Here is a 71576-nt window from a genome sequence, read left to right as displayed (position 1 = left end):
ATAATGCACAATTTTAGTTAAGTAATGCACATATAAACAGGAAAAATGTAATATACCAAATACAAAAGTATGTAAGACACTAAACAATTACACGATTGTAAAGGACTTCACAAAACAACTTACGCATATAAACATCATAACTCTCATAATGCATAATATATTGTAAATAATGGTGTAATAAGTAATCGTAATGCACTACATAAACAAACGTACTGCACATAATACATGTCTGAATAAGTGCATTATTTGTGTTACACCGTGCATTATATACTGTGTTATTTTCCATAACATGGAATACATTAAGGATCCTTCAAGTAATTTCAAATTTTATTTGGCTGATGTGGACGGTGATGCTTCACTAAAGTAATGTACCAAATTCAAAAGTACGCATAAAAACAGAAAACCAACTTACGCGTATAATCAGTAGAACTCTCATGATACATAATATATTGTAAATAATGCCTTTGTTTGTATACATAATGCACTGTATAGATAAACCACAGATGTCCGCTAGACCAGCTCGGGTGTGTGGCCTCCAAGACAGACAACACGTAGCCACACCAATTCAGATTGTTGATATCAGCAACATGGTCGATGAAATGGAGAATCTTCGGCTTGCAGTGGCCATCACTAGGAGTTTCTATCAACGCATTTTCAAGGAGGAACATGAACAGCTTCTTGAAGTCGTCTCCACCATCAACCTCGGCCATCATAAGATGTGCAATGTCTTTTGGTGTCATTTTAAAGCGACCCTTCTGGCATCTCTCTGCCACTTGGTCGTTGAAGCCGAAGTTTGACTGCTTATCCTCCGACCTTGATATCAATTTTGGCCCTCGAGGGAACCCCAACGTGAGGTGCACATCCTCCTCGTCTAGAGTAAGGTGTTCACCGCCGGTGAGTTGAATTTGGCAGCGGGGCAGATTTAAGGCGCTCAGAACCCAATAAGCAAGATACGGCGGGATTTCCTTAACGTCAATATCAAGGACCGCCCCAAATCCTATATCAGTGACAACCTTTTTTTGTCGGGGATTCAGCCGTTTCAGGCAGTCTATGAATTCGGACGGAGTTCGACGGGAGTAGAGTCGATCATGTTTTCGCCCTGACAACCAGAAGTCCCAGGAGCTATCTAGGCTCATCCTGACAACCAGAAGTCCCAGGAGCTATCTCGGCTAATCTTTCTCTGAGTTTTGTTGCAAGCGCAACTGGAATAATGTCATCTACCGCATCTTCTATGTCTACTCTAAACAGCTTATCTGAAATGGCACAAACAACACATCATGAACAGATTATATAGACTGAGTACTGCATATTTAACAACATATTATGCTTAAGTCATAACAAATAATGACTTAAGTATGTTTCTTACCAACCACAACAATTACCATTACTAATGCTTAATATGCCAACTATAATGCATACATGATGGTACATAATGCACAATTTAAGTTCAATAATGCACCCTAAACTTTTTCTTGAAGCCAGTGTGTATAACACATGGGATACACTACATACACCTATAAAATGCACCATATACTTCAACATATGCAATTTTAATTTACATAATGCACTTTATAGCTAGTAAAACAACACCATCTGAATAATGAATGAATAAAACCCTACCTATAGCAAACACAGTGCATTAACACAAAAGAAATTACTTAAGTGTTTTTCTTAACCACCATGGCTAATACAATAGCAATGCTGAATATTAATACTATAATGCATAGATCTTTGTATATAATGCACAGGCTAAGTTCAATAATGCATATAACTATATGTCTTAAAAATAAATTGTATAACACACAAACTTGATGCACTATGAACAAATAATGAATAAAACCCCACCCATAATGTAGAAGATAAAGAAAAAAATGAACACTGTTGATGCACGTTTAATCAATTTATATCAAATCATCAATCAGATTCCTCTGTAAAAATCTGTGGCAACAAACCAATACAACCAATGACCAATGTTAAAAGCAACATGATGCATACATAATGATACATAATGCACTGTCTGGCATAAAAAATGCGCACTGAATTCTTACATACTGTATTCTGGAGCACACTATACTACATTATGCACAATGTAACACACACAATGAATCTCCAAGCACTTAAATAATGCACTAATCTCCAAACACATACATAATGCTTAATATTAATACAATAATGCTTAATATTAATACAATAATGCTTAATATTAATACAATAATGCATACATCTTGGTAAATAATGCACATGCTAAGTTCAATAATGCATATAACTATAAGTCTTCAAAATACATTGCATAACACACAATACACTGCACCCACCTCTAAAATGCACCATATACTGCCAGGTATGCTATTATTCTTTTAGATAATGCACTACATATTAAATAAGAGTACATCATGATGCATAAGGAACAAATAATGAATACAAACATACCCATAATACAGAAGATAAAGAAAATAATGAACATTGTGGAGGTATCGTCTGGCCTACCCAAAATGAACAAATAATGAATACAAACCTACCTATAATGCACTGTCTGGCCAAAGAAATGCACACGGAATTCTTACATAATGCATTCTGCAGCACACTACCTATACTCTACATAATGCACAATTCAAAACCCTCAATGAATCTCCAAACATATACATAATGCACTAATCCGAACAAACAATAAATGTATATACTCTTGAGCACTGCACATTAAAATACCCCTAAAATGCTAGTTTTACAGCAAGTAATGAAACTAGACATCTAAATAAGACTATTCATATTCATAAAATGTGAAAGCACATACAAGATTATTTCGAACCAATTGACCTCAAAACAATTACCTAAAATGGTCCAGTAAGACATTTTTACACTGTATAGTGAGCATCAAAGAAACATGCAAGTAGCAATCCTCAACAAAAATAATACTGAAAAGCACAACCAACGAGTGCAATTTACCTGCTTCCTGTGATGCTTGCGAGCGAGGACGACCTCTTTTTGGCATATTTGATCTGGAATAAACCGAAAGAAATAAGATACCTGAATCGAGACGTGGTAAACCCAACACAATGTCGAGCACTCATAATCAGAGACAACCCTAGACGATTACCTAGGTAATTCCGATATCCTAAAGCCTAGGCATACGCTCAGTTGAATGTTTTCCCTTTACATACCTGCGAGATTTGTTGAATATGGCGTGCAAACACGTCAACGACGGTCGATTTTGTGGCAGCTGTAACCGCGGTGGAGTGGAATCGACGCAAATCGGTGGCGGAGGCTGTGGAAATCGAAATTTGGCGGATGTAATTAGGGTTTAGAGAGGGGAAGGAGTGGGGCAGTCGAGGAGTCGCCTGGAGTAAATAGGAGAAAACTGAAGAGTGGAAGATTGCAAATGGCGTGACATTCGCAATTCCCAAAAAAATGGCGGTTCCAATTTATCAAGTTTACTATATTACCCCCGTAATGCACAACGAAAGGAGCTATAATGCAACGCGGAAATAATTAATAAGGATTAACGTGGTCCGTTGATTGGAAGGATCTAACGGTTATTATTAAGAAGAGAAAAGGATCTTAGAGTGGAAAAGGAGAATAGTGCTCCCCTATATATATATATATATATATATATATATATATATATATATTAGCTCAATAATTTATAGTTTTGTAGAGTAGAGAACACACAATACACACACAAATTGAGAGTTGAGCCTTGTGATTGGCGGTTCATTTTGTACGGTGAGGAACATCTTCTTGAGAGCTAGATCAATAAACTCCGATCATCTTAGCCGTGGACATAGGCAAATTCTGCCGAACCACGTAATTTTTGTTGTGTGCTTTACATTTCTTGTTGTGTGCGTGCAATCGGTGATTCAAACCCAACAGTCTCAACTCTCAATCAGCATAAAAAACACTAGCAAGAACTAAGAAGTTAATGATAATTAAATCACAATGCTTTCCACTCGACTGTGGACATAGTCATGTAAACATTCACCATAGCTTCTGCCTTCTTGAATCAGTTCCAAAACTAAGTCCATCGACATTCATGAAAATGTCCCAACATAAATAAATTTTTTTTATCAAAACCGTAAAATCACCCAAGTGTCCATGACAATTAAATAGGAAATAAAGAAGACTACAAAACTACAGCACTTGTTAAATTACAATTGGGTTGCAGTATCCAACCATGTGTATATACATAGGGGTGTTTGGTTTGCAAGATTGTATCCGAAATTAAATATGTAGTGTGTTTGGTTCTTGGATTCAATCTCACAACTCAATCCTAGATGGATAATTAGTCATAGCTAACCCCCCTATAACTAAAATAATAACTCACAACTCAATCCTAGATTATATTTTAGTATTATTTTATCTAGAAACCGAACACTACCATAATGAATAAATTTATACTAGCCAAAAACAAAAAAGATACTACCAAAGCTGCATTATTTATCCTATTTGGAAATCGAAAATTCTTTTAAAACAACAAACAAAAAATAAGACTTCTTTATCGTTGCAGATATATATTCTCTTTAGAAACACAAGATTTGATTTATCCTTATCCTTATAGATTGTTTTTTCTACCCGATAACACCATATTCAAATTGAGTATATATATACAAATATAGGGGTTATTAATTAAAAGTTTAACAATAACAAGTCTATCAAAAGTTTAACAATAACAAGTGTGAGAGTGTGCTGGAGTTCTTTGGATTTCTTTATTTTCACCTTACATGCATTGCAAAAATAACAAGTGTGATGGTGTGCGGAGTTCCTTCGATTTCTTCAATATCACCTTACACGCATTGCAAAAATGTTTGACTTATGGTCTGTTCTTAATTCAGACATAAATTTAATGTCAAATTAATTTAATTCATTTCCACGCCAAATGCAAAACTGTGCTCGACTGATATTGACTGCTGCACATGAATTATACCAATTCAACAATCCGAGAATAATGTAGGCTTCTTTATTTTGCAGCAAAATGCTTATCTATTTTTATACCAATCAATTTGATTTTGACAATTTCTTTGTATTTCGATGCCTTTTTCACAGAAATTGCAATGTCCTTCGACTGATTGTAGTGGAGATTTCTTAACGTGATACGATGCATGATTGAGTACCTAATAGAGAATGCGTTAGTACTACTAACACTAATATGGATTGCATGAAACTTGCACGGTCTACTACGTATTGGAGCCAATTTGTGCCTACATATGATGTTCATACAATTCACATATGGAGAAGAAAAAGGATTGTTGGGAAGGTGTTGGCATAAAAAAGAAAAAAAAATTGTTTTTGCACGAATTTATATGAATTAGGTATTGATGACTAACCTTACTATGACATGAAAATGATCTCTAATGTTTGTTTTCCAATTTGCAAAGTTCACAAACAGGCGACCCTTCAATTGCAACATATTATTATGTCATGTCCTTTTTGAACTTACTAGGTTGTAGTAAGACGTTGTAAGTCTTGTGATTGGTCTGGTTTCTTTTATGAAGAAATGTATAGCACATTCTTATTCTTATTAAATAGATGACGAAGCCAAAAAAGAGAAACTTGGACCTCCCAGACTAATCTTGAGTAATAGGCAGCCTGAAATCACTAATGATCTCTTCCATTACATATGAGAAGAATTCTCAATCAAAAGCTTAACGATAACAAGTATGACGGTGTGCTGGAGTTCCTTGGATTTCCTCACTGTCACCTTACACACGTTGCAAAAAATGCTTGAGTTACTGTCTCTTCTTAATTCGGACATAAATTCAGTGTGAAATTAATTTAATTCACTTCCACGCCAAATGCAAAACTGTGCTCGACTGATATTGACTGCTGCACATGAATTATACCAATTCAACAATTCGAGAATAATGTAGGCTTCTTTATTTTGCAGCAAAATGCTTATCTATTTTTATACCAATCAATTTGATTTTGACATTTTTTTGTATTTCGATGCCTTTTTCACAGAAATTGCAATATCCTTCGACTGATTATAGTGGAGATTTCATAACGTGATACGATGCATGATTGAGTACCTAATAGAGAATGCGTTAGTACTACTAACACTAATATGGATTGCATGAAACTTGCACGGTCTACTACGTATCCAATTTGTGCCTACATATGATGTTCATACAATTCACACATGGAGAAGAAAAAGGATTGTTGGGAAGGTGTTGGCATAAAAAAGAAAAAAATTGTTTTTGCACGAATTTATATGAATTAGGTATTGATGACTAACCTTACTATGACATGAAAGTGGTCTCTAATTCTTGTTTTCCAATTTGCAAAGTTCACAAACAGGCGACCCTTCAATTGCAACATATTATTATGTCATGTCCTTTTTGAACTTACTAGGTTGTAGTAAGACGTTGTAAGTCTTGTGAGTGGTCTGGTTTCTTTTATGAAGAAATGTATAGCACATTCTTATTCTTATTAAATAGATGACGAAGCCAAAAAAGAGAAACTTGGACCTCCCAGACGAATCTTGAGTAATAGGCAGCCTGAAATCACTAATGATCTCTTCCATTACATATGAGAAGAATTCTCAATCAAAAGCTTAACGATAACAAGTGTGACGGTGTGCTGGAGTTCCTTGGATTTCCTCATTGTCACCTAACACATGTTGCAAAAACTGCTTGAGTTACTGTCACTTCTTAATTCGGACATAAATTCAGTGTGAAATTAATTTAATTCACTTCCACGCCAAATGCAAAACTGTGCTCGACTGATATTGACTGCTGCACATGAATTATACCAATTCAACAATCCGAGAATAATGTAGGCTTCTTTATTTTGCAGCAAAATGCTTATCTATTTTTATACCAATCAATTTGATTTTGACATTTTTTTCTGTATTTCGATGCCTTTTTCACAGAAATTGCAATGTCCTTCGACTGATTGTAGTGGAGATTTCATAACGTGATACGATGCATGATTGAGTACCTAATAGAGAATGCGTTAGTACTACTAACACTAATATGGATTGCATGAAACTTGCACGGTCTACTACGTATTGGAGCCAATTTGTGCCTACATATGATGTTCATACAATTCACATATGGAGAAGAAAAAGGATTGTTGGGAATGTGTTGGCATAAAAAAGAAAAAAATTGTTTTTGCACGAATTTATATGAATTAGGTATTGATGACTAACCTTACTATGACATGAAAGTGGTCTCTAATTCTTGTTTTCCAATTTGCAAAGTTCACAAACAGGCGACCCTTCAATTGCAACATATTATTATGTCATGTCCTTTTTGAACTTACTAGGTTGTAGTAAGACGTTGTAAGTCTTGTGAGTGGTCTGGTTTCTTTTATGAAGAAATGTATAGCACATTCTTATTCTTATTAAATAGATGACGAAGCCAAAAAAGAGAAACTTGGACCTCCCAGACGAATCTTGAGTAATAGGCAGCCTGAAATCACTAATGATCTCTTCCATTACATATGAGAAGAATTCTCAATCAAAAGCTTAACGATAACAAGTGTGACGGTGTGCTGGAGTTCCTTGGATTTCCTCACTGTCACCTAACACATGTTGCAAAAACTGCTTGAGTTACTGTCACTTCTTAATTCGGACATAAATTCAGTGTGAAATTAATTTAATTCACTTCCACGCCAAATGCAAAACTGTGCTCGACTGATATTGACTGCTGCACATGAATTATACCAATTCAACAATCCGAGAATAATGTAGGCTTCTTTATTTTGCAGCAAAATGCTTATCTATTTTTATACCAATCAATTTGATTTTTACATTTTTTTCTGTATTTCGATGCCTTTTTCACAGAAATTGCAATGTCCTTCGACTGATTGTAGTGGAGATTTCATAACGTGATACGATGCATGATTGAGTACCTAATAGAGAATGCGTTAGTACTACTAACACTAATATGGATTGCATGAAACTTGCACGGTCTACTACGTATTGGAGCCAATTTGTGCCTACATATGATGTTCATACAATTCACATATGGAGAAGAAAAAGGATTGTTGGGAAGGTGTTGGCATAAAAAAGAAAAAAAAATTGTTTTTGCACGAATTTATATGAATTAGGTATTGATGACTAACCTTACTATGACATGAAAATGATCTCTAATGTTTGTTTTCCAATTTGCAAAGTTCACAAACAGGCGACCCTTCAATTGCAACATATTATTATGTCATGTCCTTTTTGAACTTACTAGGTTGTAGTAAGACGTTGTAAGTCTTGTGATTGGTCTGGTTTCTTTTATGAAGAAATGTATAGCACATTCTTATTCTTATTAAATAGATGACGAAGCCAAAAAAGAGAAACTTGGACCTCCCAGACTAATCTTGAGTAATAGGCAGCCTGAAATCACTAATGATCTCTTCCATTACATATGAGAAGAATTCTCAATCAAAAGCTTAACGATAACAAGTATGACGGTGTGCTGGAGTTCCTTGGATTTCCTCACTGTCACCTTACACACGTTGCAAAAAATGCTTGAGTTACTGTCTCTTCTTAATTCGGACATAAATTCAGTGTGAAATTAATTTAATTCACTTCCACGCCAAATGCAAAACTGTGCTCGACTGATATTGACTGCTGCACATGAATTATACCAATTCAACAATTCGAGAATAATGTAGGCTTCTTTATTTTGCAGCAAAATGCTTATCTATTTTTATACCAATCAATTTGATTTTGACATTTTTTTGTATTTCGATGCCTTTTTCACAGAAATTGCAATATCCTTCGACTGATTATAGTGGAGATTTCATAACGTGATACGATGCATGATTGAGTACCTAATAGAGAATGCGTTAGTACTACTAACACTAATATGGATTGCATGAAACTTGCACGGTCTACTACGTATCCAATTTGTGCCTACATATGATGTTCATACAATTCACACATGGAGAAGAAAAAGGATTGTTGGGAAGGTGTTGGCATAAAAAAGAAAAAAATTGTTTTTGCACGAATTTATATGAATTAGGTATTGATGACTAACCTTACTATGACATGAAAGTGGTCTCTAATTCTTGTTTTCCAATTTGCAAAGTTCACAAACAGGCGACCCTTCAATTGCAACATATTATTATGTCATGTCCTTTTTGAACTTACTAGGTTGTAGTAAGACGTTGTAAGTCTTGTGAGTGGTCTGGTTTCTTTTATGAAGAAATGTATAGCACATTCTTATTCTTATTAAATAGATGACGAAGCCAAAAAAGAGAAACTTGGACCTCCCAGACGAATCTTGAGTAATAGGCAGCCTGAAATCACTAATGATCTCTTCCATTACATATGAGAAGAATTCTCAATCAAAAGCTTAACGATAACAAGTGTGACGGTGTGCTGGAGTTCCTTGGATTTCCTCATTGTCACCTAACACATGTTGCAAAAACTGCTTGAGTTACTGTCACTTCTTAATTCGGACATAAATTCAGTGTGAAATTAATTTAATTCACTTCCACGCCAAATGCAAAACTGTGCTCGACTGATATTGACTGCTGCACATGAATTATACCAATTCAACAATCCGAGAATAATGTAGGCTTCTTTATTTTGCAGCAAAATGCTTATCTATTTTTATACCAATCAATTTGATTTTGACAATTTCTTTGTATTTCGATGCCTTTTTCACAGAAATTGCAATGTCCTTCGACTGATTGTAGTGGAGATTTCTTAACGTGATACGATGCATGATTGAGTACCTAATAGAGAATGCGTTAGTACTACTAACACTAATATGGATTGCATGAAACTTGCACGGTCTACTACGTATTGGAGCCAATTTGTGCCTACATATGATGTTCATACAATTCACATATGGAGAAGAAAAAGGATTGTTGGGAATGTGTTGGCATAAAAAAGAAAAAAATTGTTTTTGCACGAATTTATATGAATTAGGTATTGATGACTAACCTTACTATGACATGAAAGTGGTCTCTAATTCTTGTTTTCCAATTTGCAAAGTTCACAAACAGGCGACCCTTCAATTGCAACATATTATTATGTCATGTCCTTTTTGAACTTACTAGGTTGTAGTAAGACGTTGTAAGTCTTGTGAGTGGTCTGGTTTCTTTTATGAAGAAATGTATAGCACATTCTTATTCTTATTAAATAGATGACGAAGCCAAAAAAGAGAAACTTGGACCTCCCAGACGAATCTTGAGTAATAGGCAGCCTGAAATCACTAATGATCTCTTCCATTACATATGAGAAGAATTCTCAATCAAAAGCTTAACGATAACAAGTGTGACGGTGTGCTGGAGTTCCTTGGATTTCCTCACTGTCACCTAACACATGTTGCAAAAACTGCTTGAGTTACTGTCACTTCTTAATTCGGACATAAATTCAGTGTGAAATTAATTTAATTCACTTCCACGCCAAATGCAAAACTGTGCTCGACTGATATTGACTGCTGCACATGAATTATACCAATTCAACAATCCGAGAATAATGTAGGCTTCTTTATTTTGCAGCAAAATGCTTATCTATTTTTATACCAATCAATTTGATTTTTACATTTTTTTCTGTATTTCGATGCCTTTTTCACAGAAATTGCAATGTCCTTCGACTGATTGTAGTGGAGATTTCATAACGTGATACGATGCATGATTGAGTACCTAATAGAGAATGCGTTAGTACTACTAACACTAATATGGATTGCATGAAACTTGCACGGTCTACTACGTATTGGAGCCAATTTGTGCCTACATATGATGTTCATACAATTCACATATGGAGAAGAAAAAGGATTGTTGGGAATGTGTTGGCATAAAAAAGAAAAAAATTGTTTTTGCACGAATTTATATGAATTAGGTATTGATGACTAACCTTACTATGACATGAAAGTGGTCTCTAATGCTTGTTTTCCAATTTGCAAAGTTCACAAACAGGCGACCCTTCAATTGCAACATATTATTATGTCATGTCATTTTTGAACTTACTAGGTTGTAGTAAGACGGTGTAAGTCTTGTGAGTGGTCTGGTTTCTTTTATGAAGAAATGTATAGCACATTCTTATTCTTATTAAATAGATGACGAAGCCAAAAAAGAGGAACTTGGACCTCCCAGACGAATCTTGAGTAATAGGCAGCCTGAAATCACTAATGATCTCTTCCATTACATATGAGAAGAATTCTCAATCAAAAGCTTAACGATAACAAGTGTGACGGTGCGCTGGAGTTCCTTGGATTTCCTCACTGTCACCTTACACACGTTGCAAAAAATGCTTGAGTTATTGTCTCTTCTTAATTCGGACATAAATTCAGTGTGAAATTAATTTAATTCACTTCCACGCCAAATGCAAAACTGTGCTCGACTGATATTGACTGCTGCACATGAATTATACCAATTCAACAACGTGAGAATGATGTAAGCTTCTTTATTTTACTGCAAAATGCTTATCTATTTTTATACCAATCAATTTGATTCTGACATTGTTTTGTATTTCGAAGCCCTTTTTTCAAAGAAATTGCAATGTCCTTCGACTGATTGTAGTGGAGATGAAGAAAAGGGATTGTTGGCAAGGTATTGGCATCAGAACATAAATTTTGTTTTTGCATATTAGAAATGGGTCATCTAGTATAGAATGAGAAGGGGCAAATGCCCCACCTCAATTTTTCATAAGCATGAATATATGTAAATTCATACTATTTGCCCCCTTATATTTAAGAAAATAATAATTTATTTGCCCATCTCCTAAAAACACACCACCTTGTACCTTTACATGTATTAATATAATATATTTTGTTTTATTTTAATATTGTTTATTTATATGTTAATATTTTTGCCCCTCCTGTTATAATTTTCTAGCTCCGTCCTTCGACTCACCTCTTAAAAGGCCTTATAAGGGGGAGAGTTATCCACATTTATATATGTCAGCTAGGATCGTTACGGACAAGAATTATGAATTTTAACTTTGCACGAACTTATATGAATTTGGCATTGATGACTAACCTAAGTGGCAGATCCGGGGGGCCTCCCCCCAGCATCTGAGAAGGTTGAATTGTACTAAGGTTTGACCGGAAAAGGCCATGGTCGCCCCCTCCGCTGAAAAAAATTGAGAGAGAAGAAGACTTGTTAAGTGAGCGGCAGTGGAGAATAATAGAGATTTTAAGCGTCTGCGCAGGGACCGAGGGAAGAAGATGAAGTTAATGGACTCCAATTATTGTCATTATTAATGGACTCCACTGTTATTTAATAAATATTATTACTGGATCGTATTGTTAGAGATTTTATTACTTCAAGTCTTAAAACAATAATTGAAATTTACACAATAAATATTATTATGGGCATGTATTAAATACTATATATTACTAGTTGATTATTTTTAAAGCATCAATAGCTTTCATTTTACTTTAAATTACTCCTGTAAGCTGTAACTTTTGTAACAATTTTATAAACTAGCTAGTTTCATAATCAAGTTGAGTTTTCAAAAGAAAACTTTAGCAATCTTATTAATTTTTTATATGCAAAGTGCATTTGCCAGTGAATAAATTTGAAAGTCACTCTTGTTTTAATTTTATCAAATTTCCACAAAATTCTATACTTTTCGTGCCATTAAAGTTGAGTCGTACTCTTTTTTGGGTTGTCCCATTATAGTTGAGTAATTTTCTTTTATAATAAAAAACACACACTTTATCTCTTAATATTCTATCACCTATTTTACTATCTCTTCAATTCTCTCACCTACTTTATTCTTTGTTAATTTATATACTTTATTCCCACTCCACTAGACTAACTAAATACTCATTTCTTAACCTTCGTACCTAAAAGGAACGCTTCTACCACAAAGAGAAGAAGGGTCGAATGTAGTATTCATTTAGTAACTTTTCAGTCTAGCAAGAGTCATGTAGGGTTCATTACTTTTGGTATCATAGTCCAGGAGAAATCGATGAGGTACTATTTTAACATGTTTTACACAATCTTGACATACATGCTTAGATACTAATCCGATTTGAAGTACTTCATTTTCTTATTAGGGGGAGGCCCATACATTGTTGAGCCTCACTAGGTCAGTGGACTGCGAACGACTAGAGCCTTTTAATAGTCCACGAATGCTCCGTTGACAAGGTCCGAAATCCTGAGGCGAATAAATCGTCTTCCTGCCATAGAATCTCACATACGATGTCTAGATCATTGGTTGTTACAGTGTCAGCACGATACAACTGGAGTTAGATCAGGACACATATTTCTCACACAAGACTACATTTCAAAATATATAGAGAGATCGAGTAGCTCGATGAATGAGTTGCTAGACCATCATCATGATTTGGATAGAAGCCTGTAGTCAACATTTCATATGATAAGAAAGAAGAATTGTATGCATGTGAGAGAGGGAGTGAATTGATTTTAAGAGTATAAAAATAAACAAAACAATGAAATAGATATTGAATAGTAAAAACAATGTTTAACAACTCGTTTAAATCATCACGATAATAAATTAGCATTTAAAAAAATGGAACGATCACTAATTTCCATCTACAGAGACTAAAATCACAGATTTGGCTGCTATCCTAATGCATCCATCTACCCATTTTCATGGCCATCATTTTCCTCTTCTTGTGAGCTTGATGCTTGTCAGCAATCTTGCGCTTCCTCTTGGCATTTCGTATCGGATTCACAACAGCCATCACCTTCTCTGCTTGTTTCCTTTTGTCACGCTTTGCCTTGATGTTTTTGCGTATTTGGCTGTAAAATTGGACGAAATTCTGCACTTCAATGCGGTCTCTTATGCTTTCGCTGACCTCTTGCGCTAGTTGTTTCAGGTCATCTGGCACGATTGAGAACGTCATATTTTGATGCATAAAAGGTGGTTTCAAATGATTTGATATGGGTAAGCAATAGTCACAACTGATTCTACTACGCATGAAATCTTTGAAATAAAACTTGAAAAAACAATAGACCTTCTGATGAAGAGTTTATTTGTTATTTATGTATACTTGTATGCCTCCACTTATTTAGATAGACATTGAATCACAGTCGGGTAAGTTGATTTTAGGTTCTGAATGTAACCTAGTGTCTACTCTCTACTTGAACAGTACACAGAATATCATATGTCAATATGTCTTTCTTTTAGCATTTTGTAGCATGGGCGGAAAAGAGAAAGAGTAGTAGTTACCTGGAATAACTTGCCCGGTGAAACCTTCGCAGACTCTGTACAATGGCAGCAGTAGTTGATATGCAAAACTGCGGACATCATCAAAGTTTGTAGGCGCCGATTCTTTATAGAAATGGAGGAGTTTTGGTGATATTGATTGGTAAAAGGCAAATACAATTTTCATCTGCAGAAAAAAAACAAATAGGCCATCAAGAGTGCTCGCTCATAAATCTTGAAGTATCATAAATCCATAAAATGAAGAAATTGTTTATTTTGCAAAAAAAATGGAATCAATTGTATGCTGGATAATCTCAATAGCTATCAAGAGAGTTATTTTCTGTATATATAGACAAACCTGATTAGCCTCCATCTGAAAGGTAAGCTTCCCCATTCTCTGAAGAAAATAGGAAATGAATGGATGCTGATTTTTATCATGTTGGTCACTGGCGTCAGAAATATACAATTTAAGGGTTCTCTTCCCTTTTCTTGGATCAAGAATACCAAAAGCCTTTAGGAAACGGTCTTGCTCGGTACTGTCAAGACTTGACCAGAAACTAGAAACATCCATGTATTCATTCTTCTCTAAGAAAGAATGAAGATGGGAAATTGAGAACACGAGGTTTTGCATGATAACTTTGCCGATTGCATCGTCACTGGATGGCACCTTCAGCTGACAGCATAAAGAAACAGCTAGATGGAAGAGTATACTCGGTTTCATGAGATAGAATGTGTCTGCTGAGGTTTTGCTGTTATCCACTGCTGTGAAGTAAGAAGACAGAATCTGGCATGATATGTTTCGCAACCACAAGTGAGGATGCAAGAGGAATTCACAGATGGTTTCCCAAATAGCCTGTGAGAAGTTATTGAAACAAGAATGAGAAGCTAAAAGTAAAACAGAATCAGTGATCAAATATTGCATAATACAAAGACTGCAGATGTAAAAAGAATGGTGTCAAATTTTAGTGAAAAGTTCACTGAAAGCTTCAAAGAGTAAGTTCATGAGAGGCTCATAGTAATGTTCGGACAGCAAATATCCTTGTTCGTTGAGATAAGTAATAGTAAAATGAATTTGGAGCAAACAAAAATTGTCAAAGTACCGAACACGGGTATAAATGAATAAATTAACAAATGATGTATAAAAGTCATGCTTATGATCTGAAGATCTAGGAGAAACCTACACCCATAACCTTCTAAAACAGAAATAAACAAGAAAAATTTAGTTAGTACGACAGATAGATTAGTGAGTTGTACCTCTAGCTCCCTATCAAGGAACAAATAATGAAATTGATTTAGGATCTTCCCTAACATAACAAGAGAATAATATGCCTCCTTCCAGAATGGAATCACTGAAACATCTGATAAATCTTGTTGAGTTGATGCAAGAGCATTGACAGCGGACTGAAGAATGTTTCTCATTGCTGGAAGTACTCTAATGAGGTTACTTTGAAAAGTCATTCCCATAACTTCCACTAGTAAACCCAAAACCTGTCGAGCAAAATTTTATTCACAGATAATCCTAAAGCAAGAACAGAAGGAAGTGCAAAACCACAAGACCAAGGAATATTGTCCAATAAAACTTCTCTGTTAGCAAAGAACTATAACTAATTATACGATGAAAGATCATACCATGACCCAAATTGAAAACCATGAAGGGCATCTTTAGGATGCTTAAGTGCTCCAAAATCAGGAATCACTGACCTCGGGATTAAGTTTAATAAGTACTAATCCAGTAATAACATCAAAAACAAAAATTCACAAGTTCAAGAATAGCTAGAACTATACATAAATCATAAATGGTTATCTACACAAGGATCTTATACTATGCATGATAAGCATAAACATCAAACTCAGTTCCATGAAAACATATCTTAATACTAGTTCATGTGTTTTCTCCCTATCGTATTCAAAGTTCATGAGTAACCTGTCTGATAGGGTTTAGGGTTCACCGAGTAACCTGTCTGATAGACACAATTACATCTCAGAAGCTTTCAGAAAATAACACAAACTTAAGAAATGCTTTGTTATCCAGCAAGCACAAGAAGCATGCTGGATAAACAGACTAGATAAAATTAGAAAATTTTACGTCACTTTCCTTATTGACGAGTACAAGGCAATGCATCGGACAATAGCAATTTAACCAAACAATGCGATGCAAACTTCTGTTTATCACCACCACTTTTGTTTATATTTTATATTAAGAATTAACAGCAGTTCATCTCAACTACCACTCGAGACCTAAATATCCTATTTAGATTTAAACCTAAATCTTAATCCAATAAAATAACCCATGGTTGCTAAGAATTCCAGAAGCAGTAGTCTTCTAACTTGTTATCCAATGCAACCAGCTAGTTTTAGGTATTTGACCCCAAGCTCCTCACTCCACAAAAATCAGAACATATAACAAGATCATGGAAAAAGGAAAAATGTTCTTGCTCCATCAAATATTATGCAGTTGTTAACGACTACAGATAGTTGTAGAAAACTCATTCCACATGGCCAATGATTAAAAAAAAACTCCCACATGAGGTCCCCAATGGTTCCAAACGACAGGGCGGTACAAGGTGAGTCTGAGAGATGACAAAATTTAGCTAAAAAAATTATTACACTGATTTTACCTGTGCTGCAGCACCCCATAGATTCTGTTTACCACCAAGGTACCAAGACAGGCTATACTCGAGTGCTGAGTGAAGGGAATGAGAGCTAACATGCCCAATGAGACACTTTATTGCACCAGCAGACATCTTTCTAACATTTTTGTCATCATCATTCGCCAATGTTCCGACCAAATGCAAAAACAGTGTTTGGAACTGTGCATCCAAAACATTCCGCGGAAATTTTACTATAATAGCATGGAGCATCTCTAGGACAGCTTCCCTTCCACTGGGATGCTCGTAACTGTAGGAAATATTGGTTATACAAATTATGTTTATATTAAAATATTGGGTGCAAAATTACCAAGAATTTGGAACTGAGTATTTTCACCTCAAATTTGCAAGTAAGAAATCAAGATGTTGTAGCAAGCGTTTCTGAGAAAGCTGGTAACCGAGTAGAAACTGAAGCAGGATTTTACTACACTTTTTACGAATGGGCTCATCTTGACTTTGTACCATCATCTCTGCAACAATCTGGACAAGATCATATATCTCGGGAACTACCAGCTTTCGGTGTATGATAGCCTTCAACAGTGAAAGGGCGACAAATGAGGGGCTTTTTGCAAAATCAACAAACAATGGAAACTGGATCAGCATATGCAACTGATCAGTAGAAAGTGTGACTCTCTCACTTCGCAGAAGAGTTGTTAACAACTTCATACATGACTCAGTCAACTGACAGTTAATTTTAACTGATCCCTGTGCTATAACCAACAAAGAATTCTTTATCTTATCAGCTTGCCACTGCAGGGATGGCAAAGGCAACCGCACTATCAGAGAAAAGCACCTAAATGCAGATGTTATAATGTTTTCATATTTGGAGCTCAAACATTGACCCAATAAACTGACAAAAGGGTCAAGCAGTGATAAAAGTTGTCCATCATCTGCGCTAAGCTTCAATTTCTTCAAGTAGTTATGCAGAACTCCAAGAGCAAATGCTGTTATCAAATGAGAAAATTGCCGATCCACAGTCACTAATCTGTTCGTTTCAATTGTTTGTATACTCTCAGCATCTCTATTATCTGCCCGGCAAATAGAACCATTTCCATGTTCATTACCTTCATCACCAATACCATCTTTAATGAGGCAATTCACAAATATGAATAGTTCAGTCTGCTCCACAGATGGATTGTTTTCAATGCCAGCAGCAATGTGTTTCAGCATATTCTCCAATTTCAACTTAAGCTTTTGGTTGAGCTGCTTATGCAGATGAACTGTAACAGGGGAAAGAAGTTTTAAAGCATGAGTTTTGAAAGTGACACTCTGGGCAATCAATTTTAGAGTTTCATAAGATTTCTGCTTTCTTGTCTCTTTCATTTTAGAAGCAATCTTTTCAACCTCTTTCTCATCAGAAACACCCCCAAGTATATCATTCTGTGCAACAAAAAGGAGGTCATCTAAGCAGTAATCCAATTTCCCGCAGATGGGAGTTGTGAGGAACTTAGACAGCAAGAAATTGAGTGTGTATCCTAACACATGTAATTCATAGCCTCTCTTCAGTATGCCCTTCAAGACTTTGACAATAAACTGCAAATACTCCAATCCTAGTTCCTTTAAGCAAGCAGACAGCGCAGACCTAGCCTCATCACGTACACTTTCAAGCCGGTTTTTCAGGAAGTTTGAAATACGGTGAATGACAGTAGGAAGTTGAGAGTCCATGATGTCACTGGGGAGCAATTTTAGAAGTTTTAGAGCAACCAGGCTGATGTTTACATTGATACTGTCAGAATCAGAGGCCAACAACTTCTGAACCTTGGGGAAAATATTTTTGTGCAAACTCTCCTGTACCAAAGAGGACTCCTGAAAATGGAAACGATCAAGGATGGCACAGATAAGTCGCAACAAAAGTTTTTGCCTATCTGGTTTTAGTGCCAAATTGCGGAAACATCTGACTAGCAAGTCATAGTACTGATGCCACTCCATGCAACCAGATATTGATGCCAAAGCATCAATGCATGCACTTCTTATATTCTCATCCTTCCCATCTTGTGCATCAAATAGCATGCTAAAGAGCAGTGGGACAACCACTTCATAGGTGATGACCTGTAAGTTTCTAAAGATTAGTGATATAACATAGAAATTGCACTACTAGTCAGCATATCTAAAACATGTTTGATAAGCTTACCTTCGACAGATTCCCTGAACTGACAATGTTGCTAAAGCGAGACAGCGCTCTCGCTCTCCTGTGTTTCTACATTGAGGAGAATGACATAAAGCACGGACCACATAAGTATTGCTCTAAGTTAAATATATAATTTTTCAAAGAATTAAGAAGAGGTGTTACCTGCAAGTGTACTATGTTATTGAAGAAATCTTGTTCAGCATCATCACTACATAAGGCCCTATATGAATCAAGGTTTGCTTCATTGGGAAGCTTCAGCACCATTTCCTTAAGCAGATCAATCCATACCTAAAACCACAAATATGCGTTAGATAAAAAAACTGTTGCTTCCAGTATTTATCAATAAACAGCCTGACTGGCGCAATGTAGCAGGATAAATGTTCAAGAGGGGGGGAAATAACTAAGACATGCAATTGGCAGGAAACATCTGAAAAGGCATATAAGTAACTAAAACTGAGGAAAGGCTTAGAAGTAAACGAAACAGTGAAAATATACACATCATTACCTTTTTACCAGTGCCTTCCTTGTTCATTGCATTTCCCATATGTTTCAACAAAAAACTGTTCACTATTGCTCTAGACCACATTCGGTCAGGCTCTGGATATGCATTTAGGATCTCGCCAGAAAATTCAACAAAGGATAGGAGTAATCTGAATGCACTTTGACGTAATATCATTTCTTCAGATGACATATCATGTACTGCATGAGCCAGGATTGGCAATGCATGCTGTTCCCCAATAGTATAAAAGAATTTCACATTAACCTTCTCATAAGTAGAGAGTACAGTGTCATGGTCAAGACCACCCATCTCCATTGCAGAGGTTGCATTTAGCCCTCGAAGAATATTTGCCTGCACAACATATAGGAGAGGCTTATTCTTCTTTTTCATCCAGGGATAAGAATATTAATTATCTACGATAATTGTCAAGAGGATTGCATTACCAATGTTAACAGAGAAGAATCACTGGAGGCAACAATGTCAAGAACATCACATATAGAGCTGCGGATGCCCAAGTCAGCTGAAATAAGAAGTGGGGAAAGTGAACTCAAAATCTTTTTACTGATTCCACTGCCCAGGAGCGTCACCACTCGGCCAATGATTTTCAATACATGGTCACAAGTATCTGCAAGAGAAAAAACATTGGTTGGTAACAAATTCAAATCATGCCTCAAAAGATTGAAATGGTCAAGAAGCTAACCAAAATTGAGGCGTTTCTTTGCGAGAAATATGAGCAATATTTCAACAAATGATTTAGCATCTGATGGTTCCTTCACATACACCGATAACAAGTTGAAGATAGTGATCTCTCTTTTTCCTGGGTATTTAATCAAAGGCCTGCAGAGAAAAGAGGTCAAAGGTCCCCAAATATAGAATATCAAAAGAAATTTCAAATACACATAGAAATTTGTTCTATATATTTGGAGACATTCAAATTTCTGTTGTGAGAATACAATTGGGTTCAGAAACTTATTCCACAAGAAGAGAAATTATGGAGCACATGTAGACAAAAATATATATTAGAAAGAAAACATCATGGCATAGCTTCAAGCTGAAGCCAATCACAAGTCAATATCAATGCACAAAAACACAACATTTTTTTTGGTGCAAGTGGGTGGGTTGAGGGGGCACTTCCACTATCAAGCGACTGAGATGGGGAAATGAATACCTTTTAGTCGCACTGTTTTTGGTGAAAATACAACGCAAGCCGCAGATGAGCTTATCAAGATGAGGAAGTAAAACACTTTTGACTGTGGCATCTTCAGTATCCAATGCATTGTCAAGCTTCAACAAGTTCTTAGTGAACTTCAAGATACAAGACAAAATGGATTCTGAAGCTGGAGGAACACTAAGCATGGAAAAAATGTCGGGTACCAGATTCTCCTCCTTTGATAATAGTGGAACAAGTTTGTAACTTTTACTCATTGCAATAAAACAATAAAACAGTGAACTTGGCTTTTGGCTATGAAGGCATTCCTTCTTAAATTTAGCAACCAAAGGTTTTACTGATGTAAAGAACATTTCCCAAAATGCACCTCCAAAATTATGATCATCGTATTTGCTAAGAACAATATATACGACCTTAAGGCTTAAGGACCTCAACTCCCTGATTTGCTTCCTATCCTGCAAATGAACAAAATTTAAAGAATAAGTCATATCCAACAGAAAGTAATTGCGCTAGCAGTTGGATAAAATATTTGAATACAACTGCTGAGAAAGTACTTTGCTGGATTTAAAGGAAGTCTTGAAAACAACTGGAAATTTACAAAGAAAAACAGATTCATAAGAGTTAACCCATAGATAAAAAAAATATAAACAAAGGAATTTTTCATCCTTCTGACTACAGAAAGCATACAGGTCTATCCTACACAAAAGATACAGAAATCCAAGTATCATACGGGTTACACATGAAAAACACTAGAGTTTTACAGAACAAAAGCAAGGTGGCATAAAATAATTCCTGAAATCCCTGATATAACGTAAAAGTATTTTTAAATGGCTCTGATGTCAAATTTCCATATTGACTGGGTCGCTTTTGATTTATACGAGAAATGCAGATAATTTAATCATTAAGCATAAAATATGGAAAAACTTTGTCTACAGCTTCTATCATTCTCATCAATATAAAACAGTTCCTGATAAACATGTAAATGCAGACAGGGCACAGGAAAGAAGGGAAGGCTGACATTAAGCAGATCAGTCCTCAAATCTTCTCCATACTTGAAAAGTAGAGTGTTACGAAAAAGAAAAGTTAATCAATCCAATTTGACTTCAAATAATTACCTTGTTCTTATTATCCATTTCATCATTGTCATGCACCTCCGGATCTATAGAAGAGTTCTCTACAGGAGATGACTCACTTGTTTTACAGCCAAGAGCTGATGTGCAGCTCAATGAGATGAGGACAACACAGTTCATCAGTAGATTAAGGAAGGGTTTAAGGCGCGATTCATCAAAAACTGCCAAAATATCTTCAACAACGTGCAGGAAACCATATTTCTTCTTCAAAGATAGGCTTTCTATGATATTTGATGTTAAAAGATTCAGGATTTCAGTTGCGGCAACCTCAAATTGATGACTTTTGGATGACGCCCAACAAATTTTGCCCATTTCATCACCACCTTGAGAGATGGGAAGCAGGGGCTTAACTAATAGCCAGAAGAAAAGAGGAAGCTCATCAAGATCAAGCTCAGCTAAAAATCCTAGAACTGCCTTTCGATGATGTACACTTGCATTCTGAAAAGGTAAGACACCTCATTGAGAATTAGATCAGATTATTGACAATTTAAAATGAAAACAACACACAGTAAGAGAGCATGCTACAAACTGGAGTCAAGAGCTTCCATCATCCAAGTTCTAGATACAATACCTTCTGGGTACCAAGCATCTTTAAATTTCTAACTTTTGGTATCAGTATCCGTACGACTATAGGCACAAGATAAGCTCTATGTCGCTCATCAACAGAATCCATCGAGGTCCTGGATAAGCTCCACCTGGCAAGCTCATCCCGCAGATTTTTTGCATTTATTAGATTTTTCAGATTCTCATTGTATGGAAGCAGAAAGTCATCCTTCCAGTTCAACAGGCAGTCAAGAACTTTACTCTGTATATCAGCATCATTTTGGTCGAGAAGCCTGTAACACCAATATGACAAACAAGCCCAACCCAAACACAAAAAAGTAAGATAAAAGGAATGTGGGGAAAAAGTAACAGGCGAAATAAAATAAATACTAATATGTAACTGCAGCCACTTGTCAAACCAACCTGTATAGAAGAACATCTTTCAGAAATAGGCCTTGATAAAAAGACCTAGGATTCCGCAACACTCTGAACAAACTCAACCACTCTTTAAGAACTCCCTTCCACTCTTTCTCTTTATGATCCAGTGTATATGATTCAACACTGCAAATTTGAAATAATAGTTACAGATGGTCATTGGTCAACTAAGATAATTTCATACAGACAAGAAGAATAAGCAAATATAAGAGAAAATAATAAGCATAAAAGCACCTAGTGACTTCTTCAACACTGTAACCCAGATATTTAAGAAACAGAGGTACGATTTGCCGAGAGTGAGATTCAGCCATAGAAGGTACTTTCTGTAAAGACTGAATCAAGAGGGACAAGATTGTTACGCAGGGAGTACTGTCAAATACACAAATGATATCCGAGTTGAAGCATCCAACCAAACCTACATAGTCACCACAAAGTCAATAGTTATGGTGTTGTAAGCACAGAGGTTAGCAGGTATTGAAGAGACAATAAGTCCATAAGAGAAAAGAGAGGAGTTAGAAACACAAAAATATAAATTTAATTTTCCAGAAAACAATTACCAGCGTCTTCCATAGAGTCATTATCCTTTCTATCATGTTGACCATGAGATGCTAGAAAATCAGACTGACACTGTTCAAGATAATTAATATATCTGTTCCACACGACCCCAAAGTATTTGCCAACGAGGGCAGTGAGGCACTCTAAAGCTGGATTCCACAAATAGCTAAATCGGTTATGAAGTATGCCAAAAATTCCATTTAAAGCGGCAACGATATATTGATCAGCAACTCTATGACCACTCAGAATCATCTGTAATTTAGAAATTAGGAGAATAACTTTACGGCTTGTTGCGATTGAAAGAGTTGTCTCTTCAACAGATCTGAGTAGGTTGAGAACCTAGGATTCAAAAAAAAACTGATAATATTGCACCTGACACAAGATATTGCATAATAAGGCACAAATTATGTAAAAGAAATAGTACATTGTTATGGAGGTCATCTACTAGACTTGTCTCAACACCATCAATTCCTGAATTATTTTCAACAGGAAGGTTCTTAGCTGAATCCTGATCATGTACAGATTCATAATGACAAAGTATGCGCAGGGTAGAAAGGCGAATCTCTCTATTCGCATGGCTCAGGTTTTCAGAGAATATGTCTAGAGCAGCCAATGACTTTCCAGCTATAGACTCCGAAAGATAAAATTGGCATCTCCCATGTGATGCCCTGAAAGAACAGAATACATTGCCATGTCATGAAAAGTGTCACAGAATTAGGAGAAAAAAACACACACAAAATATATAATTATGAGGAAAATAACAGCTTACCCGGAGACAGAATCCAATATATCTGCTACAGAAGATAATATGTGAGGTGACAACTTATATCTTTTAGCAAGATCCAAGAACTTTTTCATTGCAGACTCTTCATAAGGAATACCCCTCCTAGACACCAACTTGTCATAAGAACGCAAGGCAGCCCCAAGTAAGCAATACCAAGTATCTTGCTGTAAGCCTGCCTCTACAAAAAGACCACAAATATATGTGAATTAAGCAAAAAAGCAAATAGAAAGATAGAACTGATAGATAGAATATATTTGTATAGTCTACTCAAGTTGAAGCAGAATACAAAGTTCTTGGAGCGAAATGAGTACAATGAGTAATACGAATTGCTGGGTATTAAGGACTACTAAGCATCAGTTATTGACTTACTTGATTCGACTATTAGAAGACTGTCGATTGCATTTATCAAATCCATTAGTACAGAAGGATTTTCTTGGACATCTGCTAAATGAGAATAGCAACCAATAACGGCCCATAAGACAGCCAATTTATCCGGTTGAGCAGGACACAACTTCCCTTCTACCGAATTACTGACTTCTCCAATCCAGTAACGAAGAGTCTCTTCAAAAAACACAAAAGTCCTTGAGAACTTCTCCTTGGATTTCCCTTCCCAAAAGCTAGAGCTATTCACTTCCAGTTTATCACAGAACTTCATCATCAAATACATGACTTCTTCAACATATACTTTAATTAAATTAGTTAACGCACTGCAGTACAGAAAAATAAATAAGATAAAGAATGCAAAACTAATGAATTACAGAATAACAGGTGGCTGCTAAATTACCGCATTATATTTGTTCCAAAGACATGGTAAATACTGGGGTCCTTCAAGAGAAGATCTCCAAGGAAAGTCAGTACACTGTAAGGAAACATCCATGTGAGGCACAAAGAGAAGACAACAAAATTGTTGAATTGTTAAAAAATTAGAAAGCATACCTTGGACTTCTTATATCAAACACCGACTCCCACTTTACAGAAACCCGCAGCAAGGCCGGCATATTTTTAGTATCAGAGAGACCACCAATTACACAAAGTATTAATTGCAGAACTTTTTCAATAACTTCGGAGTGTGGGTCTATGTTATTCATGGCAAGAGAGCGAACAACAAAAGTTTCCACAAGCTGGTCGACGAGTTTGACCAAGGGTTCAGAAGCTGTACAGAATAAAACTTCATTAATAACAGAATCAGTAAATGGAATCCAAATACAATGCTAGCCACTTGAAGCCCACCTGTCATTTTCCCAAGATTATCATTTTGCAAGGTAGAAATAAGCAGGGCCAAAAGACGAGTCAGGTGTATAGAGTTCTCCTTCGTCATAGATTCTGTTATTTTTTCCAGCAAGCATTCCCATATGACAGAAAATTCATCTGGATCTAGCTCCACATGCAGTCTCTCAAAGGTTAGATTAAGAGCTTCAAGAACTGGTCCCGAATCTGGATAATATATTTAGGAACAAATGAATGGATTACAATACAAATTCAGGGGAAAAGAAATGGTAAATGCATAGGATGTGATGAGGTAACGTAATACCAAGACCACAGACACAGGATATCAAACTGCACTTCATAACTTTAAAGGTTATACAATGTGCTTGTTTTCATTTATATTTGTGCACTGGAAAATTTACATCATAATTATGAGAAATTCCACTATTCTTATAAAAGGATGGCGAAAGACCAAATTTGCATCACTAATGAGCATTTATTAGTAATATTCAGTAATTAAAGGCTAATTAACTTTCAAGGAACTCTGATTCAAATGGCAACTTACTCAACCAGATAACTGAAACTACAAAGATTAGCGAAATGTTATGCTAATTTCTAATGAATTTCTTACACAGCAATATCCAAAACCAAGCAGTACAACTGAATAAGGGCATGCAAAGCAAGTACAGACCTTTAAAGTTTTGGCCATCAATATTGAAGGAAGATTCATCAACCAGAAGTGGCAACACTGTCTCGGTCCTTGAGTGCAATCTTGACGAGGTGATTCTCATAACATGAGATAGTAGAACACTAACACCAGATTTCCTAATCTCTGATGGTTCCCCAACAACTTCAGTCATAAGTTTCTCAATACCTGCCAACATTTGATCAGTGTTATCAATCTCGTATGGCGGCTTATGCCGGTTCGCCTAAAAACCGCCACAGGGATATGGCGTATTAGTATGGCGGTCAATAATTAAATAAATAAAATAATACTTATTATTTATACATAATTCAAAAATTGGAAAATAACAAAAATATAACATCTAAAACTCTTAAAACAATTAATAAAGCATAAAATACAGCTCTAACATCCATGTTTCTTGCATACACGCAATGTTGTCAAATGGTGGATATGGTGGTGTTATGGCAGCGCCATGTTGCTATGGCATTTCCACCACAGAACGCCATGCCATAACGCCATGGCGCCGCCATATCCGCTATTTGATAACTTTGCATTTGATAAGAAATTATCTCTTCAGAAGAATATGAGAATAGACTACACATAGAAGTACAAAAGAGCACATATAATAGGTGAGTGGAGACACTTGTATATTACATGATTTATCAAAACAAAATGGGAAAACATAATCTACATCCATGTCAAAAGAAGTTCTTGCATACTCAGTTATCAGAAATGTCACTAGCATGCATAGCACATGGGAAATATAAAAGAACTTAATGTAATGTTGACTAGGAAATCAGATAAACGGATGCTTTATGCAAGCCATACGCACCAGGGACTGGTCAACAGTCAATAGTATTCTTAAGAGAAAAGTAAAGGACAACTTCACCTGGAAAAGATATCATACCTCTCTTTAGTTGCTCAATTGGTGCTTTCCTAAGCAAAAATGACACCGACTCAGCCATAAATTCTCGAACATAATCTTTAGGGTAGTATCTTAACTTTTCCGTGATACTGCAAGAATACAACAGGAAAGGAGAAAATCAATAGAAGAAATGAAAAGTTATGCATATATGAAAACCAACTATAACCATTTAACTTTGGATATGTTATTTTAAGAATCGGAGATTGCTTGGTTAGTGTTTGGAGAAAATAGATCAAAAACAATAAAATATCATGCATATGACATCTATAGGCAACCCATGAACATAGAAATGCATGGACAATAGGACATACAAGACTTTTATTTGGTTCTCATATTCAGTGATATCTCATGTCACTTCAGACAATTCAGAGCTCAATGAATAATTCTAATAAAATAAAATTTAAGGAACCAGTTATGTTCTATTTTAGCTAAAGAAATCAGAGCTGAATGAGTAATTAAACCAAATAAACTTTTAAAACCACCAATGCAAACAATGCTACCTTAGAATATTGCCAACATCTTTTATAAGATACTTCTGCAGGTACATCATTATGCATGACCATGATGTGAATATCTGCAGCAACAACAGAAATCTCGTATCAGATGTTTCCAAAATAAGAAAAAAAAAATGGACCATAATACATGAAAAATTCTTAGACCTGCTCAATTAGCTCTGGGTCCTTATCAGCACCACTTTGAAGAAGCGATTCTAAAGAATCAATAATTGTTGAAAGAAATCTGCAAAAGTCAAGATACAATTAATGTGAACATATTGGAAGACAGTGTTAATAAAGGGAAACAAAGTCAAACACTTAATATGCAGTTGGAGACTCGATTCTACAATTGCAACATAGAAAGGCCACGAACATGAGTTGTTTCCCAGCCTCCACACACACCCCAGCCCATGGGCTCTCGAGTTTCAAATAAATATATAATTTTCATCATCAAAAAGTTATATCTTACTCTCTCCGTCCGCCATTAGGAGTCCCGGTTTACCATTTTAGTCCATCCGTTATTAGGAGTCCTTGTTCACTTTTACTATAAAGTGTAGGTAGACCTCACTTTCCACTAACTCATTCCACTCACATTCTATTATAAAACTAATATATAAAAATGGATCTCACATTCCACTATCTTTTCCCACCCACTTTCCTTTATGTTTCTTAAATCCCGTGTCGAACTCGAATGAGACTCCTGATGGTGGACGGAGGGAGTACTATACTTATCTTGGTGCAAAACATGCTTTCAGCATGCATACACTATTTATAACAAATTGTATCTAGAGAACATTATAACAAATTCAAGAGGCTTGAATAACTGAAAAACAGAAAATAAAAGTGAAGGGGAACTTACGGTGTAAAATCCTCCACGAGATCTCTAGATAAAGCAGAAATCAGTCTGGCACACACAAAATAAATCCCACCAAGAAAAGTAAGATCATCAGATATGACTAAATTACAAGGAATTTAAACTATCAAGAATAATGCTGCACCAAATTATAAAGACGTGAATATGATCAAGATAGAAACTTCAACCACAAGAATTTAGATCAATTACTACAACTAACATAAGCATAAAAAAGGTTAGCAGCACTGCTCTAATATTAAATACACTACAAGCAATTACAGAAAATGGAAGGACTGATAGGTAAGTGATGTTTAAAGTAGATTATAAGAGACAATGAAGTCCTTATTTACCATCATCATCGCATAAATGAAAACAAATATGTATACATCATGTAAAAACTTCAATGAATATGTATACCTCAGTATTGGCTCAAGTGATAACCTCCCTTCCATTTTTAATCCAGACATAAGACTTGATATAATCAAATCCTTCTGCAAGATAATTTGAGGAAGTGTCTGTACCAGAGGAAAAATCTCCTCATAAAATGATATAAAATCCTCAGCAGTGTTCAGCTCCTGTATAACAAAAGTTGCAGAATGAGGATATCAAACACTAAAGGCATATAAAAAAAGATTAATATAAACTGATTTTTTGTAGAAAGTATCTCCAATAATCAGCCTGCAGATTAGTCTAAGAGGTACTAGACTCCCAAGTATGGAAGTAGACGAGATAAATTTCATGGTGAAAACATTGAAGTGGCTATATGGTGGCAGACAATTAGAAGAAGGTGGCAGGAGAAAGATATCCAATAAAAAGACTGTGGTTTGGACTCTAAATGAAGAAAAAATTGCTTAAATCTTAGCAGGATTTAGAGTAGTCACATTTTGCTAAATGATACAGTAAATGACAGCAGGCAAGAAAGACCATGCAATTGCAAACAAAAAAAAGGCTAGTAAATTTTACAAGAGGCGAGGCAAAGCACGCCATAGAACTGACTTCAAAGCAGATAGCTTTCATCCATGCCGGCGAGTGCACAAAAGAGCTAATGTTTGTTCGATCTAAAGAGTCTGTAGTCTCATTCTCTACGCAATTTCTCAACCCAAATGGTTAAAGCCAGTTGCAAGTGCTCATATTTCTTTTTCAACGTACATCACTTTCGACATCAATAAGAGTATTCCAAAACCAAAACATTATAGCGAAAAAAAGACCCAAAAACGACTATGAAATGAAACATAAAAAGAAATAAAGCAACGTACTCTGTATTCTATAAGACAATCACGAAAAAAGGACGAGCCTCCCGAGGGTTCAGCTTTCATTGGGTCCAGACTTCGGTACACATCTATGTCAATTTCCTCAACTCTTTGTGAAAACGTCTTGAACTGCATCGAGCAGAAACATCATTAATCAATTCGCATACAATTATACACACGCAATAATACAATTCTAGTATCGTATTCATTCTGCAATAATGAATCACAAAAAAACACAATAACCTTTTGTAGCAAGTCGTATCACTTAAATAATGCAAAAACAGCAATAAAACAAACAAAAACACAGAATTGTGTTGGTGTAGACTTACGACGAAGCGGCGGCGGCCGGTGGATTTATTGAGAGACTTTACTGCCCGAGCTTCGGAAGAAGTCGCCATGATTGAATTATTCAGCAGTGAACTGGCGGCCGGAATGCCTGAAATTGAACGCCGCTCACTGAGTTCCGTCGAAGCCCCAAGTCAGGGTTTTAGCTAGGTTTGAAGGAAAGAGGGTTTTAGTTTTCGCCCTAAATTAAATATATATTTCCAATTTTACTTTTGCTGACCCCTCAAGTATATTAAAACAAAATACTGAAATGCTATATTTTTTAATCCAACTAATTTTTTTTATGTGATCACTAAGTTTGGTTATCCTTAAAATATTAGGAAAGACACTATTTTGTTCATCTTTAATTGACTCATGGGCCATGGGTCCATGGTGACGTTTAAAACTATATAATTATTGAATAAATGTCAAAATTGTTCCCGAACACATGTTCATTTTATAATTTTAGTTATATACTTTATCTTTTGAATTTTTACATCCGGAACATTTCAACTCGGATCACAATTGGTCCTACACTAACAATTTTGTCAATTTTTAAAAAGTTTTAACCCGATTTTGACCGATTTTGATGGTTTTAACAATCTCATTCGAGTTAAAACCGTTTAAAAATCGGGTTAAAATCGTTTAAAAATTAATAGAATTGTTAGTGTATGACCGATTGTGATCCGAGTTTAAATGGTCAGGATGCAAAAATTCAAAAGATAAAGTATAAGACCAAAATCATAAAATGAGCATATGTTCATAACCAGTTTTGGCCTTTACTCATAATTATATAAACATATTTATGTTTATCTAGTTTAAAACTGTATAATTATATATACATATTTATGTGTCCTTTTTATGTGAATATTTGTATTAAAAACATTTCAATTATATTGATATCCTTTATTTTATGGACTTATCTTGTATAAATGAAATTAAAATAATATAATTAGATTGCTTTCTCTTACAAAATAGGTGTTGCTTCATCGTTACAGTAGGCTCAACTAACACGCCATTTTTTAATATGGGTGTATAATTAGCATTGTTTTAATCACCAGCAAATCACATTACATTATTCTCTGTTAATTGATTCCCATTCTCCGAAACACAAGAAAGCGAAGAAAAATGGCGATTTCCACAACTGCGGCAGTTCCGATCGTCGCTGAAACGTCGCCGTTTTTCAATTCCAAGCTCGCTCACTTCTCCTCTCTTCAGTTCCCCAGTGAGCTCCGCATTTCTCAATTTTCAAACCGTTGCCTCAAATCTAAGCCCCGCCATTCAACGCTTACGCCGGTAATTAGTCTCATGTGTGTGTTGTTTGAAGGAAGTAAACTAGTTAGATGGAACTTTAATTATGTTTGAGTTTGGCCACCCTTTGAATTGTTGTTAAACGTTGATTGCGAATTTGTGCATATGTGGAATCGTTTAAAGTGTGTTTTTCGCCGTTTCTCAGAATCACGTTGATGTTTGATTTATTTGTCCATACTTGTTTACCGTTTTTAGTGGAATGATTTGACTCTTGGCAAACAAGAAGATGAGAGTTTCCAAGTTGCACGTGAATTTCTGTAGATTCTGGTTTTAGTTGTCGTTATTAGAAAATTGAATAGATGTTAGTTTTTGTGATTAGAGCATACTAAAAGAAGGCTTTTGGGAGATCTGCAGTTTCAATTGTTGAGCATTTCAATGCTGGGTTTTATGTTCAGTACTTTTGGTATATAGCTTGATGGCCTTGATAATTTGAGCTGAGGATCCGTAACTGCACCTCCTTCCCTTGTTTGTGAGCATGATACTCTGTATGAATTTTGATGAAATATCTTCACGAAATAACGTTTTGATGAAAGCTCATGTGCCTCTTTTTTTGCCTCAAACGTTCAGGGTTTTAAATAAGCTCAAAGAGAAGAATAAAAATGGAAGTGACATTTTTATCCGTTTTAATGGGCTTAGGATCTAAGATCATAAGATAAGCTCACTATCTTTTAGGCTTTATTGCTCATACAACATGTAGTAAATTATGTGTGGGCAACTAAGCAGCAAGTTCAAAAAATAAGGACCTTTGTGCGTGCGAGCGCACGCACACATAATATATGTGTGTGCTATCTTTCTCATGATTCTAGACTTCTAGTACCTTTTGTTGTTGTTTTTTCTCTTTTTTCGCCTAAAGGCTGTTCCCTTAAAAGGTTGTATAGGAAAATACTTTGAATAGAAAGTTTGAAATGGATAACTGAATCAAAGTGTACATATCACTCATCACTCTCACTGTACGTTCGAGTGTCCTTAAGTTATTGTAAATTCTTCTTCTTAAAGTTCTTCCACCTGTGCATGGTAACTAGACTCTATCCGGCTTCCTCACTAATACTTTGGATTTTACTCTCTAAGGTTGCATCAAAGAAGCAGTCATTCACTTCATTTGAGGAGTTGTTGGAGAATTCTGATAAGCCAATTCTGGTTGACTTCTATGCTACTTGGTAGTGCCTCTTGTACTTGTTTACTTTCATCTCTCTCTATATATTTATCCAAGGGGTATGGTGTTGATTTACTCTTGGATTGTAGTAATATATAATTGTTGTTGTCTTAACTAAATGGACATTTCCTCCTTCAGTGACTCTCCCCATAATCTCTGGATCCCCACTAGAGTCTGAAGTTTAGTTCTCTAGCGCTGCATTTATACACTTAAGTTGGAGATGCCTTAATTCAGTTATGCTATTGATTTTGCCTTTTCCAGGTGTGGTCCTTGTAAGTTTATGGTTCCTATTCTGGATCAAGTAGGTACTTCAATGAATGATAGGATCCAGATTGTACAAATTGATACGGAGAAGTATCCCAGCATTGCAAACAAATACAAAATAGAAGCATTGCCAACATTCATTTTGTTTAAGGATGGGGAACCATTCGATCGCTTTGTAAGTAATTGTGTTTAATTGCATTTGTTTAATGCTGGTCAAATTTATGAATTCATGCTATAGTTTGGTGCTTAGCAGGAGAAGATGAGTGAATGATTGCTTTGAGCAAATGTCTGCAAGTGTAAATTAATACAATAGTTTGGGCACACCAAACACCAAATATAATCCCTTAACCTTATGGTGGTATGTATAGAGGAAGGCCTACATGAAATTAGATTAGAGATTCTGGACTGGGAATTGTATGGATCCACTAGTTTAGTTGTGATGTGTTATTTGAAATTCTATTACTACTTATTTGATTCAGCTGGAAAATAGTGCATACAATAATACCTGAAATGAACATCAACTGTGGAGAAATTCTCTTTTTAGTATCCCTTCTATTTGCTTAGATGAACCTATTTTGCATGCATCCAAGGACATATATGTGTATGTATATATAGAAATAGGGCCGGTGCTAGAGGAAGGCTTCCCCCCCCCAAAAAAAAATACAACTGTATTTTAGTAACTTCTCATTATTTAACTAATATAGCTGGTATGAGCATCGGTAACAGAGCAACGTTGGTTTTTTTGTTAGAAATGTGAATACTCAAGTTTGAGGATGATTTAGATTGTTGATTCCTTCTTGTTGCATTGCTAATTATTTCTTATACTCCCTAATACAGATATCTATTTTCAGGAAGGTGCAATGGGCAAAGACAAGCTTATCGAACGCATAGAAGCTTCACTAGAAGTTAAACAGTAGTGCCAGTTGTGGTGAGCTAAGATGCCTATACATATATTATCTCTTCAGAAAGTAAATATAAACTGAGGTGACCCCCAAACTGACTGCTCACGCATGATTTTTTCTCAGCTACCAGGATATAACGTGATCTATAACGATCGCAGAACGTTATAGAGGAAGATGGAGGGAAGTGTTGTAACTTGCAATGGGACTGTGCTTGTTAATTCTTATATTTAGCATTATCAACCAAACCAAACAGATTTTTAATCAAGCAACTTGTTTGTTTTTGTTGCTCAAACATGTCAGGGAAATGAATTTCATATTCTAGTTACTTTGAAATGTTGTCGCATGATTTATTATACAGTTGTCTTTTCATTTTTGTATAGCTTATAAGTAGTAGTATATAGTTCAGAAATCATCATGCTCGTGATCAACCTACACAAACCATCGATCTTTTCAACGCATAAGTAACTTCTTCTGTTCCGAGAAATAAGCATATAAGCAATGATTATCATAATTCAAAAATATGTTATATTTGATTTTGTGAGTCATGTGACTATTTGATTTTGTGAGTCATGTGACAAAGCACTTCTGCAAAACAAAGTCGTGGCTATCCAACATTCTCAATTAGAAACATATGAAAGACCTTGCTTTGAAGATAAAACAAGAGATGATTAAGGCAATGAAACTAATCATTACTATTTAAAGTTGATATACATATCATAACTATTCTCAATACTTTCAAGTACTCCATTCGTCCCAAGGTAGATGTCACATTTTTCTTTTTAATTTGTCCCACAAAAGAGGTCACATTTCTTCTTTTGGAAAAAGTTCCCTCTCACATCAACTACAAAATTATATTTTCTCTCACCACTTAACACACAAAATAACATCTCCTAAAATCCCGTGTCATCTTCCAAGTGTGGCATCTACCCTGAGATGGAGGGAGTACCATAAAATCGAACGACATTCATTCAAATAAAATTTAACATGTCCATAAACAACATTCCGTTGTAGTCTAGTTGGTTAGGATACTCGGCTCTCACCCGAGAGACCCGGGTTCAAGTCCCGGTAACGGAATTGTTTTATTTTTGAGTCAATTTTCAAGGATTATAACACGTGGCCCATTTACTTTGCACTTTGTATCATGTATAATGTATTCCTCATTAGGCAATAATAACAATCGGCATTCTCTCCGTGGACATAAGCCTTACGTCGAGCCATATAATTGTTGTGTGTATATATATCTTGTTTCATTACTTACAAGCTAGTTAACATTTTGGAAAAGTTTATGTGCAACTTATACTGTAGTATATGATTATTAATTTATTACAAAAGTGAACTACTTAAATGATATCTGATCTTTCATTTTCGCACATAAATGGTACATGATATTTATTTTACATCATTTTTTTACCTATAAATCACATTTTTGGTACCTGATGCAATTTTCACCCCAAAATACTCTATAAACAAATACATTTTCTCATTTGTGTCATAAAGGATATTTTGGGCATACACAAAACTAGTACTAAAAGTGATATTACAATATCTTCTCTCATTCTCCTCACTCTTTATACATTATTTTGATATTACAAATTAATAATTATTTTACTTTTTAATATCATTCAAATATACTTAATTAAAATTATAGTTATAATTATAATTTATTATTATTATAATAATAATATTGTTATAATTATAGTATAATTATTTAAATTATGAATGATATAATATTATATAATAATAAGTATTATTATTATTATTAATTTTATATTAAATTAATAACTAACCAATATAGTCTTAATAAAAATTTAAAATTGTGAATTGTATTCATAATGATATAAACAATTGAATATTTTTAGTTAGGTGTTTCGACCCTAAGATGAGTATAAAATAATTTCATTAAAAATATTCAATTAATTTAATTAGTTCAAATAATTAATTTAATTAGGTGTTTTGTTCTTGATTTATATTATGAATGCAATTAGATGTATGTATAAAGCACTAAAAAGAAAGAAGAAAAAGAATGAGAAAAGAAAAAAGAGGAAACATAAACTAAGGAGAAAAAAGAAAGAAGAAAGAAGAAAGAAGAAAGGAAGATAAAATACTAAAAAGAAAGAAGAAAATGAAGAAAAAAGAAGGAAGAAAGAAAAAAAAAGAAAGGAGCAAAAAAGAAATCACATGTTTAGTACTATTTGATTGAAATTTCCAAAAATAACATCCATAACAAAAAAAAAATCACATGTTTGGTACCTAGGATATTTTTGTCATAAGGTACCAAAAACTATATAAAATAAAGATCGGGTACCGTTTATGTGCGAAAGTGAAAGATCAAGTATCATTTATGTAGTTCACTCTTATTAGAATGGTTGCTAAAACTAAACTAAAAAGTGCACTTATGAGAAATGTGATTGGTCACTGAGAGCAAATTGATACGAGTAATGTGAAAGTGCTCAACTCCGGTTTAAGTTTTGTCGCTCATCCCCTCTTCAAAAAGTGTACTCATTCCCCACGTGAGACATATTTTTTAGAATTTACGATATCTTGTTCAAGTTTGAGTTTTTTAACCACCTTCTGTGTCTCCCCAACAATGCGTGAATGAATGCTTTCCGCGTTTGTATCTCCCCCACACTTGTTCACCAAAACAACAATCCAAGGGAGCAACGTTGAGTTCAACCGTGAAACTCTTCACAAACCATAGGTTGCAACCCCAAACCACTCCACTGCACCGGATCTAGCCGATCTCAAAGCTCACAACCACAGAAACCTCTCCACAAGAAACCCTAACTTCTCTGGAACCCCAGCAACCGAAGTAGTTGCTAATCTCAAACCCACACACTCGTTTAATCACACAAATATCAGTGATAAACCACAGTGGAACAACCAGAGAAACATCAGAGAAGGAAAACTCAAGGGAAACTCAAGAACTCGAGAGAGAAGTGTGAGAAATCAGAGAGTAGAGAGTGAAGTAAGGCGGTGAGTAGAGAGAGGGGGGGTATATCAAACCGGGAATGGGCTAGGGCAATAACTAGCCCAACTTACCTGATGGGCCAGATTAATTCCAGGCCCAACAATAATAGTCCACCAACTTAACAGCCCAAACAATCAACAATATCTATAACTAGAACCACCAATTCTTCTCCTAGCTCTTTCCCACATGCCTGCCATCTTGAACGTTTTGAAAGATAGAACTCCATAACATAAACAAGATCACCGGTGTGTGAATTTTGCCTACAAATTGCAAAACAACCCGGATCCAAGTAAGATGAATTAATATTTAGGCAACCCGGATCCAAAGAAGATGATTCAATATCTGGGCAAAAACATTCAGATACCAATGCAATCCCTTTTCTGCCATTTACAACATTTTCATCTCTGGGCACAACATATATGCCCACGTCATCAGTAGAGCTCCATGCAAATCATATTAGTATTTGTAGTACTAACACATTCTCCATTAATGACCCAAACATTTGCCTAGGGGTGGCAAATCGTGCGTGTCGGGTCGTTATCGTGTCGACACGATAACGACACGAACACGATAACAACAAACACGAACACGACCCGTTAAGAAAACCTCAAACACGAACACGAACACGACACGAAACCCTCAGACACGAACACGACACGAACACGACACGAACCCATTAACGACACGAACCAATTCGGGTCGACACGAACCAATTCGGGTCAACACGACGCGATAACAACACGTACACGAGATGACACGATAACAACTCGATAACAACACGACCTGATAACAGTTAAACCTATTAAAAATGAAAATAATAAGAATTAATAATATTAAAATATTATTTGTTAACGGATAACACGAACACGACACGAACACGACACGAACACGTATTGTTAACGGATAACACGAACCCGACACGAACACGACACGAACACGACACGAAATTTTCGTGTCCTTAACGGGTCGACCCGATAAGGACACGAACCCAATAAGCTCTGACCCAAACCCATTATTTTCGTGCCGGTTCGTGTCGTGTTATCGTGTCGTGTCAAAAATTGCCAGCCCTACATTTGCCCCAACAATTTGGCGATATGACTGTTGAAGGAAATTGCAAATTTCAATCAAAGCTTCTTCTCTGCCAGTGAGAATCTATTCTAGTCAAATAGAATACATGTCAGCAGCAGATTGACACTAAAAAAACCGGTAACAAGCGTTTTTCTATGAAATAACGTGGTTTACATCTTGTTGACTTGGTAAGAAATTGCTGCGGAAATCATTGTTAGTCGACCCCAATCTGCATGGAATTAAGTGGAGATAATGTTAAGAGTGTCAATCTCTTAACGAAGAAGACCTGCGGTATACGTGTGCGACGCACCAAATTCCGGCGTCCCGAACGATGTGATCGGCGGCTGAACGTTCGGCTGGCGCGGAGAGCTATCTCCGTCGGCAGTGTTTAGGGTTCTTAGATTATTGCACAAGTAATGTGGGTAAATACTTCTTCATTGATTGAGAGACGATAATTAATGAATAGCCCTATTTATAAGACTAAGACCCTAGGGTGGGTTCGACCTAATCCTAAACATCGGGAAAGAACCCACGAAGAAAACCCGACGGAGCCTTAACGCTCGACTCAAAATAATCTGAAATAAGAAAGTCAAAAATTACAATAAAATAATTAATTAAAATAACAACTAAAACTCGGCTTCTTTCAGGCCATCCGTCGAGCAGCTGGTGCGCTTATTTGGAGACGAAGTCTTGGAAGCGTGCCGGCTGCTTGATCCCTTGCCGCGGTCTCAGCCTTCTCTCCGTGGCCACCTGGTTGACTACTGCTCGCGGTTTCTCCAGCTCCAGGCGTGGTGACGAAGATTCGCTACTCTGTGCACGCGACGACGATGGAGTTTGCGATATCTCGTCCATGCTATCCTCTCCAGCTCCTTCCGTCCCTTGTGACTCCATTGGGGTCGTAACAACTCCCCCCTCCTTAACAACTTCCTTGTCCTCAAGGGAGATCGTGGGGTATCGCTTCATCAATTCCTGCAAAGGCTCCCAAGATGGAGAATCTGACCCATCCGACCAACGAACTAAGACATGTTCGACCGCCGCTCCCTGATGCCACATTATCTTAGAATCGAGTATTGCTACCGGGGTGACAACCGGACGATTGCCGACAAACTCCGTCGGAAGTGGGACTATAGGATCGTCCTTCACAAAGGCACGCAGGAGGCTAACGTGAAATACATCGTGGATGCGACTGCCCTCAGGTAAGCGTAATTTGTACGCGACTGGGCCTATTCGCTTCAACACCTCGAATGGTCCGTAGAAACGTTTTGCCAGTTTCGCCGATATTGGCTTCGCGACCGAGTGTTGGCGGTATGGTTGCAATTTGAGCCAAACAAAATCACCTTCCTCAAATTCCACGTGACGTCGATGCCTATTCGCCGCAGCTGTCATGTGTTGTTGTGCACGGGATAGATTGTTGCGTAATTCAATGAGTAACTCTCCCCTCTGCTTAATCAATTCGGCTACGTTGGCGGGGGTTTTTGCGGACGGAGGTGACGCCACTAACAAGGGCGGTTCCCGACCATATAACGCCTTAAAAGGGGACGTGCCGAGGCCAGCGTGGTGGAAACAATTGAGAGCCAGCTCCGCCCAAGGGAGAAAATTGGACCAAGTAGACGGTCTATCCGAAGTGAATGCTCTTAAATACTGCTCCAGGCCCTTGTTGCGAATCTCGGTTTGGCCATCCGACTGGGGGTGGTAGGCAGTCGTGAAATTCAATTTAGTACCACTTAGGCGTAGAATCTCCTCCCAAACTGCATTAAGAAATACCGAGTCTCTATCCGAAACCAACGTCTTGGGAAAACCATGGTGGCGAACGACCGTGTTCACGAATAAATGGGCCACTCGCAAGGCATCAAATCGCGTCGGAAGGGCCGCGAAATGTGCATACTTAGATAGCCTGTCGACCACCACCATAATCGTTGTGTATCCACGTGATTGAGGTAGACCCGTAATGAAATCCATTGACACATCTTCCCACACCTGTGATGGAACGGGCAACGGTTGAAGAAGTCCTGCCGGCTTCTGCGTCAAATACTTAGTGGACTGGCAAACCGCGCACGCATCCACAAAGGCACAAACCTCCTTCCTCATCTTAGGCCAATAAAATCCCGCCGATAATAGGCGGAAAGTGCGCTCGTGCCCGGGGTGGCCCGCCATGGGCGTACAATGATGCTCCTCTAGCAGAACTCGTTTCAATTTGGATACTCGGCTCACTACTAATCGTCTGTTGAAGTATATTAAACCATCCACGATGGTAAACTGAGCCGGGGCCTGTCCTGACTTAATGGCAGCCGTGAGCTCCACCAAGTCCGGTTGTGATACCGCTTCATCCCGCAAAGTGTTCAATAGCGACGGAACAGGATGGGCGATCGCGGTCAGGCACGCCGCATCCGCCACCGGTCCCCGTCCTCCACGGCTCCCCCATCCGTCGCAACCAGGTCCTGCTGCGGCCGGTCCGAATCTTCACGCCGGGACAGCGCATCCGCTGCTCGGTTCAAAGCTCCTTTCTTGTACTCGATGCGGAAACTGTATCCCATCAGCTTCCTCACATACAGTTGTTGATCCGGGGTCTGTACCACCTGTTGAAGCAGCTCCTTTAAACTCTTCTGATCGCTGCGAATTACAAACTCACGGCCCAATAAATACTGGCGCCACTTCTGTACGGCCTCGACTATCGCATAGAGCTTCTTATGGTAAGTTGAGGCGACTCTGCGACGAGGACCCAATTTTCGGCTGAAATAAGCAATCGGATGTCCCTCTTGAATCAATACGGCACCTATCCCCATATCTGATGCATCCGTTTCTACATAGAATGTCTTAGAGAAGTCCGGGAGTCGGAGAACTGGCGTTGATGACATCGCTGACTTCAAGGCCTGAAATGCCTCGGTTGCAGCCTGAGTCCATACAAACGCCTCCTTTTTTAGCAACTCCGTAAGCGGGCTCGCGATTGACGTGTAGTGTGCGACAAATCGTCTGTAATATCCTGTAAGGCCCAAGAAACCCCTGAGCTGTTTCACGTTCTTTGGAATAGGCCAGGCGGCCAGGCAGTCATAGCGTCGATTTTCTTAGGATCCGCATTGAGCGTGCCATCTGCAATCAAATGTCCAAGATACTCGACAGTAGTGCAGCAAAACGAGCATTTAGACAATTTAACATAGAATTTACTTGCGCTCAGGAGCGATAGTACCTCTGATAAGTGCTCGCAATGTGCGTCCAGCGTCGGGCTGTAAACCAAGATGTCGTCGAAGAACACAATCACACATCTTCGCAGTAGAGGCTGGAAGATAGAGTTCATTGCTGCCTGAAAAGTAGATGGGGCGTTCGTCAGACCGAATGGCATTACCAAGAACTCGAAATGGCCATCGTGAGTTCTGAAAGCTGTTTTGAAGATATCTGCGTCGTGCATTCTGATCTGATGGTAGTCTGAGCGTAAATCAAGCTTAGTGAAATACTTCGCCGCACCCAACTTATCAAATAGCTCGTCAGCAGTCGGGATCGGGAATTGATCAGGGACTGTCGCCATATTCAAGGCGCGGTAATCAATACAAAATCGAAAAGTCCCATCCTTCTTTCGAATCAACAGCACCGGTGAGGAGAACGGGCTCTGACTGCGCTGGATTATGCCTTGGGATAACATCTCCTTTACTTGCCGTTCGATTTCATTCTTCTGGAAGTAAGGATAGCGGTATGGTCGGACATTGACCGGTCTCGTACCCGGAAGCAGGTGGATCCGGTGGTCGAAAGACCTCGGTGGAGGCATACCCGTCGGTAGATCAAAAACTCCTCTATGCGCCTCGAGAACCCGGCGGCAGGCTGTTGGTATCGTGGCTGGGAAATCCGTCTCGGGCGCATCACTGGCCGACGCTCCCTCGTCGGGGCCTAGGGTGACGATTTCATAGAATTCGTGGTCTGCGGAGAACGATGCCAGTAGCGCCAAGGATTGTAGTGAAATCTGCTGCGGGCTCGGCACCCGACCCTGTAAAATTATTGATTTGTCCCCTCGTCGAAACTCCAATGTCTTTCCTACGAAATCCGCAGATATCCGGCCCAAAGACTCCAACCAATCCATGCCGAGGATCACGTCCCAGGCGTGAACATCGAGTATGTGTAAATCCGTTAAGAACTCAGTGCCCTGCATTGATAATTTAGTCTGCCGCGAGATGTGGGAGCATATTAATGAAGCGTCATTTCCCACGTACACCCGGAAAGGGCGGATTCTTGACAATTGAAGCTGTAGGTGCTCCGCAAAACGGGAATGTAGGAAATTATGTGTGCTTCCCGTATCAATAAGAATACGCACCTTCGTGACCCCCAATTCTCCCAAGACCTGGAAAGGAACCGACCGTTTCCCCCCCGTGAGGGAATGCAGGTGGGATATGTCCTCTGTGATCAAGTCTTCATCCTGTGGGGGACATTCCAGTCCTTGACCAGGTTCTTCATCATCCTCGTCCCCAACATAGCATAGTAGCTTTGTCGCGCACACGTGGCCCGGCGCGTACTTCTCCGGGCAATGCCAGCATAAGCCTTTGCGCGAGCGCTCGGATTTCTCGGCATTCGACACCCGGATCGGAGCAAAGCGGGGGCGATCCGGTTCCTGGGGCTGCTTGCCTGCCTTCGAACCCTGCGAAGTACTCCCGTCGGACACAGAGGGTAGCATTGGTTGTTGGCGTGACTCGCGGCTAGGCCATAGTCGTCTCTGAGATGACAACGTTTGTTGATAACGATGCTCCTGATTCGCCGCCAATCGTAAGGCCAATGCCATGGCCTCGGCTAACGATTGCGGCTGTTGCAGCTCGACTTTCTCCTGAATGGGCATCTTAAGACCCTCGATGAATACCGGAATTAAGATGTAATCCGGTACCCCCTCCACTCGATTCAAATACTTCTCAAATGTGTCGTGATACTCGGACACGGTTCCTGTCTGCACCAATTTGGCTAGAGGCCCAATATAATTCCGAAAACTCTGCGGATCAAACCTGTGGCGGACCTCCTCCAAGAATTCACTCCAAGTCACGTATCGATTGTTGCGTCTATAGTTAAATATCCATTCTGCGGCTGGAGGGTCGAAAAGCATTACCACGTAGTGCAGTCGATCCTCATCGGGCATCATAATATGGTCAAAATAGTATTCCACACGGGAAATCCAATTCGATGCGTCAGAACCATCGAAATGCGTGGCTCGCATTTTGACTCCGTGGTGTGAGTCAGACCCAAACTGGTACGTGGATCGCTCTCTGGCTGCCGGCGGGTCCCAGCATGAGGCGCGGCGGCGCTGATCTCGCCACCCGCGTTGGCGCATCGGTGGTGGGTCCCAGCTTGATACTCGACGTTAATGATAGAGACCCATTCTGTTGTCTGGAGTTCCTTCATACTGCCAATCCCCTCCACGTCTCGAGTCGTCACGGCGCGGGAAAGCTCCCTGTCGACCTCCCCGTGTCCCTCTCCTTTCACGAAACCCTATTAAACGATTACGAGGGTTTGGGTCTCGCTGCGCCAAATCACTCCCCCTATATTCCGCGTAGTCTCTCTCTTCCGAATCGTAATCATCGTCAGGATGATCGATGTCACGGCTATGCAGAAACTCCAGGCTATCCACCCGTACTTCCAGTTGATCAAATCGCGCCATGATTCGATCGAAACCCTGAGTTAGGGGGTCGTTCGTCCCTGAATTCGCCCGCTGCTGTGCGACCGTCGAAGGCTCCCCCTGCGGTGGCGGTCGCGGAAAATCACCCGCATCACGTCGATTTCCCAATGGTGGACGACGCGGCGCCCCGATAACCAATTCCTGCGCATTCCCTCCGGTCAAAACCGAATGTGATTGTTGTCTGTCATCCGAATTATCCATGAGTCCGAGAGAAAGCACCAGTTGTTAAGAGTGTCAATCTCTTAACGAAGAAGACCTGTGGTATACGTGTGCGACGCACCAAATTCCGGCGTCCTGAACGATGGGATCGGCGGCTGAACGTTAGGCTGGCGCGGAGAGCTATCTCCGTCGGCAGTGTTTAGAGTTCTTAGATTATTGCACAAGTAATGTGGGCAAATACTTCTTCATTGATTGAGAGACGATAATTAATGAATAGCCCTATTTATAAGACTAAGACCCTAGGGTGGGTTCGACCTAATCCTAAACATCGGGAAAACCCGACGGAGCCTTAACGCTCGACTCAAAATAATCTGAAATAAGAAAGTCAAAAATTACAATAAAATAATTAATTAAAATAACAACTAAAACTCGGCTTCTTTCAGGCCATCCGTCGAGCAGCTGGTGCTCTTATTGGAGACGAAGTCTTGGAAGCGTGCCGGCTGCTTGATCCCTTGCCGCGGTCTCAGCCTTCTCTCCGTGGCCTCCTGGTTGACTACTGCTCGCGGTTTCTCCAGCTCCAGGCGTGGTGGCGAAGATTCGCTACTCTGTGCACGCGACGACGATGGAGTTTGCGATATCTCGTCCATGCTATCCTCTCCAGCTCCTTCCGTCCCTTGTGACTCCATTGGGGTCGTAACAGAAAATCACAATGTCAGAATTAAGAATTACTAACAAGAGACGGTACCTCTAGTGTTCTTGCAATGCGTTGACAAATAATATCACGAACTTTACTCACTAATAAAAAATTCCGGCTATATTAATAGATTGAAGAACAATTTTGTATGGTGTGCTTCAAGAAAAACTATCTTCAGAGATTGAAAAACATGAAGCTCTCAAAGTTCTTGTCGAGATATTACAAAAAAAAAATTCGTAAAATAAAATTATTTGCCGGAATTTTTTCATTGATAGGAAATAACAAACTCAGAGTAAACTTTATTTTATTACCTACTTTCCTCTTTCTCTATTTTTTCTACTTTATTTTTTTCCTACTTTTCAATACTTTTTCTTAATCTCCGTGCCCAAAAGTTGTGACTTAACTTAGTTGAAACGGAGGAGGAAGTAATATGATTGATAATTGCAAGAAATGTTTCATGTGACTATATGTGCTCCTTCATTGACACGATAATACACCTGATAAATTCATTAAATGTTCATGTGATCTGAATCTGAATTGTAATATAATTAATAAAGGTTACATGTGACTAAATTATACTCCCTCCATTATATGATTGATTAAGGCAAGAAATGATAGTTGCATGTGAATGTGGTGGCACAATCAAGCAATTAAGCATTCATTCATATTTATAGGATTAAGTATTTGGTAGAAAAAAACCGTAGCAACAATTTCACTTTGATTTTAGCCTGCAGGGAAAGAGCTGAGTGAGTATTGCATACAGTGCCGGACGCAGAAATAAATTTTAGTAAGGGATTCACTAAAAGTTTTCATACTTCACCCGTCCAAAAAAATAGACTAAGTTGAAAAAGGAAAATTTTCAACCAATACTAACCCTACACATCATTCTAAATGTGAACCCCACAATCCACTAACACTCATTTCATTACCTTTTCCCACCGTCTCTCTTACTTTACCAATTATACATTAAAACACGTGTCATTCACAATTTTGTCTATTTTTTTATAGACGGAGGGAGTATATCATAAAAAATCAAAATAATAGAAAAATTAATGTATAAATATATTATATATAAAATTAATTCAACACAAGTTTAACAAAAAAAAATAATACTACAATTCATGATCTAGTTGTGTTTATTTTGCTCAAGCAATAAATATCTACATAAAAATGCATAAATATCTAATACAATAGAATGATTTTGTGAACTACTCCCATGCTGTAAAATTAAAATTCTTTCTTTTTAAATTTATTTTCTTAAAATAGAAGTTCTCAATTTTAGGAAATGGATCCCACAATTTAGCGACATTAATTTCATTATTTTTTTTCTATTTTGTTTATTTTAGTAATTTTGCATTGAAACTTTCTAGCTGGCAAAAGAGAATGAAAAAACTGACCCCACCTCACCAATTGAAGTTGTAAATCTGATTTGAATAACAAGCGTTAGTGTCAAATTTAGGAAATAATTTAAAAATTGTTTTAATAACTCTAGAATGTACTCCCTCCGTTCGCGAATAGGAGTTCCGCATTTCCAGTTCAATCCGTTTGTGAATAGGAGTCCCGATTCACTTTTACATAAATTGTAATAGGGTCTCACATTCCTCTAAATACTCATTCCACTCACATTTCATTTAAAACTAATATATACAAGTGGGAGCGGGACCCATATTTCACTAATTTTTTTCCACCTACTTTTCTTAACATTTCTTAAAACTCGTGCCGTCAAGAAATGAGACTCCTAAAGGTGGACAGAGGGAGTACTATACAAGTGTGATTCATATTTCACTAACTTTTTCTCCATCTACTTTTCTTAGCATTTTTTAAAACTCGTGCTGCCAAGAAATGAGACTCCTAACTGCGGACGGAGGTACTGTATATAGTACACTGTTTAAGTAGGGAGTAGGGATTGACTTTTTCCATTATTATTATTATATTCATTTAAGTTCGTCTTCTTTCATATCCCAACTCCATGCGGCGGCCATTGCCCAAGTTTTCTGTGTAAATTTATTTTGTCAGCCCCTCCGCCCATTAAATCTCTTTCCCATTAAGAGCATCCACAACCGTGCTCTTGCCAGTGGCACGGTTGTGGGCCCGGGCGGTACTATTCATGCCTGCTCTCTGGCAAGAGCACAACACCCACAACTGTGCTCTTCCGCAAGGACGAGCACAATTAATTTAAAATTCAATTAAACAATAACATTTTCATAATATTAAAATTCATTTAAAAACCACAATAAATATTACAAATGACAAATAAAATTAAACATTACATAATTAAAATCCTAAAAATGAAAAATTACATAATTAAAATCCTAAAAATTAAAAATTACATAATTGAAATCCTAAAAATTAAAAAAACCACTACTCGTTGTCGAATTTCGCCCACATGTGATTGATTAGGTCTTCTTGTAGTTGATTGTGGATTCGAGTATCGCGCATTGTGTGTCTTGTCTCGATCCTCTGGCCAACCGTCGTATGCTCGCCTCGGCGTGGGGGAGACCTCGCTGTTGAGCTTCCGGATTCGTCCTCGTCGTAGAAGCTAGCCGCCCTCGGCCCTTCGTCGGTTATAATCATGTTGTGTAATATAATACACGTGAACATGATGTCGGCGATATTATTCACGTACCACAGCCAAGCCGGGGCCTTCACAATGTTGAATCGAGCTTGAAGGACCCCGAAGGCTCTTTCGACGTCCTTCCGCGCTGACTCTTGACGCTGAGCAAAAAGAACCCGTCTCGGGTCGTGCGGGTTGTGGAGCGTCTTCACGAACGTCGACCACCTTGGGTAGATACCATTGGCGAGATAGTAACCCATGCGGTATGTATTTCCGTTGATGGTGAAGTCGATTGCCGGTGCTACACCATTCATCACATCATTGAAGAGTGGTAAAGAATAGAGCACGTTCAAGTCGTTGTTGGATCCGGCAACGCCGAAATATGCATGCCAAATCCATAGGCGATAGTCGGCGACCGCCTCAAGGATAAGTGTTGGGCAGCCGCCTTTGTGACCGCTTAAGTGTTGCCCCCTCCAAGCAGTCGGGCAATTCTTCCACCTCCAATGCATGCAGTCAATGCTGCCAAGCATTCCGGGAAAGCCATGGACTGATTCGTGAAGACGAAGGTGGGTGCCCGAAGGAATTCATCCCCAAAAGCAGAACGAACGCCCTCGCAAAAATTCTTTAAACAAAGGATTCCAGTGGACTCACCGATATGCAAATACTCGTCGAAGATGTCGGCCGTTTGCCCAGTAGCGAGTTGTCGGATGGCACACGTACACTTCTGCAACGCCGTGATACTTTGCCGGCCGGCTGCATCTACACCTGTTTGAAAGTATTCAACACGTGCGGACAATGTGTTGACAATTCGCATGAACAAGCGCTTTGACATGCGAAAACGGCGCCTGAAGTAATCTGCCGGAAACCGCGGATGGTCGGCAAAGTAGTCGGCAACGAGCCTTTCGTGGGCTCCCTCCCGGTCACGATGGATGTAGCGGCGATTTGATCTAGTGCGTTGAGGAGGATGAGCGGGGGTATTCGCCGCGACATATGCTTCGTAAGCGGCACGATGTTGTTCGTAGTATTCTTGTTCTTCGCGCTCCGCTTCCGCCATGAGATGAGTGAAATCCATTTGGTGTTTTGAGTGAATGTTGAATGTGTTAATAGTTTGTATAAGAATTATGAATGAGAGATGAATGAGAGAAGAATTGATGTGATAAATGAGTGATGAATGTGTGTATTTATAGATGATTTTGGGAAAAAAAAAATAAAAAAAAAATCAAAAAATTCAGAAAAAACGGGGAAAAAACGGCCATATTTTTGGGATTTGGAAAATATTTTTTTTTTATTTTTTAGCATTATTTATAATTAAATACCGATTTTTTAAAAAAAAAATAAAAAATGTTTAAACACAACGGCTATGCAGTTGACGAATGGGAGCGCGCCATTTGTGCGTCCGCTGGCACGGACGTGCTCGATACATCGAGCAGGGCCGTGCCAGCGGCGCGAGCGCAGCGGCGGCGGATGGCGTCCGTGCCAGCGGTGCGGACGGCGGTGGCGACGGACGCCACCGCTGCGCATGCTCTAAACCCCATCGATATTAACTTGGGAAGGACTGAAAATAGTTTCTAAAAAATTTGAAAATTTTTATTATAGAAATTTATTATAAAAAAAAGGTTTGGGAGGGGCTTAATCCCCTCACCTCCTCCACCTGTGTCCGCGAGTGAGTGCTGCAGCCATGGCCACCATTGGGATCCATCCCCTTGATTGGTATCTCTTGAAATGCTCTTTACCATCATTTTGTTGATGATAACTCCTCGATATTCCTAATCATACAACAATTTTTGTTGGTGTTTGCCTTGCTTTATTAATGACTAATTCAACAATGCATTTTCACCCTTATAATAGATATTGGTCCACTGGTGGAGAAATGGGACGATCCCAACCCAACCCAACCCAAGATCAAAGTGTAGCACAAGTTGTTCAACAGTTGGACAAAACTTGCAGAGAAGCTGGCTTCTTTTACGTGGTAAGAATAATCTCCTTCTCTTCCTTATTCTATCAATATTTTTGTCATCTGAGGGGGCTTTTGTATCTCAAGATTTCATGCTTATTTGCGTGTGTGATGTTGCAGAATCACCACAAGTTGAAAAGATATATGTGCTTTCGTCTTCTTATTCTGTGGAATTTTATAGATATTTTTGTATCTAAGTCTTAAGACTCAATTCATGCTGATTTGTGTGTGAGAAAAAAATCAGTGTTTCTTCCTTGTTCCTTAGCATTTTGATGAACTTAGTAGTGTTTATGCAGACGGGCCATGGGATTAATCCGGTTTCCCTTGTGACAGAAATTAGAAGTATATCTCGCTAGTTTTTCGATTTGCCATATGAAGAGAAGCTCAAAATAAAATTCTCTCCAACAACTGGATACAGGTCTCTGCAACATGTAATGGCCATATATATTTGTTGTAATTGATGCAGTTTCCTAACTGAGAATGCCTATGAATGCAGAGGATATCAACGTGTCGGAGTGAACATTACCAGAGGTGTACCTGACTTGCAGGAAGCTATTGATGTAGGTTTGCTTTGGATCCATGTTTCATGATTGATTAGTGCTACTTTGTTTTATCTTCAATTGTAAGTGGATCAATTATATTTATGCGTGGCACGAGACGACCTGCTAAATGAACTATTGAATTACTGGAGACATCATTTTCTAGATCTAGCATGCGTTAAGAGGCTTAGTTCTTTCCTGATAAAGTATTGCTGAACATAAGATTCTACTGGCTTAACCTACGATGGATCTTGATGTATGAGTGAGCTAAATTTTCAATCATCATGTCGTGTTGATTACTTCTACTCCATGGTCCTAAAGTCAAATATATGCCCTCCCAAATACTGTCTGATATTTATGTCATATCCAAATGCATCCTTTACTTGTTTTGGTTTGTGCAATTTGTATCGTTGACTTTGCAAAACACAGTGCTACAAAGAGGTGAAACCGGGAATGTATGGAGACCTTGGTTAAGTTATGGAAGGATGTAATCCGTGGTAAGTATTTGCAGTTAGTATCTGTGGTTAAGTTGTTTTGTTCTGGAATTTCAGTCATCTCACATTCTAGATTGCGTGCTTAGTAAAATGAATGGTAGAATTAGTTTATGGTGTTAACCGTTGCAAGAGGGAGCTTATATCATGCATGCTTGCTGAATCTCCTCTACTTAACATTTCCCGTCACCTCTAATGTTTGTTGGTTGTGTTGCACGTCCTTCTGACTCGAACAAATCCAGTGGTGCACACACTGGCTACGGTACTGTTTATGGTCATTGCACGTTCTTCTCTTAATGCGCTTATGAACCCTAATCCAAACTGGTTTTTTTTTTTTTTTTTCTTTTACTTGTAGGTTTGCTTACTCTCATAAATCAAGACAGTCAGGTAAATGCACTACAAGTACGTGTTTTTCTCCCTAGTCCCAGAACCAAACAATTGCAAGTTTTCCTCTCAGCCAAAACATTATAACTTTTTGAGATGTAGGTGAGAAACATCGATGGGGAGTGGATACCGGCCACACCTGTTCCAGACACATTCGTTTGCAATATAGGCGACATGCTGAAGGTACGCACACGGACACAAGTCTAAAGCTCGTATTCACAACCAAATTTGTACTTATTTTGGATGTTGGGAAGTTGCAGATCTTAACGAATGGGATATACGAATCAACTGTGCTTCGGGTGATGAACAACTCTGTGGAATATTGTGTCTATGTTGCATACTTCTATGAGGTCGAATCATGCCCCCAAATAGGCTTCTGCTATACATACTATGATGTACTAATAGTTCAATCCAATTCTAACACTTGAACACAATTCTCAAACACTTTTCTACATTGATCTTTCGATCCATTGACAAAGAGAAAGACACGATCACACGAATAATGTCTCGATAGGACCACCAAGACAGAAGCTGAAGAGGAGCTTATTTAGAAATTAATTGAACGAAAAAGTGGATACAAGTCTTGCCTGTTGGTGTCTGAGTCTTTGGACAAAGTTGAAAATCAGTATCACATGTTAACAAGATATCATCATTGTCTTCATCCTTATATTTCAATTTGAAAGTTCCCAACTTCAAATTAAGCTTTGTGGCCACTTTTTCAATAAGCTTACTTGCTCCAAACCTGGGACATATTTCAAATGTTATGATATCTTCTTCATGTTTCACTTTTACAATCACCTTCTGTCTCCTCAACAATACAAGGATGAGTGCCTTCTTTGTTTAAAATGGGAAGACCTGTTTTCCTCTTTCCTTTCTCCATTGCCTTTGAATCTTGAGCACCAACACTAGGAAATGAGACTTGTTTTCCCTTTCTCTTTTCTGATTGAGTACATTTGATTTCTGTTTTCCTTTTTCCATTCTGATTTTCAACAATACTGCATTCTTTTGGCTGTTGTTCTTCAACATGCTGATGCTTTTGTAGACCATACTGCACACTCTTAAATTTGACTGGGAACATACCTGCAGCAGCCTCATTAGATTCAGTCGGACCAAGTTTGTGTGCTTCAGAAACGATAACTTCAACCACTAATTCTTCTCCAAGTTGTTTCCCACATGCCATCTTAAACGTTTTGAGTTCATGCTTCATTACTGGCAGTAGAAACCCCAAGAAGGACATGATATACTCATATGTTGCAGGGCCGGGGTAGAGAGCGAACTCCATAACATAAACAAGGTCACCAGTGAGTGAACTTTGCAAACAAATTGCAAAACAAGCATCCCAACTCCAGCTCATGGCATAGCGGGGTTGGTGATCAATGCTGCATTCATATAAATTCGGGCAAAAACAAGATTTACTTTCAGATGCCAATACACTCCCAACAATCCCTTTTGTTGTCTTCACGTGAATAGTTTTAACACCATTAGGCACAAAATCTAATAGATACTTAGTAGACAGTGCGAGCTCCATACAAGTAACATCAGTTTCAGTATTACTAACACATTCTTCATTATGGACCCAAACATATGCTTCATCAAGTTGTGGAATGTTCCGATGAATCAATTGAAGCCCTTTGCGAATTTCATTCAAAGCTTTTTTTCTGCAGTTGAGAGTCTATTCAAATAGAACATATTTTGTCGAGCAAAAAGATGCACTCCCTCCGTCCCTCTGTAGCTGAGTCGTATTCCTTTTTATGTTCTCCCACTGTAGCTGAGTCATTTCCTTTTTCTTTACAAAAAGCACTTTACTCTCGCTTACTTTATTCTCTCTTCATCTCTTTACCTTTTTCCTTTCTACTTTATTCTTCTTTTACTTACCTCATTTAAAACAAATTTTCTTAAATCTCGTGCAAAAAAGAAACGCAGAGAACGGAGGGAGTCCACGATTTATAGAACCATTTACTTTATTCCACTTTTAGTATGCAAACCCCACAATCCATCAACTTTTTACACTCACAATCCAATATAAAACTAATACTTTAAATGTGTCTTACATTTCACTCACTTTCTCCTTTTACTTTTCTTCAAGTCAAACAATTTCTTAAAATATGTGTCGAGTAAAAAAAGGGTTATTTAAATGGTGGACGGAGGGAGTAATTCTATAAAATAAAGAGGCTTACATCATTGTCAAGCTGTCGATTTTGGAAGAATCCTGTGAGGAAATCCATGTCAGTCGGCCAGCTGTTGGTTTGGTAAGAATCTTGTGAGGAAATCCATGTCAGTCCGCCATAGATCTGCAGGAATCTTGTGAGGAAATCCATGTCAGTCCGCCATAGATCTGCATCCTGCATGGAAGTGGACATAATTCATATATATATATATATATATATATATTGGAGAACGTTATTCTCGTATTCATCCCTTAGATCCTTTATTCTTCTTAATATGGGCCGTTAGATCTCATTCATCAACGGTCCAAATGATCTGCATTATTACACTATAATGGTGCATTATTATTCGGTGTGCATTATTCAACTGAAAATCTGCATTATTAAATGACACGTGGCACCAATCTAACCGTCGGATGACAATCGTGAGGCTGAGATTAAAAAGAACAAAGAACAAAAGATAAAAAAGGAAATGAATACATCCATATATATATATATATATATATATATATGGTCATATTAGGTTGAGATATTTTAGCTTAATTGAGAATTGAGATGCATTTTAATTCATTCATCCACAACATTTTCAAAATATCAACTGCAAGTATATTATGTCAACTCGGGGGTATTATAATCAATAGTCTGCACATCAAATGTCTATAGCAAATGTCAACTACATTATATGGGTATAGTTACCATTATGCTCTTTCATAATTAATTAATCTAAAAATATTTTCCAGGTGGCAAATTATGGACCACTCATTTAATAAAAATGAGTGGCTGATAATGCATCTCAATTCTCAATTAGGCTAAAAAAATCTCAATTGATCAGAACCCTATATATATATATATATATATATATATATATATATATATAGGATTGTGATCAAGATAGAACCATTCTTAAACGTAGAACCATTCTTAAACGTAGAACAAATGCCAAACGGAGGTCGTTAGATCTTTTAATCCAATGGTGTTGATTTGCACAACAACTTCCCATTACAACCAAAACTATTATTAATGGGTGAATGCAGATAAGTGAAAAAATAAAGCATGCATGGACTCTTCTTCGTTTCATTCATTCTTCCATCAACATGTGAGTTTTTTCACATGTTTAGTCCGGAATGTCGTGAAAACATAGTCTAATATGTATGATTTTTAATCTTGACCGTCATTTTTTCCTCATCCAATGAATAAAATATGTAGAGTTCTAGGTTCTACACTTAAGAATGGTTCTATCTTTAACGCAACCCTATATATATATATATATATATATATATATATATATATATATATATATATATATATATATAGGGGAGTGTTATATTGCTAACTCAATACTTAATTACTAACTACAACTAAATAATAGTTATTAGATATTTAAATTAAGGGCCTAAATCATTAGCCCCCGGAATGTCAATACGATCAACAAAAAATGTCAATAAGGATATTAAGGCCAATTTATAACAAATTAGTTGTAACTAACTTTTGAAAAATATCCCATAAGTTTAAAACAAATATAACTTTCTCGATTTAAATTATTTTTTCGCACAACATATATCAAATTAAAGATAATTTCATAAGGATTCTAACGAGATCTCACTTGCATATATTCCAATGTCAAATTTTGAATTTTTTTTTGAAAATTTTCAATTTTTTCGTACAGCAACAAATGTTAACTTGATATATAAAATATGTCAATATAATACATGTAGAATGTCAATATAAGTAATGTGTTAACATTCTCAAGGCATTGTGTTGATATTCTCAAAGCATTGTGTTGATATTTTTGAAACACTATTGACATTTTCATCCAAAACCCTAATTTGATAGTTTTTTTTTCTTTTTCTATTTAATTAATACAAACAAAAAATTACACGTGGCAAATTGTAGACCACAAGTTTTCTAAAATCATATGGTTTTAAATTAGTTGTAGTTAGCAATTAAATGATGAGTTAGCAATTGATCACTCCCCTATATATATAGGGGTGTGATACGTTGCTAACTTTTCTTAAGTTGCTAACTTGTTAACTCATCAACATAGTTTATTAAAAATGTCAACACGATGATAATGAAATGTTAACATAAACTTAAGTTGTTATTTTAATACATTGTGTTGACATTAATATTTACATGTCACCACAGTTTATTAAAATGTCAACACATAATTTGTGTTGACATTTTAATGTGATCGTATTGACATTTTTAATATACTACGTTGATGAGTTAGCAAGTTAGCAACTTAAGAAAAGTTAGCATTACTTACAAAATACGTAATTCCATATAATAATTTAATTTATTCAATTAGCCCCAATTATTATTTATTCACGCTCATTTTTATTTTATATGCATATTACTTCCCAGTTCCCACAATATGTCTTACGTTCTATTTCCATACCCAAAGTCATGCATTCATATCATTTATACCTTTATTTCAAGGCGCATATAGCGACCACTAACATTCTCACATATCAAAATAGATATTGTCCCATTAAGTGCTTAGTGACAGACTAGGGTTTTCGGACCAGATCAGAAACAGAATCAAATGCAGACGCGGATTTTGTCCTTGAGAGGAGTCCGCAGAGACCACTCATTTAGGGTGCAGAAAAATAATCAGATCACCCATGAGGGTGCATATCAGACGGATCATATAACATATGACAAATGATCCTCGCTTCGGTTATCCAGAAGATGTGTGATCACAGATAATGCAGCGCTGCTGTCTCCTATAGCATGCCAATTGTACCCACAGTACACACTCGAGCACGAGGCGTAAGCACAATTAAGTATACTTTATTACCAACACTTTCCAACATCACACGTCAACACAGACAGATAGACAAACATCATCACAGATGATCACATTTGTGTACATCTCATCAGCATATATTTTATCACGTTCACCTTAACGCCCATTTCCATATTTATCTAATCAACTTTGAAGCCAATATCATATTTTTTTTCATATCGAATTCATATAATCATTTCACATTAACACATATATCATTACCTTTCATAATACTCTCTCTGTCCCCAAAGAGTATGAACATTGGGTTTGACACGAGTTCTAATAAATAAGGAAAAAGTAAGAGAGAGAGAAAGGGTAGTGGAAATAACATTAGTGGAGAGTGGGGTCCACATTATTATAATAGTATAAGTGTTGATGGTAATGGTATAAGTTGTAAATAAAATGATGTGTAGGGATAGTATGTTGTTTGAATTTTTTAAAATTAGAAAGTTCATACTCTTTAGGGACGAACGAAAAAGGAAATAGTTCATACTCTTTGGGGACGAGGACGGAAGGAGTATAATATTTCTAATCTTATCATATATATATATATACATACCATTTCTTCTCAGATTCCATACTAAATTCCATACTAAATTAATGAATATTATAGCAGCTCATGTCTTTCACATCATAAACATAATAATCAAGCATCTCGTTCACCTATATTCATATTTGTTCACAATTTAACACCCATTATCTCAACTAAAAAGATCAAATACCATAAAGAGTATTCGCTACCTCTTAAGCTTAAGAACATAAGCTTATTTCACCTTGATATCTCGCTATCTTCCAAGTCCATTCCTTCGTGTCTGCTTCATAAAATTGGCTCTTTTGCCTTGATGCGAAATATATTCGTTAATTACATTCTAGTGTAACAATTTCTTCTTAACTTTATATTATGCTAATTCTTCAGTCTTCAGCCCTTTTTCATTACTTCTAAAGCTTCCAGAAATTCACATATATTTATATTAACACTCATATTTACCCAATATCATATTTTTATAATTAAATTATCTAAATAAATTCCTTTGCTATCTCATCTTAGTCTCCCTTCATCTTCATCTTCAACTTCCTAAGATCACATTTGTATTGGACTGATTCCTCATTCATATTCTATATTCATTCGGAAGGCTTTAGGAGCTTGGCCTAATATTTTTAAATACCCAAAGAAGTCTAGTTTACAATACAACAAGATTCATTCAGAAATTCATAATGGTTTGGGAGATATCATCATTTTTCCACAAACTATCAAAACTGACAGTTTCTGTCAACATTTTCTAACTAATTATTATAAAGAGTAGATGAACTCCTAAACTCTCCAAAAATATTCAGGGGGATACTGGACTCATCAAAGTAATTTTAAAAATTGGTAAACCAAACTTTGCACAACCCTAATTGTGCTACAAAAATCGGAACAAGTGACTGAAAAACAGGGCAAAATAATCATCTTCAAAACATGCTCTATATTATTATTTACTCAAATAGCAATAGAAAAATCAAGTAACAAAGCATCTTTCAGTCCCAAACTATGAAAGCCAAAAACTTAGGTTTTCTAAATTCATAAATTTATCAATTCATATGCTTCAAAAATATGATAGAAGTGAAGGCCTACCTTGATTTAGTAATATTTCGTCGATTACATGCCTGATTGCTGACGAACCCAATAAAACTAGAAGGAGAAAAATGCTAGGGAAAGATGGGAAAGGAGTTGCCGTTTCTGGGGAGAAATAAGGAGAAAGAAGAAGTGTTGAATTATAAAACGTACGGTAAAGGCCAAAACTAGTCCTGAACATATGTCCATTTTATGATTTTGGTCATAGACATTATCTTTTGAATTTTTAGATCCCAAACATTTCAACTCGATCACAATCGATCCAAAGTTAACTTTTCCATCAAATTTTAAGTGTCGACGTTTTTAATCCATATTTTGATCAAATTAAACTGTTAAATACAATTATTAACTCCCTAATTATATCCTTAATTATTTTAATAAATTATCATTTAAAATATAAAACAAATAATGTTAAAAAAAAGAAATAACAAAGACTCTTTATCTCTTTACCCAGAAAACCATTACATCATCATTCTTGCTAAACAAAGGTATCATTTTCAATCTTTAGACACATCAGAAAACCATTACAAGCTCTATCCCCAGCTTTATTTTATTATATGTCGTATTAGTTAGGACATTTGTCACAATTTTATTTTACACATATTCCTCATTTTTCTAGAATTCTCCTTTAATTTCCACCACAACTGTTAGGAACCATTTCATGTCCATATACATATATAATTTCGTGCATTATGATATTAAGGTAGAAAGAATTAAATCTAATTCATGTGAGATGAAAATACCCTTACACAAATTCTTTATATGAACATCCCTTAAATTTAAATGACTTGCTCAAAATTACTCAAAATTAAACACGTAATAATTCCAACAATAACTTTTAAGAGTGATATATTTTGTGATAAGAATGATGTGTTTTGTGAACAAGAGTGAAGTAAAATCGTAATAAGATTGATGTGTTTTGTGAACAAGAGTGAAGTAAAATCATAATAAGAGTGATGTGTTTTGTGAACAAGAATGAAGTAAAATCATAATAAGAGTGATGTGTTTTTTAAACAAGAGTGAAGTAAAATCATAATAATAGTGATGTGTTTTGTGAACAAGAGTGAAGTAAAATCATAATAAAAGTGATATGCTTTGTAAATAACAGTGAAGTAAAATCGTAATAAGAGTGACGTGTTTTGTAAACAAGAGTGAAGTAAAATCATAATAAGAGTGATGTATTTTGTGAACAAGAGTGAATTAAAATGATAATAACAGTGATGTGTTTTGTAAACAAGAGTGAAGTAAAATCGTAATAAGAGTGATGTGTTTTGTGAACAAGAGTTAAGTAAAATCATACTAAAAGTGATGTATTTTGTGAACAAGTGTGAAGTAAAATCATAATAAGAGTGATGCGTTTTGTAAACAAGGGTGAAGTAAAATCGTAATAAGATTGATGTGTTTTGTAAACAAGAGTGAAGTAAAATCATAATAAGAATGATGTGTTTTGTGAACAAGAGTGAAGTAAAATCATAATAAGAGTGATGTGTTTTGTAAATAACAGTGAAGTAAAATCGTAATAAGAGTGATGTGTTTTGTAAATAACAGTGAAGTAAAATCGTAATAAGAGTGACGTGTTTTGTAAACATGAGTGAAGTAAAATCATGCTAAGAGTGATGTGTTTTGTAAACAAGAGTGAAGCAAAATCATAATAAGAGTGACGTGTTTTGTAAACAAGAGTGAAGTAAAATCATAATAAGAGTGATGTGTTTTGCGAAAAAGAGTGAAGTAAAATCATAATAAGAGTGATCTGTTTTGTGAAGAAGAGTGAAGTAAAATCATAATAAGAGTGATGTGTTTTTTAAACAAGAGTGAAGTAAAGTCATAATAATAGTGATGTGTTTTATGAACAAGAGTGAAGTAAAATCATAATAAGAGTGATCTATTTTGTGAACAAGAGTGAAGTAAAATCATAATAAGAGTGATGTGTTTTGTAAACAAGAGTGAAGTAAAATCGTAAAAAGAGTGATATGTTTTGTGAACAAGAGTGAAGTAAAATCGTAATAAGAGTGACGTGTTTTGTAAACAAGAGTGAAGTAAAATCATAATAAGAGTGATGTGTTTTGTAAACAAGAGTGAAGTAAAATCGTAATAAGAGTGATGTGTTTTGTGAACAAGAGTGAAGTAAAATCATAATAAGAGTGATGTGTTTTGTAAACAAGAGTGAAGCAAAATCATAATAAGAGTGATGTGTTTTGTAAATAACAGTGAAGTAAAATCGTAATAAGAGTGACGTGTTTTGTGAACAAGAGTGAAGTAAAATCATAATAAGAGTGATGTGTTTTGTAAACAAGAGTGAAGTAAAATCATAATAAGAGTGATGTGTTTTGTAAATAACAGTGAAGTAAAATCGTAATAAGAGTGACGTGTTTTGTAAATAAGAGTGAAGTAAAATCATGCTAAGAGTGATGTGTTTTGTAAACAAGAGTGAAACAAAATCATAATAAGAGTGATGTGTTTTGTAAATAACAGTGAAGAGCAATACTATAAACTTTTGCCACTTGACACGAAGCAATATCGAGCAATCAATCCCAAATTAAGCAATCGACCAACCCTCCGTTCTCGGACTTTTTCAGCGGCGGCCACCACACAGCCGTTTCTAGCTCTGCAGGGAACTTCTCCTGCATCGCTCCGATCAGGGGGAGAAGTTACGCTCTGTCGAGAGGTAGAACTCTCTCCATTGCCCTTGCGACGTCGATTTCGGTAATGAGATCGGTTAGGATCAGCACCGTTTGGATCTCTTCGTGCAGTTGCTTGAACAATCTGGTGGCGTTGCGCTGCTCTTCAGCGAGCTGCGAGGGTTGGAGCATGTTCACCCCCGCCGTCATCTCCACGAACAGCCCGGCGGAGGACGCCTTTAGGGGAAGAACGGACGCATGTGCTGCGGCGGCGGAGAGACCGGCCATGCTGAAGCGAGTTCTCCAGCAGAATAGCCTCGTATGAATTTCATAAAATGATTTCCAAAAATACCCTTGGCCTATTTTACATTATAAAAATAAATAATATTTGTTCCATTAAGATGTGTGGCTGAGATTTGTTCTCTAGTTATACACTTAAAATTAGTTATATCTTGATCACTAACATATATAGAGTTGTGATCAATGTCGAACCATTCTTAAAGATCGAACTAAAGACTAAATATTGTCCATCTATTTTCTTAATCTCGTGGTTATGATTAATTTACCATTATTTCATTATTTTATCCCAAAAAATCTTGTTTGGGAAATCAATATATTATGAAACATAAAATACATGTTTCTTCCCATCTCTCAATTCTTCAATCGCCGATCTCTCATTCAATCTTCATCGATCTCATTCTCGCAATCTCCTTCATCTTCATTGATCTACTTCTCGTAATCTCCTTCAATCTTCATTGATCTCTATCATCGGACAATTGTGTTGCCTCAATTGCCTTAATCGGATATTGAATTGCAGCAGAAATCATACTACGTTGGAAGAATATATCAGTAAATTAATACAACTGATGTTAGCCTTTACACGTAAGTATGGATCCAGGAAAAAGATCAAGCAGGAAAAAAAATTAAAAAAATAGCAGCAATAATAATCAAACATCAGATTAAATCCTTCAGTCAGTTATCACTAACCGGAAACTCATCCCTAGAACCACGTGCTTGTGCGTCGACGATTCAATTCGAGAAGGGGAGAAGAAAAAAATCGAAATCAGAAATGGCATCCGCAGCAGAGGAAGAAGCAGAGCCGGAGACCAAACACACGGCCTCGAAGGCGGAGACGAATTTGAAAAGGACGTCATCTATAAACCAGAGGTGTAGATTGAACCTCTTCTTCCACCGCAATGCGGCTGAGCTCCTCAACTTCCACCGCCACGAACTGCCGCCGCTGCCGCTGCCGGAGGAGGTGCTTCTCTCGCTCTCGCTCCGGCTGCTGCTGCTGCTGCTGCTGCTCCCCTTCTTGTTCAGCCTCTTGAAGAACAGCAAGAAACTGGAAGATTTCTCCATGAATCGGTGCCTCCGCTGATCTGATTGAGAACGGGAAACCGCGGTTGGTTACGATGAGTTTTGGGTTTTTTGTTTTTGGGAATTCAGATAAAATTGTACCGTTATTGGCTACAAATTTGGAGTAGAAAAAATATAAAAATTATTGTTATTTAGATATCTATATTTACTTCATTCACTTGCATTATTACTTCATTCACTTAGATTATTACTATTTCATTATTTAACTATCTATATTACTTCATTTGACTAGATCATTACTTCATTTTATTCTATTCTATTACTTCATTCAAATAGTTTTATCACTTAATTAGACTAGGTTATTACTTTAAGGGATTCTTGAGCATATGAGGAAGAGTGACCAATACTTCATTCATATGTGCATTTACTTCATTCAACAAGTATACCATTTCATCACAATAGAATTTTACTTCATTGAACTTCAATTGTGTTATTACTTCAGTCCATTACCTTATTAAATGAAGTTATAACTTCATCAACATTGACATACATCATAATAAAGAATAAATACTTCATTTTGAAAGCACTTCACACAGTCTATTCGCTTTAAATTTTGTAAAAAGGTTAAACAAATTCAAATTCAAAGTGGAATGAAGTAATAATCTACTGGAATGAAGTAATTAACTATTGGAATGAAGTAATAAATCTACTAGATGAAGTAATAAACTATAAATGTAATTTGACAAAAATACCCTCGGTTGATTTAATTTGGCTACCTAATGAATGCGAAAATTTTCACTACATCATCTCATCTCATCCATTAAAAACTAGATCTAAGGGCTCCAGATTTTGTTTCCATATTTCTCGCCTATTTTATTTACATAGGCTCCAGATTTTCTTCCGATTTGGTTCATTATTCCATAATCTCCAGATTTTGTTTACATATTTCTCGCATAATTGTGACCGGGAAGATGTTTTCAATTTTGCATATAAGTTGATAAAATGATACTTTAACCTGATAAAATGACATATTATGCATTGCGGATTATGTGTTAACATGATACTTTTGGCTTATAAATGTTAGGTTTACTGCATAGAATGATAGTTTTGCCGGATAGAATGATACTCTGAGTAGATAAAATGATAGTTTTGCTGGATAGAATGATACTCTGAGTTGATAAAATGATAGTTTTATTGATTTGTAGGTATGTACATTCCTGCATACTATGATAGTTTTACCGGATAGAATGATACTCTAAGTTGATAAAATGATAGTTTTGCAGGATAGAATGATACTCTGAGTTGATAAAATGATACTTTTGCCGGATAGAATGATACACTGAGTTGATAAAATGATAGTTTTACCGGATAGAATGATACTCTGAGTTGATAAAATGATAGCTTTATTGATTTGTAGGTATGCACATTCCTGTTTGTGATGATGCTTTGAAGCCAATAATTAGTATGATATTCAATACATTAGTAGAAGCAGCTGATTTCTATGAACATTATGCTCGTTAAGTTGGTTTTGGCATTCGTAATATGGGCAATAAATCAGTTCATGATATTATGTAATTATATTATGCATTGCCGATTATGTGTTAACATAATACTTTTGGCTTATAAATGTTAGGTTTACTGCATACAATGATAGTTTTGTCGGATAAAATGATACTCTGAGTTGATAAAATGATAGTTTTGCCAGATAGAATGATACTCGGAGTTGATAAAATGATAGTTTTACTGATTTGTAGGTATGTACATTCCTGTTTGTGATGATGCTTTGAAGCCAATGATTGGTATGAAATTCAATACATTAGTAGAAGCAGCTGATTTCTATCCATGGTTTCATTTTATCATTTGAAACTATCATTTTATCCCCTATAACTATCATTTTATAATTTAAAACAATAATTCATCATGAAATAAGGTATGAATTGATGATACAAAACCAAGTATGAAGTAAATTCAAAGTAAATTCATCATGCTGTCATATGTAACTGTAAATCTACACTAAAAAACTATAGAATTTAAAAAAATGAGAATCTCTGGCATAATGATAAAATCGAGCAAAAACAAAAGTGAAATAAGTAATAAACTTCATCCATCCTTCCTTCGATTATGCTTGAGCGTTTTCCTTCGACATATTCCAGAATTTGGATGATTTTTCCTTCGAAACTGAAGAAGCAAGGGTTTGAAATGCGATTCGCAGGGTTTGAGTGTGAGAGAAATTGAATGCAGTGTTTAATTCACGTTTTCTTCTTACCCGCCCAATTTTATAACAAAATGACAATTTTGCCCTTAATATATCCGAAATATGATAGTTTTATTTGATAAAATGATAGTTTTGTTAGATTAAATCCAGACCACATATTTTTAAAATGTGTGGTGGAGATTTAGTTATAGGGTTATCACACAAATTTGAGTTATCATTATAATGCACCACTATATATATATATATATATATATATATAGGGTTATCACACAAATTTGAGTTATCATTATAATGCACCACTATATATATATATATATATATATATATATATAGGGATGTATTCATTTCCTTTTCCTATATTTCCTCCTTTTTCCTTCTTAATCTTAACCGTTGATTTTCGAAATCTTATGGCCTAAATTTAGCTGTATAAACAATATTTTTAATGATTAAAAACCGTGAAAAGGGCTTACTTGGAACTCAATATGTTGGTTGGTTATGGTAAGTCCTTAATTTAGGCTTAATAAGATCTGCACAGTTATGCTTCCCTGCAATACGCCCAGACGCGAAGTTCTCCACACATCCCTCGCTGCAATTGAATTTGTGCGCTCATCACTGATTTGCAATTCTCGGATATCAATGCACGCTTATGGTTTTATTAAAAAGGTTCTCAATTCATTATTCAATTGTTATTTTTGCAATTGGTAGAATATAACAATATTGAATTATGGATAATAGTGTATGGACTATGGGGAATCCTTCCATTTGATTTTTTATTTGCATACAAAACTCACGAATCACAATTCTAATCCAAATAATTAAATAAGATGCCCATTTAGCCATTACTGTTTCCACACACGTGATTCTTCTCCGTTTCCGAAGACTCATTTTCTCCTCCTCAATTTGAATATAGTGGAGTTGTAGTAAACAACATATGTTAAAATTTTAAACTGCATATATTGGTGAACATGATCTGAAGTAATAATGTATAGATTATATATCGATTTGGGATACATTGATGGAATGTTGGTTATGAAAGAGATATATATGCACTATTTCTGAAGGGTAATGTACAACATATGAAAGAGATAATACATGTAATGTATAAATATAAAGATGTAATGCACTATTTCTGAAGGGTAATGTGCACCGTATGTCATATAATGCATATTAAGCTTAACATGTATTGTTTTGTGATTAATAACAATGTTTAAACCGATACGAATAGTGCTCTGAATGTTAACGAATAATGGATATTATTGGCTATAAAATGCACCATATGTGAACTGCAATGTATACGAATAAGATGTGCCGTGTTTCGTTGTTTGGCACACGTTTCTTGTTTCCCCTAAGGGTTTAATAAGTCTAGGGGCTAGGGTATAGTACGTACACATAAATAACAACGTTTAAACTGATACGAATAATGCACCGAATGGTTACTAATAATGGATATTATTGATTATATAATGCACCATATGTGAACTGCAATGTATACGATTAAGATGTGTCGTGTTTCGATGATTGACACACGTTTCTTGTTTCCCCTAAGGGTTTAATAAGCCTAGGGGCTAGGGTATAGTACGTACTCATTAATAACAATGTTTAAACATATACGAATAATGCACCGAATGGTAACGAATAATGGATATTGTGGACTACATAATGCACCATATGTGACCTGCAATGTATACGAATAAGATGTGTCGTGTTTCGATGTTTGACACACGTTTCTTGTTTCCCCTTAGGGTTTAATAAGCATAGGGGCTAGGGTATAGTACGTACTCATTAATGGTCTTTGTTAACGTTGTTATTAATGTGTACATACTAGACCCTATCCCCTGGGCTTAATATTAATGCGTATATGATGTACATAAAATTTAGGCGTACTATATGTATGGCTTAATATTTTAGGTGTACAATATACATATGCATTATTTGGGTTTGCCATTGCATTACGCCCAAGTATTGGTGCATTATTTGGTTAAAATACACAAACAACGTTCAGTAATGCATAATCTAATACGAATACTTACATTATATGCAGATATGATGCACATTAAATTGAGGCCTACTATATATATGGTTTAAATTATTAAGTGTGCAATATACAAATGCATTATTTGGTGTTGCCATTGCATTGCGCATAACGATTAGTGCATTATTTGGGTTAAATACACAAACAACGTTTTGTAATGCATAATCTAATACGACTACTTACATTATATGCATATATGATGCACATAAAATAGAGGCGTACTACATACAGGGCTTAATGTATTAGGTGTTTAATATACAAATGCATTATTTGGTGTTGCCATTGCATTGCGCACAAGGTTTAGTGCATTATTTGGCATATGTTAAGCATTACGAGAGTTAATCGGCCAACTATACAGACAAAAAACATAATACAAACAAGACAAATAACATAATACACCAATTACACACTAAGTATTCTTAGCTGTCTGAATAATCACGATGAACATACGGTTAGGCTGATTGTTCACAAGATCAAAATCAGAAAGACTAATCTCAAAAACATTGTTAAGTGTATTCAAGTTTGTAAAAAGATCTAAAGTGCTAAGTCTTCCAACAAATACCAGAAACCATCAAGCACTACAAGCTGTCTTGGATTTAACTGCTTCAAGCAGTTCAGAAACTCCGACGGTGTGCGCCTGCAGTAAAGACGATCAGTCTTTCTTCCCTTAACTTGTGTCTGTTGAACATCACCTGCTGAGCTACTAGGGGCAGCAGCTGCCAACCGATCCCTCAACTTTTGTGCCAACGCTACCGGAATTAAATCATCAACTGCATCGTCGAGTTCAGATCTTACTCGCTTCTCTGAAATTGCACAAACAAAGTAACAAATCACAACATTTTCAAAAAAGTGGACTACGTTCTGTGTAATTATGTGTTCATGTTAATGTTTACATATTAATGCAAACAACGTAATCAATCACATCACATGAATGATTGAGTAAAACATTCGCATAATGCATTAAACATCACTGATAATGCACTAAATATTAATGCTACTGCTTTAGATACTACTGATAATGCACTAAATATTACTGCTAATGCATTAGATAATACTGTTAATGCACTAGATATTACTGATAATGCATTAGATACTACTGATAATGCACTAAATATTACTGATAATGCATTAGATAATATTGATAATGCACTAAATATTACTTATAATGCACTAAATATTACTGATAATGCATTAGATAATACTGATAATGCACTAAATATTACTGCTAATGCACTAATATACCTCATATAATGCACACAGTAACACTAAAAAATACATGCTTATAGTTCCACAATTCATTGAATATATCTGAAATTATGAACCGTGTCATGTTTTTAGTTAGCACACCACGCAACATGTATAATGCGGATTTAACAGAATTGCTAATACCATCACTCACAATCTAAATATTAATGATACTGCATTAGATACTACTGATAATGCACTAAATATTACTGATAATGCACTAGATAATACTGATAATGCACTAAATATTACTGATAATGCATTATATACTACGGATAATGCACTAATATACCTCATATAATGCACACAGTAACACCAAAAAATGCATGCTTATAGTTCCACAATTCATTGAATATATCTGAAAGTATGAACCGTGTCATGATTTTAGTCAGCACACCAGACAACATGTATAATGCGGATTTAACAGAATTGCTAATACCATCACTCACAATCTGAAAAAACAAATATTGATTTGAAGCAACACGATGTAAATTTTACCTGCAGCCTCTGTTACTTGCGATAGCGGACGACCCCTCTTCGGCATTTTCGATCTGGCAAAAACCACAAAAACATATCATGGTACTGGAATTCATCATTATTTAACCGAACCCAAAATGGGTCTGCAAAATCACGAAACCGCCGCCTTGGTCTGCAAAATCACGAAAAAAGGACGCCTAAATCACTGTTGAAACATACCTATTAGAAAGTAGTCGGTGTTTCCGAGTCGATTTCAGCGTTGAAAGCTAATTCCCTCCGAAAATTTGGTCGACAAAATCCAAAATCTCCAAACGCGCCGCTGGGGAGGTAGATTTCTAGGGTTTGGGTAGTGGAGAGAGTGGAAGTAGTTGTAAGGGTTGTGGGCGTAATGAATGAGGAAAGAAGGAGAATATGAGCGTTTGAAATCCCGTGAAATTAGCATATTCCAAGATATGGCGGTTCAGCTTCTGTCAAATGGCCAAATTACCCCTGTAATGCATTAAGCCAACGTCTATAATGCAACACGGAGGTAAATTTATTAAAACAATCCGATCCGTCGATTCCCTAGATCTAACGGGTATTATTAAGAAGGAAAAAGGATGTAAGATGGGAAAAGGAGAATAAGGTCCCCCTATATATATATAGGGGTAGTGATATAATGTAAACCATATATCAATACAAACTCCAAACTTTAATCCTAGCCACTAATTATTATAGATCAACGCTTATTACGTTTCCAGATTAAAATGTCAATAACTTCTATGAATCTATCAACAAAGGGTATATTAGACAGTTTCATAATATGATGAATCATTTAATTATAGAATAATTGTGTAATCTCGATTTCATCGTTTTCTCTCCTTCCACTATTCACGTTAATGAAACAGTTTCATTCCTCCCCTCATTCCATTTTTTTGGGCAAGTTGGTTGTTTTTCCGGCCAAAACACCTAGCTAATTTCGATCATGTGCTGATTTGTCGAAAAAATTGCACGAATTTTGCATTGAAATTGTGTTGATTCTTTGTTGATTTTGTATTTTGTGTTGAAATCGTGTTGATTTTTCGCCTTTGATTGCGTTGAAAAATTGCATGAATTATGTGTTGAAATCGTCGTTCTCTATGTGTTGATTTTATGAAGATGTTTTGTTGAATTTGTGTCCATTGTCCGAATCGTGTTGAATCCAGCGTGTTGATTTTTTGTTGAATTCTGAAATATGCTGAATTTTTGCGTTGAAATTGTGTTGATTCTTTTGTTCGGCTGATGTTGTATTTTGTGTCAACAAATGTCAACATAGGATCAACCACGCGCCATGACATATCAACAAAAATTACAATAATTTCAACACAGGTTCAACGGAAGATCAAAAAATAAATTCTTGAATACACCAGCAAAGAAATCAATTTAAGTCTTCAAAATAAAGTTTTGACGTCAATTATGGTGTTAAGATCCTTTATAGGATGTGAATATTTTCGGTGTTGGAAGGTGGGAGAGAAATTAGGAAGCATAAACCGTTCAGAAAATTAACTCACAAAAATACCATCTGTTGACAAAATACATGCGCTTGTTGAGATAGAAAATCTACGCAATATTAACCACAAATCTGTAATAATTAGTGGCTAGGATTAAAGTTTTGAGTTTGTATTAGATATATGGTTTGCATTTGATCACATCCCGATAAAAAAATGTCAATAACGGTATTAGGCCATCCACATCCTTGTCTCAATACCGTCTCATCCCTTCACTATTCATGGGCCCCATTACACTTTTTACCTCATCTTTTAACTAAGAGACAACACATGCATCACTCCCATCTCTTAACCATCTCATCCCTTAAACATTCATTCAATTTCATTTTTTATTTTTATTTTCAACAAATTCAATTAATATTTCATTGAAATATTAAATTAATACTAATAATTCAAAAAGTCATTAAAAACCATGAAAATTACAACATCCAAAAAATGGTGGGGGAATTGGGTTATTTATAGATTTAAAAAAAAATTAAAAATAGCCTAAAATCGACGCCCACTAACATAGCCGGCGAGTGGGTGTCACGCCCCAACCGGCTGCTCGCCACGTGGCCGACGAGACGTGACGGAGCACCCACACCGGTGTCTCGATGTGGTCTCGTCTCGCCGGGACGAGATCGAGCCCGCATCGAGACACTGATGCGAGTGCTCTGAAGGTCAATTTACAACAAATTAGTTGTAACTAACTTTTGAAAAATATCACATAACTTTAAAACGTATATAACTTTCCCGATTTAAATTATTTTTTCGCACAACATATATCAAATTAAAGATAATTTCATAAGGATTCTAACGAGATATCACTTGCATATGTTCCAATGTCAAAATTTGAAAAAAAATCGAAAATTTTCAAATTTTTCGTACAATAACAAATGTCAACATAGTATATAAAATATGCCAATATAATACATGTAGAATGTCATTCTTAAAACAATGTGTTGACATTCTCAAAGCATTGTGTTGATATTTTCAAAACACTATATTGACATTTTAATTCAAAACCCTAATTTGGTACTCTCTCCGCCCCACTAAAGATGATCCACTTTCCTCTTTGGTTTGTCACATCCAAGATGACCAATTACTATAAATGGAAACACTTTTATCTCTACTTTATTCCCTCTCTCTTACTTTACTCTCTCCACCTAACACACAAAATAAAATTGCATAAAACTCCGTGCCGCCCAAGGAAGGGGTCATCTTCCTTGGGACGGAGGGAGTAGTTTTTTTTATCTTTTTTGATTTAATTAATAAAAACAAAAATTACACGTGACAAATTTTAGACCACTAGATTTCTAAAATCCTATGGTTTTAAATTAGTTATAGTTAGCAACTACAGAGTGAGTTAGCAATTGATCACTCCCCGTATATGTATGATACGACAACTTGAAGTATACTTGAAGTTAGTTCCACGTTATCTTCCAATCTCTACATATATATGTATGACAATTGACATGCAGTAGCCAATTAAGAGCAAAGATCTAAGAATATAAGTATCATATATAGTACACTACTAGAAAATTGGCTTTTTATGGCACTTTAAAATGCCACAAGAATTATGTTAACATTACACTTTATCTATAATGGCACTTGAAGCAAGTGTCAGCCCCAACACATGTAGTAATAGTTCATGTGTAAGTAAAGATCAATCATTGCTACACTAAAAAAATGTAATGAAGAATCACATCTAATGGCACTAGCAATTGCCACAACATGTTCTATTAGACTACACCAATATACTTGGACGAAAATTTAAGGAATACCCCCCATAAATATATATTATTACAATTTCATCCTGCATTTTATATAATTTACAATCTAGTCTACAAATTTCTATAATTTATATTTACATCCTTCAAATACGTAAAATTTACATTTTACCTTTATAAACATAAATAATATTTCAATTTCATTTCCAACATATAAAAAATTCATATTAAACTATAATTATTCATCCAACAAAATTACATAAACAACTCATTAAAATAAAATGTCATATTTAAGTAACAAAAATTCCAAGTATCTAATGCCAAAATGTAATGTGGTTTTTCACACGCATACTGAACATATTAAGTGTTGTTCATCTACCATGTAGTAAAAACTGTAAAGTCCTATCTATCCAAAAGTGCATAACATATTTGCACGAGACATGCTTGCTTCTTTAGATACGTGAGTCTCTTATTGCTGTCAAATGAGCAAATGTTCTCTGCGACGCAACCTGAAACATTTCAGTTTTAAAACTTGGAGTTACTACATAAACCAATGTACTATGTACAAGAAGAATGAAAAAACTGAAAGAAAGAAACTATATCAAAGAATAAAATATAACTACATGGGATGAAAACACACATGTCAGAAAATGGATGCCCAAAAACTTTGTAAATGAGGATGGTTACCTATAAATCTTTATTTAATAGAGTTGTATACCCTCCAAAAAATCCATCACTCTTTCCTGCTACAGAAATATCCAAAGAGATGATTAATTTATAGGTACATAAGAACACAAGTATTCCATAAAATGAAGCAGATTATTATGTGTATAAAGTGTCCAAATCTAACTGGAGCAACATATGTTCTGCCATGAAAAGAATTTAATAAAGGAAAACCATTATGAAGATCACTCATATTGAACTATTCCATATGTCCCTATAAATTATATAAATACGATGGAGTTAAAAAACATGGGCCCAAAGAAATTCTAAGAAGCTATGCATTATATAGTTGATCAAAGCAATTGGAAGTTGATCTTAGAATGAGAAATATAAAGATAAAAGATGATAAAAGTACCAGATTCTTAAATACTACAAGCATTCTTTGCCACCATATTGGTCCTGTAAGATAAGGTCCAACTACTACTGCTAGAATCATCACTAAGGTCTCACCATCTTAACCCCTGGGAAGTAGCTTTTGTAATGCATCTTTGTTCCCATTTCTGTAAGAGATAGAAAACAATAATTAGCAATTCAAGAAAAACTAGAGTAATCTTTGATGTCTTATTCTTTCGATACACTTTTTACCACCATTTACATGGTGTTGTCGGTCAAAAGTAGCATCAACAATATGTCTCGCAGTAGGAGGCGTATTTGACATAATCACTATTGCTCCCTGGAATACTTAAGCATTGTAATACAGAATAAGATCTTTATCGGTTACTCTATTTTCTAAAAGCTTGGCAGAATCAAGGATCTAATATGCAACTAGCACATGCTTGAAGTGGAAAGAGAATAGCAGTTCAGAGAAAAAGCCAAAAAAATTTACTTTGAAATAGTTGTTTAATAGTGATGGAAGTTAAACATAAAGTTGTTACCACTTAAATACTAAGGACGCATAATTTACATAATACACTTAGATTCAATGCTTCAAAAAATTAAAACTAAATAGTAAAATATAAAGTTAGTTGTTTCAACTTAATCATTAATATTTATAACTTACAAGATCCAAATTGACCAAGTATTTTAACAACATATTCACATTCATCTACTTCTTAACTTTCGATGAACTCAAACCAGAATATGCAGAAGTTCCAGAAAATCAACATTTCCTCAAGTAAATGTCTGTCGTCGTCGTATTACTATCTGATTAATAAGCCAATAAACAAATACTATGAATAACAATCAATACTAAACATATATATTCACATCAACTAATATTGAAACCTAATTAATATAGGATAAATTATTTATAAATGTTTATTCTACTAACATACTGTAAGTATATGGTGGATCCTAACTACAGGAACAAAATCTGAATTATCAAATACTAGATGCATCCATGTGTGTTTAAACTTTTTATAAACGTACTACGACCTTT

General features: G+C 36.3%; 4 protein-coding genes, 2 long non-coding RNA genes, 1 other non-coding gene and 1 pseudogene across 17 annotated transcripts in view; 3 read left to right on the top strand and 5 right to left on the bottom strand.

The window, feature by feature from the left end:
- Positions 1-13329: 13329 nt before the first annotated feature.
- LOC121780351 (small subunit processome component 20 homolog) lies at positions 13330-29873 on the bottom strand. Its single transcript, XM_042177935.1, has 31 exons — positions 29692-29873; positions 29369-29491; positions 28530-28687; positions 28119-28163; positions 27425-27503; positions 27266-27339; positions 26748-26854; positions 25847-26029; positions 25180-25383; positions 24886-25102; positions 24734-24808; positions 24319-24656; positions 23935-24127; positions 23590-23833; positions 23168-23504; positions 22845-23025; positions 22599-22736; positions 22204-22468; positions 21618-22070; positions 20503-20957; positions 20035-20171; positions 19778-19959; positions 19341-19685; positions 18998-19123; positions 18839-18904; positions 17045-18756; positions 16678-16957; positions 15314-15547; positions 14418-14912; positions 14084-14246; positions 13330-13735 (listed from the first exon to the last, which is right to left on the bottom strand). The coding sequence occupies exons 1-31, from the start codon at positions 29758-29760 to the stop codon at positions 13479-13481; spliced, it is 7935 nt and encodes a 2644-aa protein (XP_042033869.1). The 5' UTR covers positions 29761-29873; the 3' UTR covers positions 13330-13478.
- An 852-nt stretch (positions 29874-30725) lies between these two features.
- LOC121778231 (thioredoxin-like protein slr0233) lies at positions 30726-33641 on the top strand. 2 transcript variants are annotated; one of them, XM_042175545.1, is made up of 5 exons: positions 30726-30982; positions 32066-32154; positions 32412-32589; positions 33252-33342; positions 33440-33641. In XM_042175545.1, exons 1-4 carry the CDS (start codon positions 30815-30817, stop codon positions 33303-33305), a joined length of 489 nt encoding a protein of 162 aa, XP_042031479.1. In that variant the 5' UTR covers positions 30726-30814; the 3' UTR covers positions 33306-33342; positions 33440-33641. The 2 variants fall into 2 exon arrangements, with proteins under 2 accessions (XP_042031479.1, XP_042031478.1); XM_042175544.1 differs by having other exon boundaries at positions 30739-30982; positions 33266-33342.
- Positions 33642-34317: 676 nt separating this feature from the next.
- TRNAE-CUC lies at positions 34318-34390 on the top strand. Its single transcript has one exon. It is a non-coding gene; the product is annotated as a tRNA-Glu (tRNA).
- Positions 34391-40362: 5972 nt separating this feature from the next.
- Positions 40363-42534, bottom strand: LOC121778871. The gene has a single exon (XM_042176263.1). The coding sequence runs from the start codon at positions 42532-42534 to the stop codon at positions 40363-40365; it is 2172 nt and encodes a 723-aa protein (XP_042032197.1).
- A 4923-nt stretch (positions 42535-47457) lies between these two features.
- Positions 47458-50196, top strand: LOC121778870 (annotated as a pseudogene).
- Positions 50071-56446, bottom strand: LOC121779498 (protein NLP7-like). Of its 10 annotated transcripts, none has more exons than XM_042176828.1 (4): positions 56337-56438; positions 55463-55559; positions 51946-52110; positions 50071-51426 (listed from the first exon to the last, which is right to left on the bottom strand). In XM_042176828.1, exons 3-4 carry the CDS (start codon positions 51948-51950, stop codon positions 50544-50546), a joined length of 888 nt encoding a protein of 295 aa, XP_042032762.1. In that variant the 5' UTR covers positions 51951-52110; positions 55463-55559; positions 56337-56438; the 3' UTR covers positions 50071-50543. The 10 variants fall into 10 exon arrangements, with proteins under 10 accessions (XP_042032762.1, XP_042032770.1, XP_042032766.1 ...); XM_042176836.1 differs by having other exon boundaries at positions 50071-51147; XM_042176832.1 differs by having other exon boundaries at positions 50071-51044.
- Positions 56447-65168: 8722 nt separating this feature from the next.
- Positions 65169-66597, bottom strand: LOC121779544. Its single transcript, XR_006045843.1, has 3 exons — positions 66460-66597; positions 66262-66314; positions 65169-65321 (listed from the first exon to the last, which is right to left on the bottom strand). It is a non-coding gene; the product is annotated as an uncharacterized LOC121779544 (long non-coding RNA).
- A 3256-nt stretch (positions 66598-69853) lies between these two features.
- Positions 69854-71576, bottom strand: part of LOC121779489 — a 2506-nt gene continuing 783 nt past the window's right edge. Inside the window, exons 2-4 of the long non-coding RNA XR_006045828.1 lie at positions 70554-70698; positions 70163-70221; positions 69854-69984 (exon numbers count right to left, since the gene is read on the bottom strand). This is a non-coding gene — a long non-coding RNA (uncharacterized LOC121779489). The remainder of the gene's footprint in view (positions 69985-70162; positions 70222-70553; positions 70699-71576) is intronic.

The sequence above is a fragment of the Salvia splendens genome, chromosome 19 (assembly GCF_004379255.2).
Source record: "Salvia splendens isolate huo1 chromosome 19, SspV2, whole genome shotgun sequence".
NCBI classification, from domain to species: Eukaryota; Viridiplantae; Streptophyta; class Magnoliopsida; order Lamiales; family Lamiaceae; genus Salvia; species Salvia splendens.
Note: the sequence above shows the minus strand (reverse complement) of the source record. Positions and strands in the feature narration are given on the sequence as shown.

Excerpts from the sequence above, each read along its gene's own strand:
- LOC121780351 (XM_042177935.1), bottom strand. The coding sequence starts at position 29,760 with ATGGCGACTTCTTCCGAAGCTCGGGCAGTAAAGTCTCTCAATAAATCC. Across the intron at positions 24,657-24,733 it reads TTTGGAACAAATATAATGCG|TGCGTTAACTAATTTAATTA; the intron begins GTAATTTAGCAG and ends TCTGTACTGCAG. Across the intron at positions 19,960-20,034 it reads AAAGAAACGCCTCAATTTTG|ATACTTGTGACCATGTATTG; the intron begins GTTAGCTTCTTG and ends TTTCTCTTGCAG.
- LOC121778231 (XM_042175544.1), top strand. The coding sequence starts at position 30,815 with ATGGCGATTTCCACAACTGCGGCAGTTCCGATCGTCGCTGAAACGTCG. Across the intron at positions 30,983-32,065 it reads GCCATTCAACGCTTACGCCG|GTTGCATCAAAGAAGCAGTC; the intron begins GTAATTAGTCTC and ends TTACTCTCTAAG. Across the intron at positions 32,155-32,411 it reads GTTGACTTCTATGCTACTTG|GTGTGGTCCTTGTAAGTTTA; the intron begins GTAGTGCCTCTT and ends TGCCTTTTCCAG.
- LOC121778871 (XM_042176263.1), bottom strand. The coding sequence starts at position 42,534 with ATGCGAGCCACGCATTTCGATGGTTCTGACGCATCGAATTGGATTTCC.